General features: G+C 40.5%; 1 protein-coding gene across 1 annotated transcript; it reads left to right on the top strand.

Moving 5' to 3' along the window:
* The first annotated feature begins 34,034 nt into the window (after positions 1 to 34,034).
* LOC103994848 (adenosylhomocysteinase) lies at positions 34,035 to 37,281 on the top strand. Its single transcript, XM_009415291.3, has 3 exons — positions 34,035 to 34,824; positions 35,443 to 35,979; positions 36,884 to 37,281. Exons 1-3 carry the CDS (start codon positions 34,114 to 34,116, stop codon positions 37,091 to 37,093), a joined length of 1,458 nt encoding a protein of 485 aa, XP_009413566.2. The 5' UTR covers positions 34,035 to 34,113; the 3' UTR covers positions 37,094 to 37,281.
* Positions 37,282 to 72,089: the final 34,808 nt, after the last annotated feature.

Raw genomic sequence — 72,089 nt, 5'->3', positions numbered from 1 at the left:
TACATTTGCTTGGTGGAGCTATTATTGCATTAGATGCATATTATTTTATTCCATTTATTATCAAAAACATTATCTCCATTTTATGTTTGATAGTTAGTGGATATAAATTAGTTATTGAGAACAATGGTTGTTCAATATTATTAGATAATGAGATTATCACGAAAGGAACATTGCATAATTGTTTGTTTATGCTAGACACTACTCCACATATCATAAATGTATGTATGTCTAAGAGGAAATAAGATAAGGTGAACATTGCATACTTGTGGCATTGTAGGCTAGGTCACATCCATGAGGGAAAGATTCAAATTGCTAAATGATGGATATCTAAATTCATTCGACTATGAGTCATATGTAACTTACGAGCCTTTCCTTCGTGGAAAAATGACCAACTCTCTATTTAGTAGAATAGGAGAGAGAGTCACTGAGCTGTTGGAACTCATACATAGTGATGTATGTCGACCCATGTCAACTCATGCCATTGGTGGTTACTATTGAATCCCGGATTTTGATGATGAAGTCAATTGTAATTTGTTTTATCTAATCTATATGTTGAGAAAAGTGTGTAGGATTAACTACGATGATAGTAAGACATGAAGCAGGTGTTGTGCTGGAGTCAAGATCGAGAACACATTGGGAGTTCGAGAGTTCGTCGGAAGTCCGAACATTCGTCGGAAGTTCTACGGGAACCAATCGAGAAGTCCAGGAGCTTGCCATAGAAGCTCGTCGGAACTCGCCAAGAAGATCATCGTAAAGTCCAGGAGCTTGTCAGGAGTCCGTCGGAACATTACCGAGAGTTCGTCGGATGTTCGCCGAAAGTACGTCAAAAGCTCGCCGGAAGTGTGATTGACGCACCGAAACATGAATTACAGTAATCATGTCTTAATTATTATAGTTAGAGCGTAAATTAAGTTAGGATTGGGAGGTGATCCCACTAACTTAATGTGGGGCCAACTGGGCCCTAAGATGGGCTAGTTTGGGTAGGATTCAAGGCCCAACCAGGACCCTAAAAACACGATTGGTGGTGGCACTATCGGCAGCAGTGTTGCCAACGATGGTACCACCCCTGTTCGACGATGGTACCACCCAGGGTCATATCAGCGATGGTAGTACTGCTCAGTAACGGTGGTGGTACCGCCAGTACCTCGGATTCCGGGGACGAGACACTTCTTGGCTCCATTTTTGAAAGCCATTGGGGTCTATAAATACCCCACCCTTTTCTGCATGAAAGTGCACAAAAACTTGATACATTCTTGAGTCTATGAAGTGTTAAAGAGTTGTAAAAATGCTAGAGTTATCGTCCTCCTTTTCTAAGTGTTAAGATCATTTAAGAGAGGAGTGAAACTTGTAAGGGTTGTCTCCTAAACCCGACAAAAGGAGAAAAGTTGTAAAAGGTGGTTGGCCTTCGCTTATTGAAGGAAGGCTTCTAGTGGACGCCGGTGACCTCATCGGAGGAGGAAGCCGAAAGTGGATGTAGGTCATGATTGACCGAACTACTCTAACTCTAGTTTGCATTTCGTTTTAAGCAATCTTTTTTAAATACAAATCATTTTATAGCAAAGTAGTTCTTCTCCTCATCTTGCTTTTACTACACTTACGCTCTCTTACGTTTTAAAGTAATTATCTTTCCGAATCGATTTCCTTCGAACGTACAAAATATTTTCTGAAATCGCATAAGTTTTCTACTGTACTAATTCACCCCCCCTCTTATTGCACTCTTGATCCTAACAATTGGTATCAGAGCAAGGTTCACTCTCGTTTAGTTTAAAACCCAAGAGAGATGGCATTTGCAGGCAACTAAGAGAGTCATTCAATTACACATTCATTGGGATGGATTATACATATTAGAAGACAAGAATGAGGATCTTCCTGATTTCAATGGATTTTGAGCTTTGGAATATTGTAGAAAATAGATTTCAAAAGTCTTCTCTTCCGATGAATGATTGGAATGAGTTGGAGAAGAAGACTTTCGCTTTAAATGCAAAGGCTATGAATATCTTGTTTTGTGTATTAGATAAAAATGAGTTTAATCGAGTGTCAATTTGTGAAACAGTTTTTGATATTTGACACATACTCGAAGTGACTCATGAAGGCACTAGTAGAGTGAAGGAGTTAAAAATCAATCTCTTAGTTCATTCTTATGAGTTATTTCGAATGAAACCAAGTGAGACCATTGGAGACATGTACACCCGATTTACGGATGTCGTCAATGGTCTAAAAAGACTTGGTAAAAGTTTCTCAGATTTTGAACTCGTTAATAAAGTTTTAAGATCCCTTCCAAAGAGTTGGGACCCTAAAGTCACGGCTATTCAAGAGGCTAAAGATTTAAATAATTTTTCTCTTGAAGAACTAATTAGGTCACTAATGACATATGAAATGACATGTAAAGCTCATGAAGAGCTTGAGGACACCTTTCCAAAGAATAGGAAGGAGAACACAAGAAGACCACTCAAGTGATGAAGACTTTGATGATGACTTGGCACTTTTAATAAGGAAATTCAAAAAATTCATTAAAAGAAATAAATTAAAAAATGACACTAAAAATAAATTTGAACCCAAGAAAGATCAATTAATTTGCTACGAATGTAAGAAACCAAGACACTACAAGAGTGAATGTCCCCAAGCTAAGAAGAGGATACCAAAGAAGAAGGCGCTCAAAGCAACATGGGACAACTCAAGTGCATCCGAAGAAGAGGAGCTAACCAACACCAAGCAAGTTGCTCACTATGCGCTAACAGCCATTGGAGATGAGGTAACAAGTTCATTAGACGCAAATTTATCATTTGATGAACTATTATATGCTTTTTATGATTTATTTGATGAATATAAATCAATTAGTGAAAAATATAAATTGTTAAAAAAGGAGCATGATTCTCTTGTTAGTAATTTTGATAAATTAAAAATTAAGCATAACGATAGTTTAGCTCAATGTACGAAATGCCATGATTTAGAAATACTTCAAAAGGAAAATATGCTACTTAAGAAAGCCTTAGAGAAGTTTGAGGTTGGTAGCAAATCCTTGAACATGATCCTTGCCAACAAGGGTCACGTTCATAGAAAAGATGGAATCAGATTTGTGAGTAGCTCTCACCATAATCCAACCACCTTTGTTAAAGGTCTTACCTTGCATGTTTCACCCCAAAAGAAATGCAACTTTTGTTACAAATTTGGGCATATATCTTATCATTGTCCATTCAAGAAATGTAGTCCACATAAATTGATTTATGTTCCTAAAAGAACCTCAAATAACTCAATGCAACATGATAAGCAATTTAGTTGATTTTTGAGGCACCCAAGGTCAAATGGGTACCTAAAAATCATCATTTTTTATAGAAATATTTACCATCACAAGCTAGGAGCAAGAGATGATACCTTGATAGTGGATGCTCAGGGCATATGATCAGAGATCTATCTCAATTCTCTAAGCTCACTAGTATAGACGAAGGATATGTCACATTTGGAGATTATACAAGGGTAAAATCATTGGCAAAGGAACCATACGTAACAAATCCAACTTCTTTATTGAAGATGTATTGTTAGTTGATGGCTTAAAACATAACTTCTTGAGCATTGGTCAATTGTGTGATAAAGGATATATTGTTAATTTTGAATCTAATGCTTGTATTATTGAAAAACCACACAAAAACACATCTATGATTGCATTAAAACAAAATAACGTATACACCATTGATATCAATGATCTTTGCAATGAAATATGTTTTTCGGTTTTAAATGATGATACTTGGCTTTAGCATAGGAGATTAGGTCATGCTAGCATGAAACTAATCTCTCAAATTTCTTCTAAAGAACTTATAAGAGGAATTCATCATATCAAGTTCATCAAAGATAATGTGTGTGATGCATGTCAACTAGGAAAATAAATAAAAGGTAGCTTCAAATCTAAGAACCAAATAAGCACCTCTAGACCTTTGTAATTAATTCATATGGACTTGTTCGGACCAATTTCTACATCAAGCCTAGGAGGTAGCAAATACGTATTTGTCATTGTGGATGATTATAGTAGATACACATGAATTTATTGTTTGGTACACAAAAGTGAATGCTTTAGGTATTTCTTTAAGTTTTGTAAACTTGTTTAAAATGAAAAAAGTTTTATGATTTCGTCAATTCGAAGTGATCACAATGGTGAATTTCAAAACCGTGATTTTCAAGAATTTTGTGAATCTAATGGATACAACTACAACTTCTCTACTCCAAGAAATCATCAACAAAATGGAGTAGTAGAAAGAAAAAATAGAAATTTACAAGAAATGACAAGAACCATGTTGAATGAACATAGCCTACCCAAATATTTTTGGGTCGAAGCCGTAAACACGACATGCTATGTCATGAATAGAGTTCTAGTAAGACCCTTACTCACCAAAACTCCTTATGAGTTGTGGAACAATAAAAAACCCAATGATTCATACTTTAAAGTTTTTGGGTGTAAGTATTTTATCTTGAATGAAAAAGATGCCTTAAAAAAATTGGATGCTAAATCCGATGAAGAAAATTTTCTTGGCTATTCTTCTATTTCTAAAGAATTTCGTATATTTAATAAAAGAACTTTGATTATAGAAGAATCCATTCATGTTGTATTAAATGAGGTTTCCGAAATTAAGAAAAATGATTTTGATGATGATGTTAATTTTGATGCTTTGAATTTAAATGAAACCCTTTCTCCATCTAGCAACTTGGATGCATCTACTTCTGGAACATCCTTACCGAAGGATTGGAAATATGTAGATGCTCATCCTAAGGAGCTAATCATAGGAGACACATCTAAAAGGGTTCAAACACATTCTTCTCTTAAAAATTTTTGTGCCAACACCGCTTTTCTCTCAAATTGAACCAAAATGTATTGACGAGGTCTTGAAAGATGATTCATGAGTCATTGCAATGCAAGATGAGTTAAATAAATATGAGAGAAATGAGGTATGAAAGCTTATTCCTAGGCCAAATGATCATTTAGTTATGGGTACTAAATGAGTCTTTAGAAACAAGTAAGATGAATCTGGTATCGTGGTTAGAAATAAGGCTAGATTAGTGGTCAAAGGTTTCAACAAAGAAGAAGATATCGATTACAAAGAAACCTTCATTCATTTGGCTCGATTAGAAGCCATAAGGATGCTCCTTGCCTATGCTAATAGTAATAATTTTAAGTTATTTCAAATGGATGTTAAAAGTACTTTTATTACTGGTTTTATTTCCAAAGAAGTTTATGATGAACAACCTTCCAGATTTGAGAATGATAGTCTCCCTAATCATGTGTTTAAATTAATTAAAGCTCTATATGGTTTAAAACAAGCCCCAAGGGCTTGGTATGAGAGACTTAGTTCATTTCTTATTGAAAATAATTTCTCTAAAGGCAAGGTCAATACTACATTGTTTATCAAAAATTTTGAAAATAATTTTCTTATTGTTCAAATTTATGTTGATGATATCATTTTTGGTTCTACGAATGAATCTCTTTGTGAATCATTTGCTAAAAGCATGAGCCTTGAATTTGAAATGAGTTTGATGGAGGAATTAACTTTCTTTTTGGGCTTACAAATCAAATAACTAAGCAATGGTATATTTTTTAGTGAAACAAAATATGTCTTAGATTTGCTAAAAAGGTTTAATATGGATAGCTCAAAGACTATCAACACTCCTATGAGCACCTCTACTAAGTTAGAAATTGATGAAAGTAGAGAAAGCTTTGATCAAAAAGCTTATAGGGGTATGATAGGAAGTTTACTTTACCTCACCGCAACTAGACCGGATATCATGCTTAGTGTAGGACTTTGTGCGAGGTTTCAATCTAATCATAAGATATCTCATCTTGAAGCAGTTAAGAGAATACTTAGATATCTTAAAGAAATCACAAATCTAGGATTATGGTATCCAAAATCCGAAAACTTTGAGCTAATTGCTTATGCTAATGCGGATTTTGCTGGATGTAGATTAGATAGAAAAAGCACTTCAGGAACATGTCAATTTTTAGGACACGCACTTGTTTCTTGGACTTCCAAGAAACAAAATTTGATTGCACTATTTACAACTGAAGCCGAGTACATTGCAGCTAATGCATGTTGTGCACAAGTTGTGTGGATGAAAAACACTTTAGATGATTATAAGATTCATCTTAAAAATATCTTCATAAAATGTGATAACACAAGTGCAATATGTTTAACAAAGAATCCCACTCAACACTCTAGAATAAAACATATTGACATTAGGCATTACTTTATATGAGATCATGTCACTAATCATAATATAATCCTAGAGTTTATTGATACAAAACATCAATTAGTCGATATTTTTACAAAGCCTTTAAGTGAAGAACAATTTAATTTTTTTAGAAGAGAGTTAAGAATGTTAATATGTCTGAATGCGTGAATTTGTTAAATTTCGAACTTTCTTAATTCTTTGATCACTCACTTAAATTATGTGCTGATAATTGTATGAGCGAATCTTACATAATGATAAGGTTGTGTGCTTCAATAACATGTTTACTTTGATATTGGAAATTTTGTGCTTTGATGCTAAAAATTTCGTTGATGATGAGCGTGATGCAATATCATGTTTAATTTCATGATCATGATTTCTATTGAATATTGAAAAGTTTTAATCATACATCAGATTCTTAATCTTTAAGTACTACAAAGCACTAATGATTTTGCCTCATGCAAGTAGTGATGAAAAGCTATGACAAAACACTTTATAAATATATGAATTTGATGTATATTTTCTTTCCGGACTATCTTTCACTTAATGTATTTCTTGAATGGAGCTTTCATGAGTCTATGCCATATCAAGTTTATTTCATATCATTGCTCCATCACTTAATGATTTTTGATACATAGAAGTCATTGACAAATGCATCTCTCATGGATTTATCTCTTGTGAATTTTTAATTGAGAAATGGATTTGATATGATAATTCTTTCATATGAATTCTTTCTTAATGAAGAAAGAATTTTTTTTTTTGAGATGAACACTTACAAGGATTTAATTTCACATGAATATCTTGATCCTTGTGAAAAATAAAGCATGATTTAATGAAACTCTTTTATCATTTTTAACTTCATTCAAAGTTGGTTCTCAGTGGTTTTTCCTCTTTACTTTCCTCCTTCATACGAAGTTTTAATGAAAAATAAAAAGGGAGAAGTTGATGGAAGCCATCTCGATAAATATTTATAACTTTTAATGTGAGAACTTGTTGAATGATATCATGTCATGAATGCTTGAAATTTGATTTGTATGAATTTCTTTACAATTTGAAATATGACATGAATTTTTACCACACTTGCATTCATTGTTGAATCGTTCTCCTTTTTGTTGATGACAAATGGGGAGAAACAATACCAAAACATGATAAATTGATGATAAATGTATGATGTTTGTATGTTAACTTTTTATGATAAGATATCTAGAGCTTAACTTACAATTTTATAAATTGATATCTTGCCATAGAATAATGAATTGCTATGTTTGTCATCCTTAATATTTAAAATATCAAGACTTAAAAATGGATGTCATGTCTTGACATCATTTTCATAATGATATATCATGATAGAAATCATGATGTGTGTATTAATAAGTTTAAATGAACTTAAATTATTAATATGCTCTTGAACTCAAAGGCTTTGAATTCAAGAATGATTTTTCTCAAATATGGCATATAGATAGAGGGAGTTAAGGTTAACTCTATCAATTGATTGTCATCATAAAAAGGAGGAGATTGTTGAATCTCGGATTTTGATGATGAAGTCAATTGTAATTTATTTTATCTAATCTATATGTTGAGAAAAGTGTGCAGGGTTAACTACGATGGTAGTAAGACATGAAGTAGGTGTTGTGCCAGAGTCAAGATCGAGATCACGTTGGGAGTTCGAGAGTTCGTCGGAAGTTCGAACGTTCGTCGGAAGTTTTACTGGAACCAACCGAGAAGTCCAGGAGCTTGCCATAGAAGCTCATCGGAACTCGCCAAGAAGATCGTTGCAAAGTCCAAGAGCTTGTTGGGAGTCCGCTGGAGCATTACCGAGAGTTCGTCGGATGTTTGCAGGAAGTACGTCGAAAGCTCGCCGGAAGTGCGATTGACGCACCGGAACATGAATTATAGTAATCATGTCTTAATTATCATAGTTAGAGCGTAAATTAAGTTAGGATTGGGAGGTGATCCCACTCACTTAATGTGAGGCCAATTAGGCCCTAAGATGGGTTGGTTTGGGCCAGATTCAAGGCCCAACTAGGACCCTGAAAACATGGCCGGTGATGGCACTGCTTGGAAAGTAGTGCCCTTGGATTCCTGGGTGGTGGTACCACCGGCAGTAGTGCTGCCAGTGGTGGTACCGCCCTTGTTCGGCGGTGGTACCGCCCAGGGTCATATCAGCGATGGTAGTACCACCCAGTAACGGTGGTGGTACCGCCAGTAACCCAGATTCCGGGGATGAGACACTTCTTCGCTCCATTTTGGAAAGTAATTGGGGTCTATAAATATCCCACCATTTTCTGCATAAAAGTACACAAAAACTTGATATATTCTTAAGTCTTTGAAGTATCAAAGAGTTGTAAAAGTGCTAGAGTTCTCCTCCTCCTTTTCTAAGTGTTGAGATCATTCAAGAGAGGAGTGAAACTTGTAAGGGTTGTCTCCTAAACCCGGGAAAAGGAGAAAAGCTATAAAAGGTGGTTGGCCTTCGCCTATTAAAGGAAGGCCTCTAGTGGACGCTGGTGATCTCGTCGGAGGGAAGCCGAAAGTGGATGTAGGTCACGATTGACCGAACCACTCTAAATCAGGTTTGCATTTCGTTTTGAGCAATCTTCTTTAACTGCAAATCATTTTATAGCAAAGTACTTCTTCTCCCTCCTCATCTTGCTTTCACTACACTTCTTCTCTCTTACGTTTTAAACTAATTATCTTTTCAAATCGATTTCCTTCGAATGTACGAAATATTTTCTGAAATCGCATAAGTTTTCCACTGCACTAATTCACCCCCCCCCCCTCTTAGTGCGCTCTTGATCATAACAGTTACTCCTACTTCATTACCTTTACTGATAATTTCTCAAGGTATGGACATGTGTACTTAATGAAGTACAAGTCCGAGGCCTTTGAGAAATTCAGAGAGTATAAGAATGAAGTGGAAAACCAGACTGGAAAGAGCATCAATACTCTTCGATCATATCAAGAAGGTGAGTACTTAAGTACAGAGTTTACCCAGTTCCTCAGGGACCATGGGATTTTATCCCAATGGACACCCTCTTATACACCTTAGCTCAATGGTGTGTCTGAAAAGAGAAATCATATGCTATTAGACATGGTACGGTCCATGATGAGTTTCGCTGACCTACCCATCTCATTCTACGGATATATCATAGAGACTGCAGCTTACCTTCTAAACAGAGTTCCAACTAAGTCGGTAGTGTCTACACCATATGAGATATGGAAAGGGAAGAAGCTCAATCTTAATGTTATTAAGATTTGGGGCTGCCTTGTCTAAAAGGTCTTTGTAGCTAAGAGAGCAATGTTTATTGAGAAGGAATACATTCTTGGCGGAGATAGTGGAAGCATGATAGAGTTGAGCGAGGTTGGAGAACCTAGCTCAAGCACCACCCTACAACTTGAGTATGTTCAGGTACCTAATACACAAGTTCCAACTTTATGTAGGTCCGATAGAGTATCCCATCCTCCTAAGAGATATGTGGGATATATTAGAGGAGAGGATATTTAGGATATTGATCCTCAAACCTACGAGGAGGCTATTATGAGTATAGACTCCGGGAAGTGGCAAGAAGGCATAAATTCTAAGATGGACTCCATGTACTCTAATAAGGTTTGGAACATAGTTGATGCGCCCGAGGGTATTGTACCCATTAGTTGCAAGTAGATCTTTAAGAAAAATATTGGAGTAGATGGAAAGATAGAGACCTATAAAGTAAGGCTAGTGGCCAAGGGGTATCATCAAAGGCAAGGTGTTGATTATGATGAAACCTTCTCACCCGTAGCAATGCTAAAATCCATCCGAATTCTATTGGCTATTACAACACACTATGATTATGAAATCTGACAGATGGATGTGAAAATTGCATTCCTCAATGGGAACCTCGAGGAGAAGGTGTATATGATACAACTCGAGGGATTCGTGTCTAAGGACTACCTATATAAGGTGTGCAGGTTGCTTAGATCCATTTATAGACTGAAGCAAGCTTCTCGAAGTTGGAACATAAGATTTGATGAGGCAATCAAATCTTATGACTTTGTTAAGAATGAAGATGAGTCTTGTGTATATAGTAAGGTAAATGGGAGTGCTATCATCTTTTTAGTATTATATGTGGATGACATCCTGATCATTGGGAATGATATAGGAATGCTATCCATAGTAAAGGCATGGTTATCTAGACACTTCTCCATGAAGGACTTAGGGGAAGCATCCTATATCTTGGGGATTCAGATCTATAGAGATAGATCCAAGAGGATGCTTGGCTTGTCCCAGTCCAGATACATAGAAACCATTGTCAAAAGGTTTAGCATGGAAAATTCCAAGAGATGTCTCATACCGATAAGACATGGGATATCACTTTCTAGGAGTATGTCCTCAAAGACTCTTGAAGAAAGGGCAAACATGTATAGAATACCCTATGCATTAGCAATTGGGTCTATCATATATGTCATACTATGTACTAGGCCTGATATAGCATATGGAGGACTAAGAAGGACTAAGGATCTTTTACTAGTATATGGAGGTAGTAGCCTTAGGGTTGAAGGATACATGGACTCAAGTTTTCAGTTTGATGTCGATGATAGCAAGTCGAATTCGGGGTATGTGTACACCTTGAATGGAGGAGCAATGTGTTCGAAGAGTTCTAAGTAAGATACTACTGCTGACTCGACCACAGAAGCGGAGTACATTGCTGTAGTAGAGGCAGCAAAAGAGGGAGTCTGGATGAAGAAGTTCATCACAGATTTGAGAGTCGTGCCGGGTAGTGAGGAGCCGATTTCCTTATATTATGACAACTACGAGGTGATTACTCAAATAAAGGAACACGGGTCTCGTTAGAAGTGTTATGATGAGGTTTCAACTTATTGGAGAGATCGTGACCCGAGGAGATGTAGTAGTGAAAAGAGTTCCATCTAAAGATAACATTGTAGATCTACTGAAAAAGTCGTTATATCAAATTATCTTTAAGCGTCATAGGGGTCTGATGTGGATTAGACACATAGGTGATTGGCTTTAGTTCAAGTGGGAGATTGCTAGTCATAGGTGCCCAGCAAGCCAATCACGTGAGTGATGGCATGTGTGACTTGACATGCAATCGTTTTGCTTATTATATTTTGGCATTTATCACTTTATATTGACTATTGCATATATATATGTATATATTGTGATGTCCTTGGATCTGTGCAATGGGAATCGAATCGTGATGAGATCACGATAATGAGACCGATTCGCCTTTAATCACAAATCCTAAATAATCCCGGTCATAGGTTACTCGAGAGGGATATCGAGATAACCGGACAGACTGGTGTGTTATATACCCATCTATATGATGGATGCAGCTAGTCTCATAGCTGCTCGAGTGGGGACACTAGGGATACAATACAGGTGCTCATTGGAGAATGAGTTCACTAATTAATCCGCTTACGAAATACTGGATGGTTGATGATACCTTATTGTCAAACAACGATTCTGTAGACCCACTGGTGTATCTAGTCCTTAGACTTGAGACACCAAGGATGTCCTGTATGAGTGCTCCATTCTTTGATACCAGACTTATAGGTTTGGATGTCCCAGATCTAGTATAACTAGTCATCGGGATTGGCAGTCAACCTTACGAGGGCTATTGAGTGACGATAGAGGATCATCCACTCTCGGTGTCATGAGAGGAATATCTCATATGTTCTTCCTCAAACAAATCCCTAGCCAAGGTCATTTGGACTAACAGAGAAATACTTTTTCGGGAGAATCCGATTTGAGCAAGACTCGAGTAGAAACCGTATGAGTTTGACAGCACCATGCCCGGTATATGGTCTCTGAGATATTAAATGGATGAGGGACTATAGGTACATGGTAATTGAGGACAGATAAATCCAATGGATTGGATTCCCCTATATCATCTAGGGATTGCGGCGTAGTGGCCTAGTACGTCCGTAGTCAATGAGTTGAGTGAATTATTATGGAGATAATAATTCACTGAGCTAGAAGGAGTTCTGATAGGTATGACTCACGGCAAGCTCGATATTGGGCCTAGAGGGTCATACACATATGGTAAGCATTACGATTAGTAGAGGTTCAGATATGAGATATCCGCCGGAGCCCCTATTTTATTGGATATCTAATAAGTCCCTGAATTATTGGATCCCATGGACGAGATACAATAAAAGCCCATGAGAGATTATTGGATAGAGATCCACTGATCTAAGAGGCTTGGGTAGTTGGATAAAGATCAGATACCAAATATGGGAGGATCCATTAGGGTTGATTTGATATGAGACCTATATAAATAGGAGGGATTCAGTGGTTCATAGGCTAAAGCTTTTGCTTGTCTCTCCTATTCTCCTCCCCTTCCCCACCTCAAAGTAGGCCTAGAGTTTTGAGGAGCGTCATCGCAGCCTTGCTGTGTGGATCACCGCTAGAGAGGAGGGCGCTGGACCTCCTTCACCCTCTCCTAGAGATCTACAAGGATTCAGGGATATACGATCTCCCTAGGTAACACAATTTGTTCTATATGCAGTTTTAAGTTTCGTGAATTTTGCGCACCAATCTTCGCACGACGACGAACATCTCTTTGGAATAGGGGATTTTATTTTCTGTTCTTACACTGCGCATGTGATGTCGCCCCCAAAGATTTCCTAACATAATGGACTATAGATATATGATAACTAAAGATAGATAGGTCCAATGGATTGGATTCCCCTATATCGTCTGGGGACTATGGCGTAGTGGCCTAGTACGCCCGTAGTCGATGAGTCGAGTGAATTATTATGGAGATAATAATTTACTGAGCTAGAAGGAGTTTTGACAGGTATGACTCACAGCCAGCTCGATATTGAGCCTAGAGGGTCACACACATATGGTAGGCATTGCGTTTAGTAGAGGTTCGGATATGAGATATCCGTTGGAGCCCCTATCTTATTGGATATATCCAATAAGCTCCTGAATTATTGGATCATATGGGTGAGATTCAATAGGAGCCAATTAGAGATTATTAGAGAGAAATCCATTAATCTAAGAGGCTTGGGTAGAATCCATTAGGGCTAAGTTGATAGGGGGCTCTATAAATTGGACGAAACTAAAGGTTCATTGGCTAGAGGTTTTTGGTTGTCACCTCCTATTCTCCTCTCCCCTTCTCCTCTTCAAATAGTAGGCTTAGAGATTTGAGAAGTATCATCATAGCCCTACTGTGTGGATCACTATTAGAGAGGAGGACGCTTGACCTCCTTCACCCTCTCCTATAGATCTATAGGGATTCAGGGATATACGACCTCCCTAAGTAAACACAATCTTTCATATATGCAGTTTTCTGTTTTACGGATTTTGCGCTCCAATCGTCGCACGACAACGGACACAATTTATAAAAAATTTGGGAATATTTGTTTTTTGTTCTTCCACTGCGTATGTGATGTCACCCCAAAATTCCCTACAATATGTGCCATACAAGCTAATCACATGAGTGATGGCACATGTGATACGATGTATGTTGTATGTGTGGTGATGTCCATAGAACAATGGATTGAGAATCGGATCATGATGAGATCACGATAATGAAACTAATTCACTTTTAAATGCAGATTCTAAATAATCCTGGTCATAGGTTACTCGAGAGGCACATCGGATAATCGAACAGACTAGTGTGTTGAATACCTGTCAATATGATGGAGATGGTTAATCTCATAGCTACTCATTTAGGGACACTAGGGATACAATGCATGTGCTCATTGAAGAATAAGTTCACTGATCGATTTGCTTGGAATGCTAGATGATTAATGATACCTTATTATTAGATAGCGATTTCATCATCCCAATGGTTTATTTGGTCCTTAGACTTGAGACACAAATGATGTCGTGTATGAGTACTCTCTTTGATACCAGACTTATAGGTCTAGAAGTTACAGATTTAGCACAATCGGTCATCGGGAGTGACAACCAACCTTACGAGGGCAATTGAATATCGATAGAGGATCATCTACTCTTAATGTCATGAGAGGAATATCCTGTGTGTTCTTACTCAAGTAAATCCTTAGCGAGGGTCATTCGGATTGAGAGAGAAAAAGTTCTTCAAGAGAATCCGATAAGAGCGAGACTCGAGTAGAAACCATATGGGCCTGATAGTATTATGCTTTATATAGAGTCTTTAGGATATTAGATGGATGAGGGATTATAGATACATAATAACCAAGGATAGACAGGTTCAATGGGTTAGATTCCCTTGTATCATCTAGGGACTATGACATAGTGGCATAGTACATCCGTAGTCGATGAGTCAAGTAAATTATTATGAAGATAATAATTCACCGAGCCAGAAAGAGTTCTGATAAGCACGACTCACAGCCAACTCAATATTGGGCCTATAGGGTCACACATATATGGTAGGTGTTACGATGAGTAGAGGTTCAGATATTAGATATCCACTAGAGCCCCTATCTTATTAGATATCCAATAAGCCATTGAATTATTGGATCTTGTGGATAAAATTCAATAAGAGCCATTGAAAGATTATTAGATAAAAATCTACTAATCCAAGAGGCTTGGGTAGTTGGAGATCTAATACCCAATAAGGAAGGATCCATTAGGGGTAAGTTGATAGGGATCTCTATAAATAGGAGGGAACCAAATGGATAGAGGCTAGACCCTTTTGGCTGCCACCACCTATACTCCTCTCTCCATCTCCTCCTCAACCAATAGTCCCAATTTGGGGTGTGTGGACAGTAAGAAGGGCTAACCCCTTCTTGATCGCGTGGTGCGTGTGGAAAGGAGGATTGTGCAACGATTTGAGGAGCGTTTTCGCAGCGCCTACCATGTAGATCACCGCTAGAGAGGAGAACAGTTGACCTCCTTCATCCTCTCCTATAGATCTATAGGTTTTCAGTGGTATATGATCTCCCAAGGTAACATATATTTCACATATGTGTAGTTTTTAGTTTTTTAGGTATTTGCGCATCAATCTTCGCACGATGGTGAGAAACTTCTTCTTTGCGAAAAATTCTAGGATTTTATTTTTCTGTTCTTCTGCTATGCATGTATTGCTGCCCTAGGTTTCGTAATAATAAGGCCCAAAGAATTAAGGAGAGAGCTTCATAGAAGAACGAACCTTTATAGTAGTTTGCTTGTAAAGCTGAAGTCGAAGAAAAACCTAATCACCCACTGCAAATTCTCACTCACTACGTTGCTTATCAGCTTGTTGCTTCATTCTAGCTTGTAATCATGGGAGGAGGTTGACCATAAATCACTTCTAAATGAGTTATTTTAGTAGAAGAGTGATAAGTGGTATTGTACCACCATTCTACCCATAGAAGCCATTTCATCCACTCCTTTAGCTTATCATTAGTAAAACATATGAGATAGTTTTTTAGACATCTATTCATGACTTCAGTTTGCCCATCTGTTTGCGTATTCAATTAGGTACTTGTATTCAATTAGGTACTCTACAAGCGAAAGAGCTCCTTCTAGAAGATGTTAGTAAAAGCTTTATCTCAATCACTAACAATGGAATGTGGAATTTTATGCAACTTCACTATATTCTCAACAAAAGTGTGAGGAACACATGCAGTAGTATAAGGATGTCATATAGCACAAAAATGAGCATAATTTGTAAGGTGATCTACAACTACAAAAATGATGGTTTTATCTTGAGATAGTGGAAATCTGTCAATAAAATCCATGGATTTGTTGGTCGAAGTATCATCAGGGATAAGAAGAGGTTGAAGCAAATTAGGGGTAGCAATTGTCTTACGCACTGGCAAACATCACATTCTGGAACAAACTTCTTGATGGTTTTCTTCATACCTTTCTAATAAAAAAGTTGATAGATGTGTTTGTATGTGCAAAGAAATCTAGAATGACCTGTGGCTGTTGATGAATGTGTTAAGACCCTAAGGTCTTATCGTCAAAGAAAGAATAGAAAAGGGAATGATCGCTTCGAGGGGATCGGCCTCTTTGATCGCTTTGAGGGGATCGACCTCCTAGGGTTTGTCATAACAAAATGAAATAATATTTGATCGATTGATTGATTAATTTATTGATTGATAAAAAGAAAGGGTTACATCACTATTTATAGAGTCCCACCTAGGGTCCACCGGGATTTGGACTCTTAATAATAAATAAATATTAAATAAACCTCTATCTGACTCTAATTGAACTAAATAGACTCAATAAACATTATTCAAAGCTCATAAAATAAAAGGGTCATAATAATTCCTCCCTCTTCAAATCAACCTTGTCCTCAAGGCTGAGTAGCATCAAACTCAGGGAGCTTCTCTTTCAGCACTTCAACCATAGGCTATCTGTAGCACATCACAACCCGTTGATCAAGTAAATATGGTCTCCACTTTTTGATAGTGTAAGCTACAGGTCGGTCTTTCAGTGTAGTAATCATTACAAGAAACTCCTGGCCTTGTATAATTAATTTTATCTTTGAACCTTTGCTATCACAAGTTAAAATCCGTCCATCAGCGATCTTTATGTTGAATCTGTCATAACATTCAATGTGGTGGGTTAATCGGTCAATAGTCTCACTGCCCATAAAATTGTTAGTGCTACCAGTATCAAACAAAATTATAACATGCTGATGTTCCAGAGTTCCACCAACTTTCATAGTTTGCGGGTTAGAGTAGTCGGTTAATGCATGCATTATATGTATGGTAGGTTCAACATCTTCATTAGAATCTATACCTTCATGATCAGAGTCCACATTCTTAGCTTCCGATTCCTCTCTAGTTGGTTCAATCATCAAAAGTTGTCCTTGTTTACATCGGTGCTCCATACTCTATTTTTCATTGTAATGCTAGCACAAACCCTTCGCTGATCTTTCTTTGAGTTCTTCTCATGTTAGTCTACGAATGTTAGGATTTTGACTGGGAGTAGATGTGGTGGGTTGCTTGCTGATCACCTGTTTATTGGCACATCTATTTCGACGATATTCCATACTAATTTTTTCCTCATGCAGGCATGTAAATGAAATTGCAACTATCATAGTGCGGGGTTGATAAGCCTTAACTTCACACTGGATCTCTGGAATAAGCCCTTCAATAAATGTACATAGAAGTTATCGTTCTAGCTAATCTGTAGCTTGATTTGACAATCTTTCAAACTTGCTTTGATATTCCAATACTGTAGAAGTCTAACGAATTTTGGCGAGCTGTCCATCAACATTCTCTTATTCAGATAGTCCAAAGTGAATAACAAGTCTTCTCTTAAATTGCTCCTACGAGGAGACTCCATGGCAAGTTTCATACCAATCATACCATTGGATTGCATCTCCCTCTAGTTGGATTGAGGCTATTTCCACCTCGGATTCTTCTGGAGTTCTATGGAAACAAAAAAAAATTTTCTGCCCTAGAGATCCAATTGGTCATATCTCCATCTTCCCATCTCGAAAATTCCACCTTCATGTATGAGTAATTTGTGTCACAGTATTGGGGCCCTTTTCCTATATTTTTAGATCTATGCAACGTAGAACTTGAGCTCCCATCTTGTTGAATTTTACTGAGGCTCTCCAGTAGGCTCTTTTTGAATCATTAAGTGTTTCTTGTAGCCGGTTCTCAATTCTGATTTCCAATGCTTCCATTTGTGCTTTCATTGAGTTATTGGTGGATATTGCGTAAGACTGCAAATTTGTAATCTCAACTCCTGTTTTTGGTGTCAGTTAAGGGCATCAGCATTGTTGATGCAAAGTTTCTGAGGAGGTGGACCCCGAGGGTAGTGTTGCAGTCGCTGCGTTGGAGGAAGAGTTGCTACCATGTTTCCGTCGCTACGTGGGGTGAGAGCGTCAAGGGCTGGAAGGTGACTACGTCGGTGTGGCTGCAGCTGTTGTGACCCAAGGGGGCGATCGCCGAGTAGCCGGGTTGAGGCTGCAGTGATGGCAACCTGCAGTGAAGGGCAACCTACAGTTGCGACAGAAGATGCTAAGCAAGGGGGAGGCGGCGTTGAAGCAGCCGGGGTTGAGAAGAGGAATCGATGGTGCGTGCGTCGATGGGGTTGAGGTAGGGTAGCGTACTTGCTGTGGTTGCTACGAGCCCTACTGGAGGGTTGTTGCTACAGAACGAGGGGTTGGTCATTGGCCAAGAGTAGCGGCGGTAGTGGTTGCTGGCCGGGAACTGCAGTGATCGGTGGCTGTGGCAGAAAATGCAAAGTTGCTATATTGTGGTCATCGCGAGGAGGGGAGGTCGAGCAACTACGGCTGCGATGGTTGTGACCCAAGGGAAGGCAGCGACGGTGGTGCAGTTGGGGGCAGCGCCACCAAGGGCTCGCCGCCGCGGTGGCTGTGATGGTGCAGATGGCAGGCACCGATGCTTGTTGCGATCGCTGCGTGGAGGGATCGCTACTACTGAGGGTTGGGAGGCAGCGATGGCGGTGTGGCTGGGGGCAGCACCACTGCGGTGGCTGTGACGGCATGGATGGAAGGCAGCGTTGCTCTGTCTCTGGCGCACTATAGAAGGAGGCACTAGTGACGCTAAGGGATCACGTGCGGTTGAGGAAATGGCGGTGGCTGCGGCGATCGTGGTTGCCTTGTTTTGATTGCCACGAGAAGGGATGGTCGAGCGACTGCGGTTGTGACCCAAGGGGAGCAGTGATGGTGGCGCGGTTGGAGCAGCATCGCCGATAGTAGAAGCGATGAGGGGGTGGTCCATTGGCTATGAAGTAGCAGTCGTGGCCCTTCTCGCTCGAGCGAGATGGGGCAGCGAGGAGGCAAAAGTTGCTGGCCGGGGAGCAGCGGTAGTGATGGTCGAGCAGCCGGGAAGCAGCGGCGATGGTGGAGGAGTTGTCTTGCAGCGGCAGAGGTGGTCAAGTGGCTGGGAAGTAGTGACGACAGTGGAGGAGTTGTCTTGCAGCGGCAGAGGTGGTCAAGTGGCTGGGAAGCAGTGACGACGGTGGAGAAGGAGAAGGAGAAGGAGAAGGAGAAGTCGACGGTGTCACGATTGGGAACAAGGGCAACCGGTGAGTTGCCCTGTTTCTATCACTACAGATGCACAGGAAGGGGGACCGGTAGCTAGGAGGCGAGCAGCAGTCGTCACATAGAGGCTGGCAGCGGTGGTGGCTCAACAATGAAGGAGGGGGGTGGTGTTGAAGTGGTCGGGAAGCAGCGGCGGCGGTGGAGGCAACCGGCGCCTGTGGCAATAGAGGGATCGGCGGTTGCTCTGTTTATATCGCACCACAGAAACAGTGACACCGACAGATCACGCAACCGAAGCTATAACCAACGGGAGGCAACTAGGGTTGTGGTTGGGAGGCGGGTGGTGGTGATCGAGCGGTCGGGAAGCAGCGACGGCGGTGGAGAAGGGGAGCGGGGCTGCGGCGGGATGGGACGCTGGCGGCGTCGTCTCTTGGTAGCGGTGGTGGCTTGGGTGGGAGGCGATGGCTGGTGGTGGCCTCTAGCCGGGAAGTGGGGCGATGGTGGTCACTGGTCGGAAAGCAACAATGGCGAGTGGGTTGGCCGGAAGCAGGGGAAGCAGGCTGCGACTTCTTCTTCTTCTTTCTTTTTTTTTTTTTTTTTGCTGAAGATGAAGATAACTATAACGAGGGGGCAGTGGTGGCGGTGGTGGCTGCTAGCTAGGCAACAACGATGGTGGTGGAGAAGGGGTAATGGTGGTCACTGGCCGGGACATAGAGGTTCCTTCTCGATTGAGAAGGATCGGTGTTTGTGGCTGCCGACTTCACCCTTCCTCACACAAATTTCTTTTTTGTTTTTTTTATGGCTATGGCAACACTACAGTGAGAATGCCAAGGATCACTGCTCTGATACCAAATGATAATCATTGCTCTAATACCAAATGATAAGACCCTAAGGTCTTATCATCAAAGAAAGAATAGAAAAGGGGATGATTGCTTCGAGGGGATCGGTCTCCTTGATCACTTCGAGGGGATTGACCTCCTTGATCACTTTGAGGGGATCGAACTCCTAAGGTTTGTCATAACAAACTGAAATAATATTTCATTGATTGATTGATTCATTGATTGATAAAAAGAAAGGGTTACATCACTCTTTATAGAGTTCTACCTAGGGTCCACCAAGACTTGGACTCTTAATAATAAATAAATATTAAATAAATCTCTACATGACTCTAATTGAACTAAACAAACTCAATAAACATTATTCAAAGCTTATAAAATAAAAGGGTCCTAACGGAATGAAACTCCTTCAAAAGTATATTCTAGTAAGAAGTATTTAGTGCCAAGATAATTAGGAATAGAAGTTGGATCTTCTTTTAGCTTTTTATTAATATCTTGAATTTCAAGATCATTTAACTATTCACTCCTAATAAGTTCTCATGGAGTCCTCTCATGGCGACAATTCAAAAAAGGACTGTTGATCCGCTTCGGACCAACTAATTACGAGAATATTGACAGACAACTAGCAAAGATCCGACAAATCTGTACCATTCAGGAGTACCAAACTAGGTTTGAAAGGCTGTCTAATCAAACTCATGATTGGTCTAAAAAACAGCTATTAGGGACCTTCATTGAGGGCTTGAAGTCGGAGATCCGAGAAGAAGTTAAAGCGCGACAACCGTACACGCTTATGGAAGCCATCTCTTTCGCACGACTTCAAGAGGAGCGATTGAACCATGAAGCCCAGAGGACTAGGGTCGCTTCCCGACCAATAATACTAAAGCCCTCAGCCCCCCCTAATATCAACCAAGCCCCTACACCAAAAAGGTTGACAAGAGAAGAGCTTTGGGAGCGATCTGCAAAGGAGTTATGTTGGCATTGCGATGAGCCATGGAGCCGCGAGTATCACTTAAAAAAGGGAGACTTTTTGTGATTGAACTAGTAGAAGAAGAGGTCATTAAATATCCAAAAGAGAGCCTTGAATATGAAGAAGAAGATGTGAAAAAAGAGCCACAACTAACCGATTTTATGGTACATGCGCTAGCTAGCTACTTAAACTAGCAAACGATGAAAGTTGGAGGCCTTCTCAAACAACAATCGATCACTATTCTCATCGACATGGGCAACACTAATAACTTCTTAAACAGTAAAGTTGCTGCATGGATGTCACTCCATATCGAAGGTTGTAGCAAGTTTGATGTAAAGGTCACCGACGGTAGAATCTTAAAGTGTGACCAAAGATGCCAACAGGTGAAACTATTACTGCAAGACCAAGAAATTATCATTGATTTCTTCCACTTACCAATTGATGACTATGAGGCTATGCTTGGCATAGAATGGCTGACTACACTAGGTGATGTCTCTTGGAACTTTTCCAAATTAATTATGAAATTCTACTGCAAAGGCAAACATATCATCCTACGCAGGAAGTGCAGAAGCAACGTAACCACCGTTTCGACCCAAAGAATAGAGAAAGTTTTACACAAGGTAAATGATTATTTTTTATGCATTTCCAGCAATAACCAGAGGGGAAGAAAATAGAAATTGAAGATCAAAATCTTGTCCAATTTCTTACTGAATTTATTGATATTTTTGCTGAGTCGTGTGGTCTGCCTCCTACTCTACAACATGACCATCGGATTCCAATCCTTCCGGGCAAGCCACTAGTGAACACTCAGCCGTGTTAGGATCGAGAGCACTAAGAGGGGGGGGGTGAATTAGTGCAGCGGAAATCTTACAGCGATTAAAAACCAAAAGCTGCGTTCGTTCAAAAACTATTATGATGCAAAAGCAAATTCTCAGTTTGTATCTAAGTGCAGTTTGCGTCTAAGCGCAGATTGCGTCTAAGCGCAGTTTTGCGTCTAAGCGCAGTTTACGTCTAAACTCAGATTTACGTCTAAACGCAGTTTTACGTCTAAACGCAGATTTACGTCTAAACGCAGATTTACGTCTAAACGTAGATTTACGTCTAAACGCAGTTTTACGTCTAAACGCAGATTTACGTCTAAACTCAGATTTACGTCTTAAACTCAGATTTACATCTAAACGCAGATTTACGTCTAAACGCAGTTTTACGTCTAGACGCAGATTTACGTCTAAACTTTGAAACTTGTTTGTATACTCGCAGAAGGCAGTATGCAGTTGAAATCAAGACGTAAACGTGAACTGAAATCTGATGATTGAGCGAGGAAAGCCGATTTACGTCTGAATGCAGTTTTACGTCTAAATGTTGAAACTCGTTCGTAAAATCGTAGAGGAAAGTTTGCAGTTATCAATAGGATCAAAATGTAAGTGTAAACTGCAAAGAAGCTCGTTCGTAAAAGCACGGAAGACAGTTCTGCAGAATCAAACGTAAACGTAAACAGTAATGTATGAAAATACGAATTTACGTCTGAATGCAGATTCGGAAGAACAGCACTTAGAACTTGTTCGTGAAAGCGCAGAGAGCAGTAGCAATGGAGGAGGTTTGCAGTAATGATAAAGTGCTCGAAAATAAACGCAAACCAGAGATTTAGAGTGGTTCGGTCAGCCTTGACCTACTCCACTTTTGGCTCCCTCCACCGACGAGGTTGCCGACGTCAACTAGGTGCCTTCCTTCAATGGGCGAAGGCTAACTGCCCTTTTACAGTTTCTCTCTTTTTGACAGGCTTAGGAGACAACCTTTACAGACCTTTCTCTCCTCACTTTACAACTGAAAACTTGAAGAACAGAAGGAGGAGACTTAAAGGATTTACAACACTTTTGAGCTCTTAGAATCACAGAAAAGATCAAGATTTCGGTGTAGGTCTGTATCTTTTCAGTGCTGAATGGGTGGGGTATTTATAGGCCCCAACCCAATTCAAAATTCGAGCTCAAAACGATCAAATCGATCAAATCCCAGAATTCTGGGATCAGGCGGTTGCACCTCTTGACTGGAGAGGTGGCACCGCCTGGCAGAGCTCGAAGACTGAGCTCAGGCGATTGCTTCTCTCTGCCAGAGCTCGAAGACTGAGCTCGATGGTTGCATCACCTGGCAGAGCTCGAAGACTGAGCTTGGTGATTGCATCACCTGGCAGAGCTCGAAACTGAGCTCGGTGGTTGTATCACCTGGCAGAGCTCCAAGCTGAGCTCAGGCTGATCCACCTCTCTGCCAGAGCTCGAAGACTGAGCTCGGTGATTGCATCACCTGGCAGAGCTCGAGACTGAGCTCAGGCTGATGCACCTCTCTGCCAGAGCTCGAAGACTGAGCTCGGTGGTTGCATCGCCTGGCAGAGCTCGAAACTTGAGCTCTAGCGGTGCTACCTCTTGGCAGAGGAGGTTGCACCGCCCAGTCTAGCTCGAAGACTGAGCTCTGGGCGGTTGCACCTCTCGGCTGGGGCGGTTGCACCTCCCAGCCTCGCAGCCCTGGCGGTTGCACCTCCTGGCTGGGGCGGTTGCACCTCCCAACCCCACAGCCCAGGCGGTTGCACCTCCTGGTGCAATCAGGGTCCGAATGGTTCACTCCATTCGGCCCACTTTGAATCTTTTCAGGGGCCCAATTGCCCCAAGATTAAGCTAATGGGATCACCTCCCATTTTCATGCTTAATCATCATGCTAACTACGATTAACTCTAAGACAACTTCTGCAGCTTTGCTCCGATGCGTCAATCGCTTCTTCCGGCGAGTTTCCGGCCAACTTCCGTCGATCAACCGATAACCCTCGGTGATCCTTCTGCGGACATCCGGCATACTCCTGGACTTTGCGACGATCCACTTGGCGAGTTCCGACGAGCTTCGCTTGGCAAGCTTCTGGACTTCTCGGATCTGTTCTCGCTGAACCTCCGACGACCGTCCGAACTTCCGTCGAACTCCCAACGTGATCATGATCTTGACTCCGGCGCAACACCTGCTGCTTGTCTTACTCTTATCGTAGTTAATCCTGCACACTTAAAACAAAACTTCAATCGAGACAATTAATCCTAAGCAATTAACCAAGTTGTCCGACATGTCATTGGTCCCTCGACGCTTCGTCCGATTCTTCGGCGCATCGTCCTCTCGTGCAGCCTATTGCCCAATCGGCCAGTTGACTCCGCAACTCCGATATCCTTGGCACAATACCCGCTCTTCTTGGCCCGATGCCCGAGTCCACGGCCCGAAGCCTTCTGTCGATACGCCGACCGATCCACCGGCCCGACGTCCAATCTTCTGACATGTTCCTTCGGCACAACATGATTTTCCTGCTTTAATTGTCTCATCCTGATCGAAGCATCCTGCGTCACTCAAAACGCAGATTAAATCATAAACATATATCAAGTAGTTTCATCATCAAAATACGAGATTCAACAATCTCCCCCTTTTTGATGATGACAATCACTTGATGACGGAGTTAAACTTAACTCCCGGAGTTTAAACAAACTCCCCCTATCAATATGCCATATTGATAGAACCTTGAATTCAAACTGAATTCAAGTCATTGCAATATTCATCATGAATACTTGCAACACGTCAACATGAACTTATGCATAAACTTATGCATCACATGTCATGTCATCAACATACTTCTCCCCCTTTGTCATCAAAAAAAAAGGAGAAGTACTACAAACAAGTGTGTGTTATATTGGTTCAACTCATTGCATGAAAAACATAGTATCAAGTTTTATCATCATGCAATCTTGGAGCTAGAAGATTTAGCAGGTGTTATATCATGCTTAGGACATTCATGCTATCAAGTTTTAGATATTCAAGTTTTATAACATATAAGATAGCACTTTTGGTAATGTTCAAGATAGCAAGTTCTATATCATGCAAGCTAGCAAACTAGAGATGTTCAAGAAAGCAACTCTTGCTTCTTGATATATGCAAATTTGTCAAGTTTTGCTAGAAGTGCAAGTTAGCATTTTTGCCTCTTGAGATAGGCAAGATAGCACATTTGCTTCTTTTGAGATAGCAGCTTTTCGCTTCTCTTTAGACTACGAGCTAGCAATTTTTACGATGTACAAGTTTCACAATATACAAGCTAGCAAAAAACTTTGAAAGCAAATGCAAGATAACTTTCTTGTGTAGGCTCATGATTATTGCTTCCTATTGTAATGTGCAAGTTGCAAGTCTTGCTTCTTGAGATATTCAAGATGGTGATGTTCAAGAAGACAACTTTTGCTTCTTGAAATAAGCAAGTTAGCAACTTTGCTACTTACGATAGGCAAGCTGGCAATCAAGTTTTTGCATCTTCTTGACTTGTGCAAACTAGCTATCTCCCCCTTTGTCATTGTCAACAAGGGAAAAACCCTTTACATCAATTTCTAAATCATGACAAAGGTAAGTAATCATTCTTATTTGTGCATCATTATAGTTTCAATGCACAAATTCATTAACATTACATTTCAAAAAATTTATGCATGATACTGAAAAATCAATCATCATCATGAGCATATCAAACATGATATTCAAGCATTCATGATATATCATTTTGGCAGCATGATCATAGATATTCAAATGATGGTATCTAGAATTCATTACATCCTATTATGCATGATCATTAACTCCTCATTTGTATTTCATGCATTATTTCATTTCATCTCATAAGGAATATCAAGAAGAGTTATTGGATGATGAGATAAATATTTTATGAATACACAGAATATCATAAGTGTTTCATGTATTCATATTATCACATGAAGCATATTATCATTTTTAAGATTCATAACATGAATAACGTTATTACTATTTCATCAAAATCAGTTTCGAGATTCACATAATATCATGAAATCATTAATCTCGATAAAATGGGAAAAACATTTTCTTTTTAAGTGATTCTTTTAACACATCATAAAAAAGAAAAACTCGTTCATAATTCAAGTGATTTACAAGATATCATAAATGAATTTATCACTTGTATTTCACCAAAATCGAGAACTCTTAGAGATAGAAAATGATTGAAGCATTTAATCTGATTGAAGAATGATTCATATTTAAAGTGTAGCATTTGTCAAATCTGAAATCATCAAGTATAACTTTAATATTTTCATTGCAACATTAAGCAAGGTTTCATTGAACATAATTTTGAATGATTCTTATAGATGCCTAAAACCTCTTTAGTTTTAATCTATGATTGACTTTATAATAGCATGCTCAAATCTTTATTTTTATGTCAAAACCATACATTATATTTCATAAACAAAGACAATGAAAAATATCAAGCCTTCCAAACAAAAGCCATGTATCGTCATTGAAAAGCAATATGAAAATCATCAAAATATACATTCTTGCTTCTCAAGCACATAAGATTAATCTCACTAGGTGTAAAATCATTAGATTTCTATCTTGCATTAACATAAGACATGCAATTTTCATTATCATTTTCAAGATTACAAGCATGATCATATTTTTGCATTTTCATTGTTAAATTATTAAAAATATAATTTTCAACAAAATTTAAAGAAAAAGAAAAGTGCATCATGAAAAGCATCATGTAATTTCGAAGTAAATTAGGGGGATTTCGATTACCACATCATTGTAGGCTGTTAAGGCGTAGTTTGCCGCCTTGCTTTTGTTGACTTTCTCTTCTTCGGAGGAGCTCGATTCATCCCAATTTTTGTTCTTCTTCTTGCGTTTAAAGCAAGTAGTTCCATTCTTTTTGCTTTTTAATTTTCGTTTCATTTTAAGTTCACCATCACTTGAGCTTATGCTCGAGTGGTCTTCAAATGTTCTATGTCCCAAATCCTTCCTGTTCTTTGGAAGGTTGGTTTGTTCATCATTGTCCTCATCACTTGAGTCATCGCTCAAGTGGCATTCATTTGTCCAGAGTTCCAAATCCTTCCTGTTCTTTGGAAGGTGGTTCTCAAGTTCTTCACGTGCATTGCACGTCATTTCATATGTGATCAATGAACCAATTAGTTCTTCAAGTGGAAAATGGTTCAAGTTTTTCGATTCTTGAATAGCAGTTACTTTTGAATCCCAAGTTTTAGAAAGTGAGCGCAAAACTTTGTTAACGAGTTCAAAATCCGAAAAGCTTTTACCAAGTGATTTTAAACCATTGACGACATCCGTAAAACGGGTGTACATGTCAACAACGGTTTCGCTTGGTTTCATATGAAAAAGCTCGAAATCAAGCAGTAGAATATTAACTTTCGAGTCTTTGACTCTACTAGTTCCCTCGTGCGTGATTTCAAGAGTGCGCCAAATATCGAAAGCCGTTTCACACGTAGAAATCCGATTGAACTCATTTTTGTCCAATGCGCAAAATAAGGCATTCATAGCCTTTGCGTTTAAAGAAAAATTCTTCTTCTCCAAAACCGACCATTCGTTCATCGGTTTGGAGGGAAGTTGAAAACTGTTTTCAATGATATTCCATAAATCCAGATTTAGAGAAATTAAGAAAACTCTCATTCGAGTTTTCCAATAAGTGTAGTCCAATCCGTTAAAGAACGGTGGACGAAAGACCGAACAGCCCTCTTGAAAAGTCATTTCTCTCGGGTGTAAATCCGAAATGAGAAATACCCCGCTCTGATACCAATTGTTAGGATCGAGAGCACTAAGAGGGGGGGGGTGAATTAGTGCAGCGGAAATCTTACAGCGATTAAAAACCAAAAGCTGCGTTCGTTCAAAAACTATTATGATGCAAAAGCAAATTCTCAGTTTGTATCTAAGTGCAGTTTGCGTCTAAGCGCAGATTGCGTCTAAGCGCAGTTTTGCGTCTAAGCGCAGTTTACGTCTAAACTCAGATTTACGTCTAAACGCAGTTTTACGTCTAAACGCAGATTTACGTCTAAATGCAGATTTACGTCTAAACGCAGATTTACGTCTAAAGGCAGTTTTACGTCTAAACGCAGATTTACGTCTAAACTCAGATTTACGTCTTAAACTCAGATTTACGTCTAAACGCAGATTTACGTCTAAACGCAGTTTTACATCTAGACGCAGATTTACGTCTAAACTTTGAAACTTGTTTGTATACTCGCAGAAGGCAGTATGCAGTTGAAATCAAGACGTAAACGTGAACTGAAATCTGATGATTGAGCGAGGAAAGCCGATTTACGTCTGAATGCAGTTTTACGTCTAAATGTTGAAACTCGTTCGTAAAATCGTAGAGGAAAGTTTGCAGTTATCAATAGGATCAAAATGTAAGTGTAAACTGCAAAGAAGCTCGTTCGTAAAAGCACGGAAGACAGTTCTGCAGAATCAAACGTAAACGTAAACAGTAATGTATGAAAATACGAATTTACGTCTGAATGCAGATTCGGAAGAACAACACTTAGAACTTGTTCGTGAAAGCGCAGAGAGCAGTAGCAATGGAGGAGGTTTGCAGTAATGATAAAGTGCTCGAAAATAAACGCAAACCAGAGATTTAGAGTGGTTCGGTCAGCCTTGACCTACTCCACTTTTGGCTCCCTCCACCGACGAGGTTGCCGACGTCAACTAGGTGCCTTCCTTCAATGGGCGAAGGCTAACTGCCCTTTTACAGTTTCTCTCCTTTCGACAGGCTTAGGAGACAACCTTTACAGACCTTTCTCTCCTCACTTTACAACTGAAAACTTGAAGAACAGAAGGAGGAGACTTAAAGGATTTACAACACTTTTGAGCTCTTAGAATCACAGAAAAGATCAAGATTTCGGTGTAGGTCTGTATCTTTTCAGTGCTGAATGGGTGGGGTATTTATAGGCCCCAACCCAATTCAAAATTCGAGCTCAAAACGATCAAATCGATCAAATCCCAGAATTCTGGGATCAGGCGGTTGCACCTCTTGACTGGAGAGGTGGCACCGCCTGGCAGAGCTCGAAGACTGAGCTCAGGCGATTGCTTCTCTCTGCCAGAGCTCGAAGACTGAGCTCGATGGTTGCATCACCTGGCAGAGCTCGAAGACTGAGCTTGGTGATTGCATCACCTGGCAGAGCTCGAAACTGAGCTCGGTGGTTGCATCACCTGGCAGAGCTCCAAGCTGAGCTCAAGCTGATCCACCTCTCTGCCAGAGCTCGAAGACTGAGCTCGGTGATTGCATCACCTGGCAGAGCTCGAGACTGAGCTCAGGCTGATGCACCTCTCTGCCAGAGCTCGAAGACTGAGCTCGGTGGTTGCATCGCCTGGCAGAGCTCGAAACTTGAGCTCTGGCGGTGCTACCTCTTGGCAGAGGAGGTTGCACCGCCCAGTCTAGCTCGAAGACTGAGCTCTGGGCGGTTGCACCTCTCGGCTGGGGCGGTTGCACCTCCCAGCCTCGCAGCCCTGGCGGTTGCACCTCCTGGCTGGGGCGGTTGCACCTCCCAACCCCACAGCCCAGGCGGTTGCACCTCCTGGTGCAATCAGGGTCCGAATGGTTCACTCCATTCGGCCCACTTTGAATCTTTTCAGGGGCCCAATTGCCCCAAGATTAAGCTAATGGGATCACCTCCCATTTTCATGCTTAATCATCATGCTAACTACGATTAACTCTAAGACAACTTCTGCAGCTTTGCTCCGATGCGTCAATCGCTTCTTCCGGCGAGTTTCCGGCCAACTTCCGTCGATCAACCGATAACCCTCGGTGATCCTTCTGCGGACATCCGGCATACTCCTGGACTTTGCGACGATCCACTTGGCGAGTTCCGACGAGCTTCGCTTGGCAAGCTTCTGGACTTCTCGGATCTGTTCTCGCTGAACCTCCGACGACCGTCCGAACTTCCGTCGAACTCCCAACGTGATCATGATCTTGACTCCGGCGCAACACCTGCTGCTTGTCTTACTCTTATCGTAGTTAATCCTGCACACTTAAAACAAAACTTCAATCGAGACAATTAATCCTAAGCAATTAACCAAGTTGTCCGACATGTCATTGGTCCCTCGACGCTTCGTCCGATTCTTCGGCGCATCGTCCTCTCGTGCAGCCTATTGCCCAATCGGCCAGTTGACTCCGCAACTCCGATATCCTTGGCACAATACCCGCTCTTCTTGGCCCGATGCCCGAGTCCACGGCCCGAAGCCTTCTGTCGATACGCCGACCGATCCACCGGCCCGACGTCCAATCTTCTGACATGTTCCTTCGGCACAACATGATTTTCCTGCTTTAATTGTCTCATCCTGATCGAAGCATCCTGCGTCACTCAAAACGCAGATTAAATCATAAACATATATCAAGTAGTTTCATCATCAAAATACGAGATTCAACAAGCCGTACCATTATCCTCATCTCCAAAAGGATGAAATTGAAAAGATTATAAAGGAGATGCTTGAAACAAGGGTGATTCGGCCAAGTTGCAGCCCCTATTCTTCACTAATGCTACTTGTACGCAAGAAGGACGAAACTTGGCATATGTGCATTGACTATCGAGCTTTAAATGATATTACCGTCAAGATAAGTATCCAATACCAATGGTGGATGAACTTCATGATGAGTTAAAAGGAGCTCGAGTCTTCACGAAGTAGGACCTCCGATCCGGTTATCACCAAATTCGGGTATGTGAAGACGACATTAAAAAACTGCATTCTGCACACATGATGACCATTATGAATTCTTGGTAATGCCTTTTGGACTTACTAATGCTCATTCAACCTTCCAAAGTCTCATGAATGATATTTTTCAAAGCTTTATTTGTAAATTTGTGCTGGTATTTTTCGATGATATTTTCATTTACAGCCCTTCTCTTGAGACTCACTTTCAGTATTTACGAGTTGTTTTGATGATGCTTCGGGAGAATACTCTTTTTATTAAGCAGCCAAAGTCCAGCTTTCTCTAGCAAAAAATAGAGTACCTTGGGCACATAATATCATAAGGAGTGGTGGTAGAGCCAACAAAAATTGAAGCAATGCAAGGCTAGCTGAAACCTATAAATGTGAAATTACTATGTGGGTTCCTTGGACTAATAGGCTACTACCAAAAATTTGTCAAGGATTATGGGAAGATCAGTGCACCCCTCACTTCTCTACTGAAAAAAGATGCCTTCCAATAGTCGGACAAAGCCTCCGTTGCCTTCGACAAACTTAAGACAGCCATGACGACGACGTCAGTGATAGTACAACCAGATTTTGACCGACCCTTCATCATTGAGGCCAACGTATCTGGAGTCGAAATTGGAGTTGTTCTCATACAAGATGGTCGACCACTCACATACACTAGCAAGGCATTGTCTCCCTCTTATCAAAACATGTCAATATATGATAAGGAGATGCTTGCCATTGTGCATGCAATAACGAGGTGGAGACCCTACCTGATCGGCCGACTATTTCAAATTAAAACCGACTATAGAAGTCTCAAGTACTTTTTGGAGCCGAAGATATTATCCCCTGAGTAGCAAAAATGGGTAACCAAACTTCTAGGATTTGATTATGAAATTATTTACAAAAAGGGAAAAGAAAACGTTGTTGTAGATGCACTCTCACTGCTACTTGAGCAAGCTAAATTTTCAGCCATCTCCCTTCCTACCACCGGATCCAGAGATCAGCTACATCATAAAAAAATTAGAGGAGGATCCAAGTGTAATAGCCCACTACACTTGGGATTCGAGAGATCTACGCTACAAAGGTTGCATTGTGCTTATACCAGACTCCTCTTACATCAAAATCATTCTGCATGAAATGCACTCCACACCTTTAGTAGGGCACTCCGGATTCATGAGAACTTACAAAAGAGTAAAGCAAAATTTTTATTGAAGAGGGATGAAAAAAATTATTTCTGAATATGTGGCACAATATGATGTATGTCAATAGTACAAGGGTGAAACAATGACAAGTCCAGGAAAGCTACAACCACTATGCCTACCAGACTCAGTGTGGACTGACATCTCTATAGACTTCATTAAAGGGCTCCACCTTCCAAAGGTAAAAGCACAATTCTCGTAGTGTTTGATCAACTTACGAAATATGCTCATTTTTGTGCTGTGCGAAATCCCTACACTACTGCTAGCATTGCCCAGATTTTCATATAAAATATTGTGAAACTGCATGGGATGCCAAGGTCCATTGTAAGTGATTATTATAGGATCTTCACCAGTAAATTTTGGATCGAGTTATTTTAGTTACAGGGCACCAAACTCAAGATGAGCACAGCATATCATCCACAAATTGACGGTCAAACAGAGGTAGTGAACATGTGTTTAGAGACGTACCTTCGTTGTTTCGCTAGTGACCAACCAAATGAGTGAGCAAAATGGCTTCCCTAGACCTAATGATGGTATAATACTACATATCATTCATCTACAAAATGTGCCCCTTATGAAGCACTGTATGGTCGACCGACACTTGTGATTCCAAAGTATGTAATTGGCTCGGCCAAGGTAGATCAGGTCAACCAAGAATTGACTGACAGGGACAAACTCTTACAACTGCTAGAATGAAGCAACAAGCCGACACACAACGAAGCGAAAGAGAATTTTTAGTAGGAGATTGGGTTTATCTTTACCTACAGCCATATAAGCAATTCTCCATCAACAATGAGCCTCCATGAAGCTCTCCTTATGTTATTATGTGCCATATCAGATCACAAAGCGTATTGGAGTCGTGGCGTACAGACTTAAACTACCTAAGGATGCCAAAATTCACCATATCTTTCACATGTCATGCTTGAAGCCCAAGTTGAGAGAACACGAGTCACCCCAGATCTAATTGCCCAACACCACTGATGATAGATATATTCAAGTCCAACCACAAGCCATCTTAGACGACAGAATCGTGATGCGTCACCGACGTTCCTCTACTAAAGTACTAGTGCATTGGAATAATTTACCACTTGAAGACGCCACATGAGAATCATATGAGGAGCTAAAGACCCGGTTCACTAAGTTCATGGAATCTCAGCCTTGAGTACAAGGCTGATCTGGAGAGGACGGACTTGATAGGACCCTAGTAGGGTTGGGTCCTACTCAACCAAGAAGCAATTAATGAAACCCCGTGAAATTGTAATAAATCCTACCTAGCCATCTCTATTCTATAAAGAAGAGTGACTATGGTTTATATTTGAGCCTTTGGACTTTCTAGCCATTGCCCCCTTTTACTGGGTTGGTTGGTTAGGGTTAAGGACAAAAGGGGTAACTTACTTAGGAAGCATCCCCTAGGGCTAGGGTTTGGAGCACTATATAAACATGAAGCTTCCATCTCTTTGAGAATAAGATTCTCTATAATTATAGCCATTTGGCTGACTTCTAGGAGGGTGGAACCCCTATAGCGTTTCAAGGTTTGATCTCCCTCAAAGATCAATTTTCATATAATTCCTTTGAGGTTCTATCATATATTCGATCTTTGTTGGGACCCTGCACAATAAGTCAATGTCGGAAGAGATTCCCGACCCGACCTCTCAGATATTTAAGTTAGCTAATAGGGAATTGGTTCTATATCTAATGAGGTTTCTTTTTGTGATTGATTATATCTTTAGATGTTGGGGATCGATTTTTATACCTATTGAGCCGACGAGAGGGAACTATGGCTACACGGATCATTGGTACCTTTGGCGATAAATTCATATTTGTGATAGACCCATACAACCTCCTGTGACACGGGTTAACCTGTTCCGACTCCTATAACACGATATCATTTCGTACCCTCTTGTGCGATGCAATACTGGCAGGGAATAGCCAAGAGGTGTTAACTGTCCCACATAAGATGTTAAGTTGTCCTCAATTTCAGTTCCCGAGCGATTGCCAATCGATGACTTATGCTATAATACTTCCCATCAGGAGTAAATAATATGGAAGATGTCTTAAAAAAAAACTAGGAGACTGTTGTTCCATTGATTGGAGGCCATGCAATCGCCGAGAAAAAATTTTGCCACCAGATCGGAGACAAAACGCAAAGGCAGGCCGAGGACCCCTTCGCGCAGGAAGAGGAGACAAGAAGTCTCTTCTAATAGTTTTGAAACAGGCATTACTGTCGATTTAAATTTCAATGTTATTGTATTAACAAATAAAGACGAAGATTAACTATGACGACATATAGAGCAACATATGATTTGTCCAGCACTCATCCATCACTACAACCACCCTCCCCCACCTCACCGATAAAAATTCAACGTTCCACATCTGCCTAATTCCAGCACCGTTTCATTATACGTCCATTTCCTCTCCCACCTCTATATATATACACATTCACAGCCCATTTTCACTCCGTCCCTCTCCGCTTCCTCTGCTCGCTTCTCTCTCTCTTAGCCGCTCTATTTCTTCAATCGAGCGAAGATGGCCCTGCTGGTGGAGAAGACGTCGACGGGGCGCGAGTACAAGGTGAAGGATCTCTCCCAGGCTGACTTCGGCCGCCTGGAGATCGAGCTCGCGGAGGTGGAGATGCCCGGGCTCATGGCCTGCCGCGCGGAGTTCGGCCCGTCCAAGCCCTTCGCCGGCGCCCGCATCTCTGGCTCCCTCCACATGACCATCCAGACCGCCGTCCTCATCGAGTCCCTCACCGCCCTCGGTGCCGAGGTCCGCTGGTGCTCCTGCAACATCTTCTCCACCCAGGACCACGCTGCCGCCGCGATCGCCCGTGACTCCGCCGCCGTCTTCGCCTGGAAGGGCGAGACCCTCGCCGAGTACTGGTGGTGCACCGAGCGGTGCCTCGACTGGGGCCCTGCCGGCGGCCCGGACCTTATCGTCGACGACGGCGGCGATGCGACCCTGCTCATCCACGAGGGCGTCAAGGCCGAGGAGGAGTACGAGAAGACCGGAAAGCTGCCGGATCCGGCCTCCACGGACAACGCCGAGTTCCAGATCGTGCTCGGGCTCATTCGCGACGGGCTTAAGGTCGACCCCAAGAAGTACCGTCGGATGAAGGAGCGGCTTGTGGGCGTGTCGGAGGAAACTACCACCGGTGTTAAGCGGCTTTACCAGATGCAGGCCAGTGGCTCCCTGCTCTTCCCGGCTATCAACGTCAACGATTCCGTGACCAAGAGCAAGGTGACTTCCTTCTTGACGATCTAAAATTTAGGGCAGCTCAATTTCCCGTCCTCTTGGATCCAGATCCAGATCTAGATCAGTTGATTTCTCCTTTTGTTTCACGATTTTTTTTATGGATTGAATTCAGATTTAAAATCTCTTACTTCGAACTTAGATTTCAACCGGTGTAGATTGGTCTTAAAATGTTGTCTCACTTGTTAGTTTTTTTTTTTTTTTGTGTGTTTAGTTCTTGATCTTGTTGTTGAGATATGATCATTGAAGCCTACAGTTGGCTATTAAATAAGATCTCAAACATTAGTACCTATATTTTTTAGATCTGGATCTGGATCTGGATCTCAATCCAGATGTACAGTTTCGGTATTAATTACTTACTGTAATAGTTAATGGATTACTAGTGTTCAACATTTCCATCTTTGTAAGTAAATCTCGTGTTGCTGTTCTTAATATAAATTGACATGAAGTGCTTTTAGTGCTGATCTTTTTATTACTCAATTTAGATCTGGATATATTAAGGATCGGAGAATTTAGTTTAACAATCTTGATCTAATTTTTCCTTTTTTTTTTCCCCTCTTTCCACGCTTGGAGATCTCTGACTAATGTGTTTGTGCGTGTTAACAGTTTGACAATCTGTATGGGTGCCGCCACTCTCTCCCTGATGGCCTGATGAGGGCTACCGATGTTATGATTGCCGGCAAGGTCGCCGTGGTCTGTGGCTATGGCGATGTGGGCAAGGGCTGTGCTGCTGCAATGAAGCAAGCTGGTGCCCGTGTGATTGTTACTGAAATTGACCCCATCTGTGCTCTTCAGGCCCTCATGGAGGGCATTCCTGTTCTCACACTGGAGGATGTTGTTTCTGAGGTCGACATCTTCGTGACCACCACGGGGAACAAGGACATCATCATGGTCGAACACATGAAGAAGATGAAGAACAATGCTATCGTCTGCAACATCGGCCACTTTGACAATGAGATTGATATGCATGGGCTGGAGACTTACCCAGGCATCAAGCGCATCACCATCAAGCCCCAGACTGATCGCTGGGTGTTCCCTGAGACCAACACTGGCATCATAGTCCTTGCTGAGGGGCGTCTTATGAACCTTGGTTGTGCCACTGGCCATCCCAGCTTCGTCATGTCCTGCTCATTCACCAACCAGGTATCGATGTTGATCCTTTGTATAAAATTGTTCTGACAGACTGATCCTCTTTTAAATAACTTCTCTCTAATTATTTGCTTGCTCTTAGGGACCAATAATCTCAAAAAGTTTAAATTGCTAGGAAATGACCATATATATTTTATGTATACAAATGTATACATCTATATATATGTATATATGTTTAAAAGTTTCAAACATCCCTTTCACTTACAAATCAGATTAATATTTACTAGTGGAACTGAAGCTAAGTGCATTATGCAAGTCCAAATGAGGAATATGTGCTGTACAAATATTTTATCTAAACATTAGATGAAATAAAAAGGGGCTTATTCATTCTTCAAATAGATGATCTACCCTAATACCATAGTGTAGATTTTGATTAGATGAATAATAACCACAAAAAGCTTTAGGTTAGTAGAAAATATATATATATATATATATATATTGAAATTACATGGATTTAGTTTACTTTTATGTTTTTTAAGTCTTTTGATTTATTATTTGTTCAATTAGTATAGTCCTATTGTTGATATCATTTTATAGCTACTATAAATTAGAGCAAACAGCCTGTCCTACATTTAACGTTGGTCACCTTTTTAAAAGATATTTTAGAGGAGAATTTAGATTTTTATTTCTGGGGTTCTTGTTTTGCTTTTGCTGTAGTGCCTATAATATCTCGACAATATGCTATCTGTGAGAATGGGTTTGCTCTTGTAATGAAGGTCCAAGGTGCATGCAAGTTGCCCAACCCATCTCAAAGCGATGCACAAAGCTTAATACATAGGCAACCTTGGGATGGACCTTTAGTGCAACAGGGAACTGGGTTCTCATATCTACTGTTGTAGATTCCTGTTCATATTGAAATGCCAAAATCACACTTAACTTTTGATCTCGATCTTTGCAGGTGATAGCACAGCTGGAGTTGTGGAAGGAGAGGGAGACTGGAAAGTATGAGAAGAAAGTGTATGTATTGCCTAAGCATCTGGATGAAAAGGTGGCAGCTCTTCACCTTGGCAAGCTAGGAGCCAAGCTCACCAAGCTTACTCCAGCACAGGCCGAGTACATTAGCGTTCCCATCGAGGGTCCCTACAAGCCTGTTCACTACAGGTATTAGGATGCTATTGGTAAAAAACTGGTTGATATCGATGGCGTTGCTGATTTACCTAAGATATCTGTTCCATTTTGAATTCGGGGAATGCATTGCATTGATTAGGCTAGAAGTATTTTAGAGGTCAAATAAATTTCCTTGGGCTATTTTGCATCATTTGCACGAATATATTTTTGTTTCTCGTGTTTTGATCATATTGGGTTGTGGATCACGTGAATTCCTTTAGTTGATACGATGCAATTCTCGCACTGCATCGGCTTCATTTGGAATGATCATGCAATCATTAACAATCACATTACCCGCTATAAGTCTCATTAGCCCGATACAATGGGGGAGCGGCTCACATGAAAGACATGATGCGCTGGATATGATTCAGATGACTTTTCACGTTGGTGGAACCTCAAATAACTCCGTAAAAATGTTTTCGTGGAATAACTAAACAACGGTGATTTAGGGATATTAAAGCATCCTTGAAGCAAAAAGTGTCTTTTTGTTGGGGGCTCTTGCTGTTGGCGTGGGAGGGCAGCCCTGTTCCGGCGAATTTGGACATCCGAGGGTAACACCGGCCTGATCGCAGCCACTGGAGAGGCTGTTACTCCGGCCCTGGTATCGAAGCAACACCTATCGCGGAGTCGAGCCTTTGAGGGGATGCGATAGTCGCGCGATGGCTTCGACGATTAATCAATCGCCGGTCACTCTCTCTCCCCACGTGTGGTTCTCCACAGGAGCGGATTCTTTTAATTTAAAAAATTTTTAATTTAAAAGTTTTGATATTAATTTTTATTTTTTATTTAAATTTTTCTAGGTATGATAAGGGTTTTTAAATTTTAGGAGCTCTTTGATATTGTAAATTAGGAATTACTATTTTTATATTTTTTTTATTAAATATCTTAGTCCTAATTGATTAAGAATTAATAACTATATATATATATATAATTAATGTCTTTGACTACTTTTTAAAAGCAATCAAATACAACTCAAAACCTTTGACCAACTTGGATATTGATCCTCTGATGAAATCTTTATTTATTTTCTTAGATAAAGTATTAAGATTTTATCATCTAGTATCATAGCGATGTTACCACCAACTCCGACTTCACTTTCAACATAAGCAATGCTCATACCCTTGACCCAAAATCAAAAATAAAACTTAAGAATTACATATCTACAATCATACACAATAACAATTGATAATTGTATGAAAGCCTAATTTGAAACCTTGGAAGTAAAACTTGAGAAGATTCTAAAGTAGAAATAACTTCAATCCAACTAAATGAGGATGTTATTCAATGGTATGATAGGTATGAAATTTATCATGAAGTTCTCTCATGGGAGTAGTTCAAGAAAGGATTTCTTGTTCGTTTTGGACCATCAGAATATGAGAATGTTGATAAGTTGTTTGTCAAGATTCACTATCGATTTGAATGACTATCAAATCAAGTTAAAGATTGTTGATACTGTGTTAAAGTATCGAAATCGATTTGAATAACTATCAAATCAACCTAAAGATTGGTACGAAAGATAATTGGTGAGAGCATTCATTAAAGGTGTTAATTTAAACATTTGTCAGAAAAGTTTAGGCTCACCAACCTCGCACTATGACAATTGTAATTTTTTTTACATGATTGCATGAAGAAAAAATAAACATTAAAAATCGTCGAACCAAGAGTGTTAATAAATAGGTGACTAGTAAGTTAACCACTCCAATTATTCCTAATCAAAATCCTAATACTAGAAGATTGACCCAAGAGGAACTAAAAAAACGATCAACATAAGATTTATGCTGGTATTATGACGAAAAGTAGAGTAGGGAGTATCGATGCAAGCAAGGAAAAATTTTGATTATGAAGGTACAAAGAATGAAGAGATTATTGAACCCGTCACACATACCATTCATGCATTAGTTGACTATTCAAATCCTCAAATTATGATAGTTGATGGACTTTTGAAACATCAGTCTGTTACTATTTTAATTGATATTAGTAGTACTAACAATCTTATGGATAGCAAAGTTGCTACGCGATTGACCTTTCATATTGAACATTACGATAAATTCGATGTAAATGTTGTTGATTAGTGAATTTTAACTTATGATAGTAAGTATTCCAAAGTAAATCTTGTTATGTAGGGCTAAGAATTACTTGTAGATTTTTTCTTACTGTTCATCGCTGTAAAGGCGATAAGCACCAGTGTCCCGTACATGTCTCTTATGATTTCCCCGCCAAGATCTCCGATTCCTTCATCTTTGTCGACCAGCGTCAATCCTGATCCATTGGGGGTCCAATGCTAGCCACTCTTACTATTGGCGTGGGAGCGCAACCCAGTTCCGTTTCTCATTTCAACTCCGTTCTACAAGTCGATTCGATTGCAGTCGATCATGTGCCGATGACGAATTTGGACATCCGAGGGTAATTTGCTAGCAAATATCCTAGGAGTGCAATTGATCACAGCCACTAGAGAGGTTGTTACTCCAGCCCAGGTATCGAAGCAACCTATCGTGGAGTCAAGCCTTAGAGAGGCTACGGTAGTCATGAGATCGCTTTTGTTGAATCTTAGATTTTGATGATAAAGTCAATTATAATTTGTTTGATCTAATCTATATATTGAGAAAAGTATGCATTATTAACTACGATAGCAGTAAGATATAAAGCAGGTGTTGTGTTGGAGTCAAGATCGAGATCTCATTGGGAGTTCGAGAGTTCGTCGGAAGTCCGGACGTTCGTTGGAAGTTCTACCGGAACCAACTGAGAAGTCCAAGAGCTTGCCAAAGAAGCTCATCAAAACTCGCCAAGAAGATCGTCGTAAAGTCCAGGAGCTTGTTAGGAGTCCGTCGGAACATTGCCGAGAGTTCGTCGGATGTTCGTTGGAAGTACACCGGAAGCTTGCCGAAAGAGCAATTGATGCACCGGAACAAGAGACACTATAATTATATCTTAATTATCATAGTTAGATCGTAAATTAAGTTAGGATTGGGAGGTAATCCCACTAACTTAATTAGGGACCAACTAGGCCCTTAATAAGGTCGAATTGGGCCGAATTGATCAACCAATTCAGCCCCTGAATTCTTGGCCGGCGGTACCACCGCCTAGTCTGGGCAGTACCACCACCCAGATATCCTGGGAGGCACTGCTTTCCAGGCGGTGCCACTGTCGGCCCTGGTAGTGCCACCACCAGCCAAGAATTCAGGTGCCAAGAATCTAGGGGGGACATCATATGCGCAGCGGAAGAACATAAAACAAAATCTCCAAATTTCTCAAAGATGTGTTTGTCATCGTGAGAAGATTGGTGCATAAAATCTCCGAAACTTAAAACTATGTATATTAAAAATTATATTACCTAGGGAGATCGTATATCCTTGAATCCCTATAGATCTATAGGAGAGGGTGAAAGAGGTCAAGTGTCATCCTTTTTAGAGGTGATTCACACAACAGGGCTATGACGATGCTCCTCAAATCTCCAGGCCTGCTATCTGAGGAGGAGAAGGGGAGGAGAATAGGAGATGACAACCAAAAGAGGCTCTAGCCTATGAACAATTGGTTCCTTCCTATTTGTAGAGGTCCTTTATCATATTAACCCTAATGGATCCTACCATATTGGGTATTGGATCTCCATCCAACTACCCAATCCTCTTAGATTAGTAGATCTCTATCCAATAATCTCTAATTGGCTCTTATTGGATCTCATCCATATGATCCAATAATTCAGGGGTTTCGGTGGAGATCTCATATCTGATCCTCTACTCATCGCAACGCCTACCATATGCATGTGACCCTCTAGGCCTAATATCGAGCTGGTCGTGAGTTATGCCTATTAGAACTCCTTCTGGCTTAGTGAGTTATTATCTTCATAATAATTCACTCGACTCATCAATTGCTAACATACTAGGCCACTACGCTACATTCCCTAGATGATATAAGGGAATCCAATCCATTGGACATGTCTATCCCTAGTTACCATATTCCTAGAGTCCCTTATCCATCTAATATCTTAGAGACCATATACCAGGTATGGTACTGACAGGCCTATTTGGTTTCTACTTGAGTCTCGCTCTAATTGGATTCTCCTAGAGAATTCTTTCTCTCTCAATCCGAATAACCCTGACCTTTGATTTGTCTAAGCAAGAACACATGAGATATTCTTCTCATGACATCGAGAGTGGATGATCCTCTATCGACACTCAATAGCCCTCGTAAGATTGGCTACTACTCCCAATGACCAATTGTGTTAGATTTGGAACCTCAAGACCTATAAGTCTGGTATCAAAGAGTGGAGTACTCATACAGGACATCCTTAGTGTCTCAAGTCTAAGGACCAGATACACCATTGGGACTATGGAATTGCTATTTGACAATAACATATCATCAACCATCTAGCATTCCGTAAGCGGATCAATCAGTGAACTCATTCTCCAATGAGCACCTGTACTGTATCTCTAGTGTACTCACATGAGCAACTATGAGACCAGCTACATCCATTATATGGATGGGTATACACCACACCAATATGTATGGTTATTTTGATATCCTTCTCGAGTAACCTATGACAGGGATTATTTAGGGTCTATGTTTAAGGGTGAATCGATCTCATTATCGTGATCTCATCATGATCCGATTCCCATTACACAGATCCATAGACATCAAAATATATTTATATAATAGGCAATATAAAGTGATAAAATACCAAATAATAATAATAAAAAAGACTACGTGTCAAGTCACACGTGCTATCACTCATGTGATTGGCTTCTAAGGCACCTATGTCTAGCATCACACTAAGTCCAAATGGTAGGCAACTATTGCCGATCACAATTCCTTGTGATTCCCGTTTTGTTTGGCCTCCGAACTATCATAGCCTCAAGGGACTCGACCAACCATCGCTCTTTGATACCGGACTTCTAGGTTTAGAGGTTCTAGATCTAGCACAATCGGTCATCGGGAGTGGTAGCTAACCTTACGAGGACTATTGAATATCGATAGAGGATCATCCACTCTCGGTGTCATGAGAGGAATATCTCATGTATCCTTGCTTAAACAAATCCCTAGCCATGGTCATTCGGATTGAGAGAGAAAGAGTTCTTCTAAAGAATTCGATCAGAGCGAGACTCGAGTAAAAACCGTATGGGTTTGATAGCACCATGCATGGTATACCGTCTCTGGGATATTAGATAGATGAGGGACTATAGGTACACGGTAACTAAGGATAGACAGGTCCAATGGATTGGATTCCCCTATATCATTTGGGGATTGCGGCGTAGTGGCCTAGTACGTCCATAGTCAATGAGTTGAGCGAATTATTATGGAGATAATAATTCATTGAGCTAGAAGGAGTTCTGATAGGTATGACTCACGACCAACTCGATATTGGGCCTAGAGGGTCACACATGTATGGTAGGTGTTGTGATAAGTACAGGTTCGAATATGAGATATCCATTGGAGCCCCTATCTTATTGGATATCCAATAAGCAACTGAATTATTATATCCTATAGATGAGATCCAATAAGAGTCCATAAGAGATTTTAAGATAGAGATTTACTAATCTAAGAGGCTTGGGTAATCGGATGGGGATCTAATACCTAATAGGGCCGGATCCATTAGAGTTATATTGACAGGAGACCTCTATAAATCGGAGGGAACTAATGGTTCATAGGCTAGAGCTTTTTTGGTTTGCCTCTCCTATTCTCCTCCTTTCTCCTCCTCAAAGCAGGCATGGAGTTTTGAGGAGCATCGTCACAATCCTACTATATAGATCATCGCTAGAGAGGAGGGCGCTTGACCTCCTTCACCCTCACCTAGAGATCTATAGGGATTCAAAGATATAAGATCTCCCTAGGTAACAAAATATTTCATTTACATAGTTTTAAGTTTCGCAGATTTTGTTCACCAATCTTTATATGACGGCGAACATTTCTTTGAAAAATTGGGGATTTTATTTTCTATTTTTTCGCTGCACATGTGATGTCGCACGTAAAATTTTCCAACAGTAGTATCAGAGTAAGGTTGTTTGTATGAAAGATTGGTTTTGAACTGTGTGTGTTATGTTTTGGTAAATCCTTTGATGTCAAAATCATTGACGCAAAAGGCGAGAGAGGACAGCAACTATTGCTACCCTCGTAGGTTCACCAAAGGCTGCTTGCAACCTTTGGCCACTTACAATAAGCCACCTGCATGCAAGGGCCGTAGACGCCCAGCGGGCGATGACCGTTCGCCCCCAGGAAGGCTGCCCGCAGGCAAGTTGCATACAACACAGGCCCCTTGCGAGCGAACACTACGCCCGAGCGCAAGGGTGATGCATGCGGGCGTTGGGTCCGCGGGCCAGCCACCCGCAGGAGCGGTAGGCCCTGTAGGGGCACCCGCTCGACAGGGCAACACCGCTTATATGGGCGACATGTCCGCAGGGGCGCCCGCCCGACGGGGCAACACCACCTGTGCGCATTGCCCCATCGGTAGAACTGCCCACGGAGGCAACGACGCCCACGGGGGCACCCACCAATGGGGGCAGCATCGCAACAAGGGAGAGGGAGAAGGGCAGTAGGGTTTTTTTAGCAAAAGATAGTTTTCACCCTCAGAATTTTTGAAATTTCAGATTCTATTCTTTATCCAAATAACGAAAATACTATTAGGATCGGAGCGGCACTAAGAGGTGGGGGTGAATTAGTGCAGCGGATTAAAACGTCGGTTTTGACAAATCTTTCGTACGATAAAAACCGAACTTGAAAAGCTTAACTTGAACGCGTGTTCGTAAAGGTATGCAGCAAAGGTAATGAGGAAATAAAGCACGTAAGAAGGTTTGCAGTAATGTAAATAGCAATAATGAAATGCAAACCAGAGATCACGCTGATTTTAAAGTGGTTCGGTCAAATGACCTACATCCACTTGCGAGGCCCCTCTTCGATGAGGCTCCCACCTTCCACTAGCAAATCTCTTGAAAGGGAAGGGTAAATACCCCTCTTACAACTTTTTACAAACGGTTCACTCTCTTACATATTTTCAGCAAGAAAGAAGGAGGTGAACACTAGCAAATTGAAAACAAGACTTGCTAAGACTTTTCTAAGACCTTTCTCTCAATCAATTGCTTCTCAAAAAGTTGTAATCTCAGTTGAGATTTGAGGGGTATTTATAGGCCTCAAGAGGATTCAAATTTGGGCTCTAAAATTTGAATTCTCTTTGGTTCTCGATGCTGGCCGTGCCACCGCTTGTTAGTGTCTGACACTGACAGTGGACTGGCGGTGCCACCGCCCAGCCAAGTGGTGCCACCGCCTAGCTCTCGGGTGCTGGGCGGTGCCACCGCCAGGCTCTTGGGTGCTGGGTGGTGCCACCGCCAGACCCTTCGGTTCACTGGTTGGGCTTTAAATTTAGCCCAAACCAAGTCTAATTTTGGGCCCAGTTGGCCCCTAACCAGGATATATGATTATCCATTAATCCTAATCCTAATTATAAGTGAACTACATAACTAAAAACATCCTAAGCAAGTTTTCAACCGCGAACGTCGAGTTTTGTTCCGACGAGCTTTTCGACGAACTTCTTCCGACGAACTCCCAGCAAGCTCCCGATCTTGTGATGACTTTAACGGGTAGCCGAACCTTCTCGGTGATCTCTGTAAACCTCCGACGATCTCTTCGGCGAACTTCCAAAAATTCCGATAGGTTCCCTATTTCTTCTCGGTTGGTTCCGGCATCATCTCTGACGATTCTTCGGTCTCTTAAACATCCATCGAACTTGACTCCGGTATTCTTACTTTGTATTTTCTAGTTATCGTAGTTAATCCTGCACACTTAACTCAATAATATGGATTAGATCAATTAACTCATCAATTGATTTTATCATCAAAATATGAGATTCAACAATCTCCCCCTTTTTGATGATGACAATCAATTGATGACGGAGTTAAACATAACTCCCCCTATCTATATGCCATATCATGAGAAGATAAAAACACTTGAATTCCATCCCATTGAATTCAAGCATAAACCAATAAGTTCTAACCGTAGAACTTATCGTTATACTTATTAAGCATAAGTAAATATGAAACTTCGATGAAAATCATTTTCAAGTCGAATGATAAGAGACAATTTTTACTACGACAGTAGATAAAGATTTTCAACATGAATTTCTTGATATAAATGTAAGGCATGCTTTCAATATGATCAATCAATCTTACGATATTCTCAAGGATTTTGTAAGACATATAAGACATTCATATCACACAAGCTTTTGTAATTTATATAGGTCATGTTATCGATGCGCATAAGACATTTTCATTAAGTCATGCTATCGAAATGGTATAAGTCATCACTTCTCCCCCTTTGTCATCAACAAAAAGGGAATGAGACTTGAAGCACATAATTTGTGATTATAACATCAGGAATTCAGCATTGATCATACAAAAATTCATCATTCAAAATTAAGTATGCTAAAATATTTACGCAGAGTTCATCTTAAAGGAAAATTCAGCATTCATCCATTTTATCAAATCTCTTCTTTTTATAAATAACAAAAATTGTAGGTGTACAAGGAAGAGATTGTGAAAAAAAATTTCAAGTTGTAACTCTAATAAGTCAAGATCATAATTCGAATACAAACTCATTCAAATTTAAATCGTCAACTTGAAACTCATAATCAAGCCATCAAAATCAATTTCGAGATTCACAAAATATCATAAAATCATTAATCTTAATCAGATAGAAGCGGTGTTTGACTCAAGATAAGATAATTTAACGTATCATTTAGAATCGAAAGAGAAGGATCAAATTCACTGAGGAACGGAGAGAGGATGAAAAAACTTTACAGAAAATCCATTCAAAGAAGTTTATTCTTAGGGACAATTTAACATACCTAATTCCCTTCTAATGAATTCAAATTGGTCTTCATTTAAAGCTTTTGTAAATATATTTGCTAATTGATGCTTTGTGTCAATGAATTCTAGAACAACATTATTGTTAAGGACATGATCGCATATGAAATGATGCCTAACGTCGATGTGCTTAGTTCTAGAGTGCTGAATTGGATTTTTAGTAAGACATATGACACTAGTATTATCACATTTTATAGGAACGTTTTTGAAGTGAATTCCATAGTCTTCTAATGTATTTTTCATCCAAACAACTTATGCACAACATGCACTTGCAGCAATGTATTCGGCTTCTGTTGTAGATAGTGCAACTGAATTTTGTTTCTTGGAAGTGTTGAATCTCGTATTTTGATGATGAAACTACTTGATATATGTTTATGATTTAATCTGCGTTTTGAGTGACGCAGGATGCTTCGATCAGGATGAGACAATTAAAGCAGGAAAATCATATTGTGCCGAAGGAACATGTCAGAAGATTGGACGTCGGGCCAGTGGATCGGTCGACGTATCGACAGAAGGCTTCGGGCCGTGGACTCGGGCATCGGGCCAAGAAGAGCGGGTATTGTGCCAAGGATATCGGAGTTGCGGAGTCAACTGGCCGATTGGGCAATAGGCTGCACGAGAGGACGATGTGCCGAAGAATCGGACGAAGCGTCGAGGGACCAATGACATGTCGGACAACTTGGTTAATTGCTTAGGATTAATTGTCTCGATTGAAGTTTTGTTTTAATTGTGCAGGATTAACTATGATAACGATGAAGACATAAAGCGAAACAAAGTGTCGGAGTCAAGCGCGAAGGATTTGTTGCGAGTTCGAGAGTTCGACGGAAGTCCGAAGATTCGTTGGGAGTTCGCGGAGCTCGCCGAGAAAGATCGGAGCTTGCCGAAGAAGCTCGTTGGAACTCGCTAAGAACAAATCGTGAAGTCTAGGAGCTTGCCGGGAGTCCGCAGAATGGTTTCCGAGAGTTCATCGGAAGACCGCCGGAAGTTTGCCGGAAGCTCGCTAGAAGAAGTCTTGACTTGCGGACTTTGTAATAGCTTAGAAAATGTCTTTAAATTCATAGTTAGCACGTTAATTAGGGTTAGGATTAGGTGTTAATCCTATAACCCAAGTAGGGGCCAATTAGGCCCAAGTTCGGACTGGTTTGGACCAAGTTTGGAGCCAAACCAAGTGAGCTGGAATAGTGAAGAGGTGCCACCGCCAGGGTTGGAGGTAGCACCGCCCAGGCTATGTCTTCCTGCGAGGTTGGGAGGTGCAACCGCCCCAGCCAGGAGGTGCAACCGCCAGGGCTGTGAGGTTGGGCGGTGCAACCGCCCCAGCCAGGAGGTGCAACCGCCAGGGGTGCGAGGTTGGGAGGTGCAACCGCCCCAGCCAAGAGGTTGCACCGCCAGAGCTCAAGTTTCGAGCTCTGCCAGGCGATGCAACCACCGAGCTCAGTCTTCGAGCTCTGGCAGAGAGGTGCATCAGCCTGAGCTCAGTCTCGAGCTCTGCCAGGTGATGCATTCACCAAGCTCAGTCTTCGAGCTCTGGCAGAGAGGTGCATCAGCCTGAGCTCAGTTTCGAGCTCTGCCAGGTGATGCAACCACCGAGCTCAGATTTCGAGCTCTGCCAGGTGATGCAACCACCAAGCTCAGTCTTCGAGCTCTGCCAGGTGATGCAACCATCGAGCTCAGTCTTCGAGCTCTGGCAGAGAGAAGCAATCGCCTGAGCTCAGTCTTCGAGCTCTGCCAGGCGGTGCCACCTCTCCAGTCAAGAGGTGCAACCGCCTGATCCCAGAATTCTGGGATTTGATCGTTTTGAGCTCGAATTTTGAATTGGGTTGGGGCCTATAAATACCCCACCCATTCAGCACTGAAAAGATACAGACCTACACCGAAATCTTGATCTTTTCTGTGATTCTAAGAGCTCAAAAGTGTTGTAAATCCTTTAAGTCTCCTCCTTCTGTTCTTCAAGTTTTCAGTTGTAAAGTGAGGAGAGAAAGGTCTGTAAAGGTTGTCTCCTGAGCCTGTCAAAAGGAGAGAAACTGTAAAAGGGCAGTTAGCCTTCGCCCATTGAAGGAAGGCACCTAGTTGACGTCGGCAACCTCGTCGGTGGAGGGAGCCAAAAGTGGAGTAGGTCAAGGCTGACCGAACCACTCTAAATCTCTGGTTTGCGTTTATTTTCGAGCACTTTATCATTACTGCAAACCTCCTCCATTGCTACTGCTCTCTGCGCTTTCACGAACAAGTTCTAAGTGCTGTTCTTCCGAATCTGCATTCAGACGTAAATTCGTATTTTCATACATTACTGTTTACGTTTACGTTTGATTCTGCAGAACTATCTTCCGTGCTTTTACGAACGAGCTTCTTTGCAGTTTACACTTACATTTTGATCCTATTGATAACTGCAAACTTTCCTCTACGATTTTACGAACGAGTTTCAACATTTAGACGTAAAACTGCATTCAGACGTAAATCGGCTTTCCTCGCTCAATCATCAGATTTCAGTTCACGTTTACGTCTTGATTTCAATTGCATACTGCCTTCTGCGAGTATACAAACAAGTTTCAAAGTTTAGACGTAAATCTGCGTCTAGACGTAAAACTGCGTTTAGACGTAAATCTGCGTTTAGACGTAAATCTGAGTTTAAGACGTAAATCTGAGTTTAGACGTAAATCTGCGTTTAGACGTAAAACTGCGTTTAGACGTAAATCTGCGTTTAGACGTAAATCTGCGTTTAGACGTAAATCTGCGTTTAGACGTAAATCTGCGTTTAGACGTAAATCTGAGTTTAGACGTAAATCTACGTTTAAACGTAAATCTGCGTTTAGACGTAAATCTGCGTTTAGACGTAAAATTGCGTTTAGACGTAAATCTGAGTTTAGACGTAAACTGCGCTTAGACGCAAAACTGCGCTTAGACGCAATCTGCGCTTAGACGCAAACTGCACTTAGATACAAACTGAGAATTTGCTTTTGCATCATAATAGTTTTTGAACGAACGCAGCTTTTGGTTTTTAATCGCTGTAAGATTTCCGCTGCACTAATTCACCCCCCCCCCCTCTTAGTGCTCTCGATCCTAACAATTGGTATCAGAGCGGGGTTTTTCTCATTTCGGATTTACACCCGAGAGAAATGACTTTTCAAGAGGGCTGTTCGGTCTTTCGTCCACCGTTCTTTAACGGATTGGACTACACTTATTGGAAAACTCGAATGAGAGTTTTCTTAATTTCTCTAAATCTGGATTTATGGAATATCATTGAAAACGGTTTTCAACTTCCCTCCAAACCGATGAACGAATGGTCGGTTTTGGAGAAGAAGAATTTTTCTTTAAACGCAAAGGCTATGAATGCCTTATTTTGCGCATTGGACAAAAATGAGTTCAATCGGATTTCTACGTGTGAAACGGCTTTCGATATTTGGCGCACTCTTGAAATCACGCACGAGGGAACTAGTAGAGTCAAAGACTCGAAAGTTAATATTCTACTGCTTGATTTCGAGCTTTTTCATATGAAACCAAGCGAAACCGTTGTTGACATGTACACCCGTTTTACGGATGTCGTCAATGGTTTAAAATCACTTGGTAAAAGCTTTTCGGATTTTGAACTCGTTAACAAAGTTTTGCGCTCACTTTCTAAAACTTGGGATTCAAAAGTAACTGCTATTCAAGAATCGAAAAACTTGAACCATTTTCCACTTGAAGAACTAATTGGTTCATTGATCACATATGAAATGACGTGCAATGCACGTGAAGAACTTGAGAACCACCTTCCAAAGAACAGGAAGGATTTGGAACTCTGGACAAATGAATGCCACTTGAGCGATGACTCAAGTGATGAGGACAATGATGAACAAACCAACCTTCCAAAGAACAGGAAGGATTTGGGACATAGAATATTTGAAGACCACTCGAGCATAAGCTCAAGTGATGGTGAACTTAAAATGAAACGAAAATTAAAAAGCAAAAAGAATGGAACTACTTGCTTTAAACGCAAGAAGAAGAACAAAAATTGGGATGAATCGAGCTCCTCCGAAGAAGAGAAAGTCAACAAAAGCAAGGCGGCAAACTACGCCTTAACAGCCTACAATGAAGAGGTAATCGAAATCCCCCTAATTTACTTCGAAATTACATGATGCTTTTCATGATGCACTTTTCTTTTTCTTTAAATTTTGTTGAAAATTATATTTTTAATAATTTAACAATGAAAATGCAAAAATATGATCATGCTTGTAATCTTGAAAATGATAATGAAAATTGCATGTCTTATGTTAATGCAAGATAGAAATCTAATGATTTTACACCTAGTGAGATTAATCTTATAGAAGCAAGAATGTATATTTTGATGATTTTCATATTGCTTTTCAATGACGATACATGGCTTTTGTCTGGAAGGCTTGATATTTTTCATTGTCTTTGTTTATTAAATATAATGTATGGTTTTGACATAAAAATAAAGATTTGAGCATGCTATTATAAAGTCAATCATAAATTAAAACTAAAGAAGTTTTAGGCATTTATAAGAATCATTCAAAATTATGTTCAATGAAACCTTGCTTAATGTTGCAATGAAAATATTAAAGTTATACTTGATGATTTCAGATCTGACAAATGCTACACTTTAAATATGAATCATTCTTCAATCAGATTAAATGCTTCAATCATTTTCTATCTCTAAGAGTTTTCGATTTTGGTGAAATACAAGTGATAAATTCATTTATGATATCTTGTAAATCACTTGAATTATGAATGAGTTTTTCTTTTTTATGATGTGTTAAAAGAATCACTTAAAAAGAAAATGTTTTTCCCATTTTATCGAGATTAATGATTTCATGATATTATGTGAATCTCGAAACTGATTTTGATGAAATAGTAATAACGTTATTCATGTTATGAATCTTAAAAATGATAATATGCTTCATGTGATAATATGGATACATGAAACACTTATGATTTTATGTGTATTCATAAAATATTTATCTCATCATCCAATAACTCTTCTTGATATTCCTTATGAGATGAAATGAAATAATGCATGAAATACAAATGAGGAGTTAATAATCATGCATAATAGGATGTAATGAATTCTAGATACCATCGTTTGAATATCTATGATCATGCTGCCAAAATGATATATCACGAATGCTTGAATATCATGTTTGATATACTCATGATGATGATTGATTTTTCGGTATCATGCATAAATTTTTTGAAATGTAATGTTAATGAATCTGTGCATTGAAACTATAATGATGCACAAATAAAAATGATTACTTACCTTTGTCATGATTTAGAAATTGATGTAAAGGGTTTTTCCCTTGTTGACAATGACAAAGGGGGAGATAGCTAGTTTGCACAAGTCAAGAAGATGCAAAAACTTGTTTGCTAACTTGCTTATTTCAAGAAGCAAAAGTTGTCTTCTTGAACATCACCATCTTGAATATCTCAAGAAGCAAGACTTGCAACTTGCACATTACAATAGGAAGCAATAATCATGAGCCTACACAAGAAAGTTATCTTCCATTTGCTTTCGAAGTTTTTTGCTAGCTTGTATATTGTGAAACTTGTACATCGTAAAAATTGCTAGCTTGTTGGTCTAAAGAGAAGCAAAAAGTTGCTATCTCAAAAGAAGCAAATATGCTATCTTGCCTATCTCAAGAGGCAAAAATGCTAACTTGCGCATCTAGCAAAGTGAGCAAAATTATCAAGAAGCAAGAGTTGCTTTCTTGAACATCTCTAGTTTGCTAGCTTGCATGATATAGAACTTGCTATCTTGAACATTACCAAAAGTGCTATCTTATATGTTATAAAACTTGAATATCTAAAACTTGATAGCATGAATGTCCTAAGCATGATATAACACTTGCTAAATCTTCTAGCTCCAAGATTGCATGATGATAAAACTTGATACTATGTTTTTCATGCAATAAGTTGAACCAATATCACACACACTTGATTGTAGTACTTCTCCTTTTTGTTGATGACAAAGGGGGAGAAGTATGTTGATGACATGACATGTGATGCATAAGTTTATGCATAAGTTCATGTTGACGTATTGCAAGTATTCATGATGAATATTGCAATGACTTGAATTCAGTTTGAATTCAAGGTTCTATCAATATGGCATATTGATAGGGGGAGTTTGTTTAAACTCCGGGAGTTAAGTTTAACTCCGTCATCAAGTGGTTGTCATCATCAAAAAGGGGGAGATTGTTGAATCTCGTATTTTGATGATGAAACTACTTGATATATGTTTATGATTTAATCTGCGTTTTGAGTGACGCAGGATGCTTCGATCAGGATGAGACAATTAAAGCAGGAAAATCATATTGTGCCGAAGGAACATGTCAGAAGATTGGACGTCGGGCCAGTGGATCGGTCGACGTATCGACAGAAGGCTTCGGGCCGTGGACTCGGGCATCGGGCCAAGAAGAGCGGGTATTGTGCCAAGGATATCGGAGTTGCGGAGTCAACTGGCCGATTGGGCAATAGGCTGCACGAGAGGACGATGCGCCGAAGAATCGGACGAAGCGTCGAGGGACCAATGACATGTCGGACAACTTGGTTAATTGCTTAGGATTAATTGTCTCGATTGAAGTTTTGTTTTAATTGTGCAGGATTAACTATGATAACGATGAAGACATAAAGCGAAACAAAGTGTCGGAGTCAAGCGCGAAGGATTTGTTGCGAGTTCGAGAGTTCGACGGAAGTCCGAAGATTCGTTGGGAGTTCGCGGAGCTCGCCGAGAAAGATCGGAGCTTGCCGAAGAAGCTCGTTGGAACTCGCTAAGAACAAATCGTGAAGTCTAGGAGCTTGCCGGGAGTCCGCAGAATGGTTTCCGAGAGTTCATCGGAAGACCGCCGGAAGTTTGCCGGAAGCTCGCTAGAAGAAGTCTTGACTTGCGGACTTTGTAATAGCTTAGAAAATGTCTTTAAATTCATAGTTAGCACGTTAATTAGGGTTAGGATTAGGTGTTAATCCTATAACCCAAGTAGGGGCCAATTAGGCCCAAGTTCGGACTGGTTTGGACCAAGTTTGGAGCCAAACCAAGTGAGCTGGAATAGTGAAGAGGTGCCACCGCCAGGGTTGGAGGTAGCACCGCCCAGGCTATGTCTTCCTGCGAGGTTGGGAGGTGCAACCGCCCCAGCCAGGAGGTGCAACCGCCAGGGCTGTGAGGTTGGGCGGTGCAACCGCCCCAGCCAGGAGGTGCAACCGCCAGGGGTGCGAGGCTGGGAGGTGCAACCGCCCCAGCCAAGAGGTTGCACCGCCAGAGCTCAAGTTTCGAGCTCTGCCAGGCGATGCAACCACCGAGCTCAGTCTTCGAGCTCTGGCAGAGAGGTGCATCAGCCTGAGCTCAGTCTCGAGCTCTGCCAGGTGATGCATTCACCAAGCTCAGTCTTCGAGCTCTGGCAGAGAGGTGTATCAGCCTGAGCTCAGTTTCGAGCTCTGCCAGGTGATGCAACCACCGAGCTCAGATTTCGAGCTCTGCCAGGTGATGCAACCACCAAGCTCAGTCTTCGAGCTCTGTCAGGTGATGCAACCATCGAGCTCAGTCTTCGAGCTCTGGCAGAGAGAAGCAATCGCCTGAGCTCAGTCTTCGAGCTCTGCCAGGCGGTGCCACCTCTCCAGTCAAGAGGTGCAACCGCCTGATCCCAGAATTCTGGGATTTGATCGATTTGATCGTTTTGAGCTCGAATTTTGAATTGGGTTGGGGCCTATAAATACCCCACCCATTCAGCACTGAAAAGATACAGACCTACACCGAAATCTTGATCTTTTCTGTGATTCTAAGAGCTCAAAAGTGTTGTAAATCCTTTAAGTCTCCTCCTTCTGTTCTTCAAGTTTTCAGTTGTAAAGTGAGGAGAGAAAGGTCTGTAAAGGTTGTCTCCTGAGCCTGTCAAAAGGAGAGAAACTGTAAAAGGGCAGTTAGCCTTCGCCCATTGAAGGAAGGCACCTAGTTGACGTCGGCAACCTCGTCGGTGGAGGGAGCCAAAAGTGGAGTAGGTCAAGGCTGACCGAACCACTCTAAATCTCTGGTTTGCGTTTATTTTCGAGCACTTTATCATTACTGCAAACCTCCTCCATTGCTACTGCTCTCTGCGCTTTCACGAACAAGTTCTAAGTGCTGTTCTTCCGAATCTGCATTCAGACGTAAATTCGTATTTTCATACATTACTGTTTACGTTTACGTTTGATTCTGCAGAACTGTCTTCCGTGCTTTTACGAACGAGCTTCTTTGCAGTTTACACTTACATTTTGATCCTATTGATAACTGCAAACTTTCCTCTACGATTTTACGAACGAGTTTCAACATTTAGACGTAAAACTGCATTCAGACGTAAATCGGCTTTCCTCGCTCAATCATCAGATTTCAGTTCACGTTTACGTCTTGATTTCAACTGCATACTGCCTTCTGCGAGTATACAAACAAGTTTCAAAGTTTAGACGTAAATCTGCGTCTAGACGTAAAACTGCGTTTAGACGTAAATCTGCGTTTAGACGTAAATCTGAGTTTAAGACGTAAATCTGAGTTTAGACGTAAATCTGCGTTTAGACGTAAAACTGCGTTTAGACGTAAATCTGCGTTTAGACGTAAATCTGCGTTTAGACGTAAATCTGCGTTTAGACGTAAATCTGAGTTTAGACGTAAATCTGCGTTTAGACGTAAATCTGCGTTTAGACGTAAATCTGCGTTTAGACATAAAACTGCGTTTAGACGTAAATCTGAGTTTAGACGTAAACTGCGCTTAGACGCAAAACTGCGCTTAGACGCAATCTGCGCTTAGACGCAAACTGCACTTAGATACAAACTGAGAATTTGCTTTTGCATCATAATAGTTTTTGAACGAACGCAGCTTTTGGTTTTTAATCGCTGTAAGATTTCCGCTGCACTAATTCACCCCCCCCCCCCTCTTAGTGCTCTCGATCCTAACAGGAAGTCCAAGAAACAAGTGCATGTCCTAAAAATTGGCATGTTCTGGTTGTACTTTTTCTATCTATCGTGCATCCGCCAAAATCGACATCTGCATAAGCTATTAAATCCAATTTTTCAGATTTTGGATACCACAATCTTAAATTTGGAGTTCCTTTAAGATACCTAAATATTCTTTTAACACTTTTAAGATGAGATAATTTAGGATTAGATTGAAACCTAGCGCAAAGTCCTACACTAAACATAATATCCGGTCTAGTCGCAGTTAGGTAGAGTATACTACCTATCATTCCCCTATATGTTTTTTGATCGAAATTTTCACTATTTTCATCCATATTTAACTTAGTCGAAGTACTCATAGGGGTGTTTATTACTTTTGAATTATCCATGTTAAATCGTTTTAACAATTGTAATGTATATTTAGATTGGTTAAGAAATATACCATCACTAAGTTGTTTGATTTGTAATCCCAAAAAGAAAGTTAATTCACCCATTAAACTCATTTAAAATTCATGACTCATACATTTGGCAAATGATTCACATAGTGATTCATCCGAGGAGCCAAAAATAATATCGTCAACATAAATTTGCACAATAAGAAAATTATTTTCAAAATATTTAATAAACAATGTAGTATCAACCTTGCCTTTGGTAAAATTATTTAAAATAAGAAAGGAACTAAGCCTTTCATACCAAGCTCTAGGAGCTTGTTTCAAGCCATATAGAGCCTTAGTCAATTTGAATACATGATTAGGAAGAAGAGAATTTTCAAATCCGGGAGGTTGTTCGACATATACTTCTTCGGAAATAAAACCATTCAAGAAAGCACTTTTGACATCCATTTGAAACAGTTTAAAATTATTACTACTAGCATAGGCAAGGAGCATCCTTACGACTTCTAATCGAGCCATGGGAGCGAAGGTTTCTTCGTAATCGATACCTTCTTCTTGGTTGAAACCTTTGGCCACTAATCTAGCCTTGTTTCTAACCACGATATCATTTTCGTCTTGCTTGTTTCTAAAGACCCATTTAGTACCAATGACTAAATGGTCACTAGGTCTAGGAACAAGCTTCCATACCTTATTCCTCTCAAATTGATTCAATTCCTCTTGCATTGCAATAACCCAAAAATCATCTTTTATGGCCTCGTCAATGCATTTAGGTTCGATTTGAGAAAGGAAGGCGGCGTCAGCACAAAAATTCTTGAAAGAGAAACGAGTTTGAACCCCTTTTGATGTATCTCCTATAATTAGCTCCTTTGGATGAGCATCTATATACTTCCATTCCTTGGGTAAGGAAATTTCAGAAGAAGGTGCATCCAAGTTGCTATTTTGAGGAGGGGGTTCATTTAAATTCAAATTATCAAAACTAAGATCATCATCAAAATCATTTTTCTTTAAATTAGAAATTTCATGAAAAATTACATGAATAGACTCTTCTATTACTAAGGTTCTTTTGTTAAAAACCCGAAAAACCTTAGAAACGGAAGAGTAATCAAGAAAGATGCCTTCATCGGATTTAGCATCAAATTTTCCTAAGGCATCCATTTCATTCAAAATAAAGCATTTACAACCGAAAACTTTAAAATAGGAAATATTTGGTTTTTTGTTATTCCATAATTCATAGGGAGTTTTTGATAGGGATGGTCTTATTAGGACTCTATTCATGATGTAGCAAGCCATATTTACGGCTTCGGCCCAAAAATACTTAGGTAAACTATATTCATTTAACATAGTTCTTGTAATTTCTTGTAGGTTTCTATTTTTTCTTTCAACTACTCCATTTTGTTAGGGATTCCTCGGAGTGGAGAAGTTGTGATTGTATCCATTAACTTCACAAAAATTTTGAAAGTCACAATTTTGAAATTCGCCACCGTGATCACTCCGAATTGATGAAATCATGAAACCTTTTTCGTTTTGAGTGAGTTTACAAAATTTAGAGAAACACTTGAAACGATCACTTTTATGAGCTAAGAAATAGGTCCAAGTGTATCTAGTATAGTCATCCACAATTACAAACGCATATTTGCTTCCCCCTAGACTTGTCGTGTCAATTGGTCCAAATAAGTCCAAATGAATCAATTGTAATGGTCTAGTGGTGCTAATTTGAGTTTTTGGTTTGAAACTAATTTTTATTTTTTTACCTAGTTGACATGCATCGCATACTTTGTCCTTAATAAACTTTATATTTGGAATTCCTCGCACTAATTCTCTAGATGAGATCTTAGATATTAGTTTCATGCTTGCATGGCCTAGTCTCCTATGCCAAAGCCAAGCATAATCATTTAAAGCGGAGAAGCACATTTCATTACTTAGTTTATCAAGGTTGATGGTGTAGACATTATTTTGTTTTAATGCAATCATAGTTATGTTATGGTTTGGTTTTTCAATAATATACACATTTGATTCAAATCTGACGATGTAACCTTTATCAGCCAAGCGGTGCCACCGCCAGACCCTTCGGTTTACTAGTTGGGGTTTAAATTTAGCCCAAACCAAATCTAATTTTGGGCCTAGTTGGCCCCTAACCAAGATATAAGATTATCTCTTAATCCTAATCCTAATTACAAGTAAACTACATAACTAAAAACATCCTAAGCAAGTTTTCAACCGCGAACGTCGAGTCTTGTTCTGGTGAGCTTTCCGACGAACTTCTTCCAACGAACTCCCAGCAAGCTCCCGATCTTGTGATGACTTTAACGAGTAGCCGAGCCTTCTCGGTGATCTCCGTGAACCTCCGACGATCTCTTCGGCGAACTTCCAAAAATTTCGACAGGTTCCCGATTTCTTCTCGGTTGGTTCCTGCATCTCCGACGATTCTTCGGTCTCTTAAACACCATCGAACTTGACTCCGGTATTCTTGCTTTGTGTTTTCTGGTTATCGTAGTTAATCCTGCACACTTAACTCAATAATATGGATTAGATCAATTAACCCATCAATTGATTTTATCATCAAAATCCGAGATTCAACAAATACCCCTCAAAATTCAAAAAATTCCTTACATGTCCTCAATTTTAGAAAATTTTAATAATTAAAATATTTAATTTATTATTATTTTTATTATGATCTAGTAGTCCTATATGTGATGTATGATATCTAGACGGATGATCATGAACCGTGTGATGTGTGTACTTGTAATTATTATATTGGGGCTCGCGAGCCTTCATTTTATTTTTTGTTTATTGTCAGGCCTACGTGCCTATGATTAAGTTGTAATCACATAAGGAGGCATAGCATGAGCGTGTATGCGATAGTGGAACCCATGAGATGGACGATCATGATGCATGGAGATACGTCAAGATGCCGACAGAACCAACAAGGATGATATGGATGATCACAGGGCCTGGAGATGCATCGTTATGTTGAATCTCATATTTTGATGATAAAACCAATTGATAGTGTTTATGTTTTGATACGCGTTTTGAGTGACGTAGGAAGCTTCGATCAAGGAGAGACATTTAAAGTATGAAGAATCATGTTGGGCCAGAAAACATATAAGAAGTTTGGATGTCGGGCCGGAGGATCGATCGACGTATCGACAAAAGGCTTTAGGACATGGATTCGGGCATCAGGCTAAAAAGAGCGGATATTATGCCAAGGATATCGGAGTTGCGGAGGTCAATTGGCCGATTGGGCAATAGGTCGCAAGAGAGGATGATGCGTCGAAGAATTGGACAATAGGTCTGTCAGGCGGTGGTACCGCCGAGTGTCAGGATGCTAGGCGGTGGTACCGCCCGTACCTAGGAAACCCAGGATGAGATGTTTTTAGGCTCAATGTTTGAATCAACTTGAGGCCTATAAATATCCCTCTCATCTCTAGTTAAGATACACAAGCACAGAGAGTTTAAAAGTGAGAAAACGTTGTAGAAATCTCTTGAGAAATCCCCTCCTCTAGCTTAAACTTAGAATTATGTTTAGAGAGGAGTTGTGCTTGTAAAGGTTGTCTCCTAAACCTATAAAAAGGAGAAGAGAGGTGTAAGAAGGAGGTTGATCTTCGCTTATCAAAGGAAGATAGGTAGTGGATGCTGGTGGCCTCGACGGAAGAGGAATCGACGGAGTGGATGTAGGTCACGATGACCGAACCACTATAAAAACTTAGTTTGCATTTCTATTTGTGTAATTTATATTACTGCAAACCTCTATTGGGAAATCTTGGGGGCGACATCACATGCGCAACGGAAGAACAAAAAATAAAATCCCCTATTCCCAAAGAGATGTTCGTCGTTATGTGAAGATTAGTGCGCAAAAATCCATGAAACTTAAAACTGCGTATAGAATAGATTGTGTTACCTATGGAGATCGTATATCCCTGAATCCTTGCAGAACTCTAGGAGAGGGTGAAGGAGGTCAAGCATCCTCCTCTTTAGCGGTGATCCACATAGTAGGGCTACAAGGACGCTCCTCAAAACTCTAGACCTACTTTGAGGTGGAGGGGGAGGAGAATAGGAGAGGCAAGCAAAGTCTCTAGCCTATGATCTACTCAATCTCTCCTATTTATAGAGGTCCCTTATCAAACCCTAATGGATCCTCCCCTATTGGGTTTTGGATTTGCATCCAACTATCGAAGCCTCTTAGATTAGTCGATCTCTATCCAATAATCTATAATGGACTCTTATTGGATCTCATCCATAGGATCCAATAATTCAGGGGCCTATTGGATATCAAATAAGACAGGGGCTCTGACGGATATCTCATATCCGTACCCCTACTCATCGTAGTGCCTACCATACGTGTGTGACCCTCTAGGCCCAATATCGTGCTGGCCATGAGTTATACTTATCAGACCTCCTACTAGCTTAGTGAATTATTATCTTCACAATAATTCACTCGACTCATCGACTATGGATGTACTAGGCCACTACGCCGTAGTCCCCATACAATAGAGGGGAATCCAATCCATTGGATCTGTCTGTCCTCAATTACCATGTACCTATAGTCCCTCATCCATCTAATATCCCAGAGACCGTATATTGGGCATGGTGCTGTTAGACCTATATAGTTTCTACTCGAGTCTCACTCTAATCGGATTCTCCCGGAGAACTCTTTCTCTCTCAATCCGAATGACCTTAGCCAGGGATTTGTCTGAGCAAAAACACATGGGATATTCTTCTCATGACACCGAGAGTGGATGATCCTCTATTGATACTCAATAGCCCGTAGGGTCGACTATCACTCGCAATGATCGATTGTAAAAGATTTGGGACATCCAAACCTATAAGTCCGATATCAAAGAATGGAGCACTCATACAGGACATCCTTGATATCTCAAGTCTAAGGACTAGATACACCATTGGGACTACGGAATCACTATCTGACAATAAGGTATCATCAACCATCTAGCATTCCGTAAGCGAATCAATCAGTGAACTCATTCTCCAATAAGCAACTGTACTATATCCTTAGTGTCCCTACATGAGCAGCTATGAGACCAGTTGCATCCATCATATGGACGGGTATATAGTACACCAGTCTGTCCGGTTATCTCGATGTTCGTCTTGAGTAACCTATGACCGAGATTATTTAGGATGTGTTTAAAGGCGAAACGGTCTCATTATCATGATCTCATCACGATCCGATTTCCATTGCACAGATCCAAGGACATCATAATATATATATGCATATTTGCAATAGTAAGTATAAAGTGATAAATGTCAAAAAATAATAAGCAAAGAGATTCTGTGTCAAGTCACATGTGCCATCACTCACGTGATTGACTTCCTAGGCACCTATGACTAGCAATCTCTCACTTGACCTAAATCCAATTACCTATGTGTCTGATCTCTATCAGACCTTTGTGACGCTAAAAAATAATCTGAGACAATGACTTTGTCAGTGGATCTGCAATGTTATCTTCGGATGGAACTCTTTCCACTACTACATCTCCTCGGGTTATGGTCTCTCTAATAAGTTGAAACCTCCTCAGAATACTTCTGATGAGACTCGGTTAAGCAACCGCCCCGTAATTGTTGTAATATAAGGAATCGGCTCCTCGCTACTTGGCATGACTCCCAGATCTATGATGAACTTCTTTATACAGACTCCCTCCTTTGCTACCTCTACTATAGCAATGTACTCCGCCTCTCTGGTCGAGTCAGCAATAGTATCTTGCTTGGAACTCTTCCAGCATACTACTCCTTCATTCAAGGTGTACACACACCCCAAATTCGACTTGCTATCATCGACATCAGATTGAAAACTCGAGTTTGTGTAGCCTTCAACGTTGAGGCTACTACCTCCATATACTAGTAAAAGATTCTTAGTCCTTCTCAAGTACTTTAGGATACACTTTATTACTTTCCAATGCTCCAAGCTTGGATTCGCCTGATGCCTACTCGTGATACTCAAAGCATACGCTATATCAGGCCTGGTACATAGCATGACATACATGATAGACCCTATTACTAAGGCATAAGGTATCATATCCATGTTCGCCCTTTTTTCAAGAGTCTTTGGGGACATACTTCTAGAAAGCGATATCCCATGTCTCATCGGTATGAGACCTCTCTTCAAATTTTTCATGCCAAACCTTTTGATAATGGTTTCTATGTACTTGGATTAGGACAAGCCAAGCATCCTCTTGGATCTATCTCTATAGAACTAAATCCCCAAGATATAGAATGCTTCCCCTAAGTCCTTTATGGAGAAGTGTATAGATAACCAAGCCTTTACTGTGGATATCATTCCTACATCATTCTCAATGATCAGGATGTCATCCACATATAACACCAAAAGGTGATAGCTCTCCCACCTACCTTCCTGTATACACAAGGCTTATCTTCGTTCTTAACAAAATCATAAAATCTGATTGCCTCATCAAATCTTATGTTCCAACTTTGAGAAGCTTGCTTTAGTCCATAAATGAATCTAAGCAACCTACACACCTTATTTGGGCAGTCCTTGGACACGAATCCCTTGGGTTGTATCATATACACCTCCTCCTTAAGGTTCCCATTGAGGAATGCAATTTTCACATCCATCTACTAGATCTCATAATCATAGTGTGCTGCAATAGCCAATATAATTCGGATAGATTTTAGCATTGTTACGGGTGAGAAGGTTTCATCATAGTCAACACCTTGCCTTTGACGATACCCCTTAGCTACTAGCCTTGCTTTATAGGTCTCTACCTTTCCATCTACTTCGATCTTTTTCTTAAAGATCCACTTGCAACCGATATGTACAATACCCTCGGGCGCATCAACTAGGTTCCAAACCTTGTTAGAGTACATGGAATCCACCTCAGAATTCATGGCTATTAGGACTCTAGCTAAGAGAGTCTTAATTGAGAGGGACATTCATGTAAAACCTACCTAAGACATTAAAGAGATGAAGAAGCTGGCTAGGGTTAGGAGGTTGTTTCTTAGAGAAGAATAAGGAGTTGTAAAGGAATATGAGTCTTGAGTAGGAGTCCTATTAGGAGTTGGTTAGAAGTAGGAGTCTTGAGTAGGAGTCCTATTAGGAGTTAGGGTTTAGAAGCCCTATAAATAGTCATGTATTCCTCCTCTTTTCATAAGTAATAGATGAATCTTTTCTGCAGCCTTTGAGCAGCAACTTGGAGGGAGGAACCCCTATAGAGTTCCAAGGAGGCCGATCCCCTAAAGAGATCAATCCAAAGTTTAGAATCTGCAAGGGTTCTAACACCTGGTATCAGAGCAGCGTTCTTGGCATCTCGTTGCCCTTCCACAGCCATCTATCAACCCTCTATAACCATCCAAAGCAATTCTCACAATTGCTTAAAAGATCATCACCGAATTCCGCCATCATCTCTACCACTGCGGATCATCCTTTGATCTTCCCGTGAATTGCAACAGGTTCTGGTTTCCTACCTTACTGCTGCTGCAATTTAGTTATCCTTATTCGAAAATCCAAAAAAATAAAATTTGTTCCTATATTGCTGCATAAACTTTTCGTCACAAAGTTTTCATCTCTACGACGAAAGATACATTGCAAAATTCCAACTGCATAGCACCATCTGTTTCATCTTGCTACTATGCTTTTTCTATCCAAATTTCTACGAAATTTTTATGATAACTTTGACACTTCCTAATAGTAGATTTCCCTTTGGTTTCATCGAAAAATTCTCAATATAAACTACTGATCTTTTATATCCAATCTGCTACACTTGAAAATCTATGATCTTTTAAAATCGTAACTTGCACCAATTTCCTTGCTATTATATTGCCAAAATTTTCTTGATTAAATTAGACATCCTTGCTGTCATATAAACTGTGATTTTGCTATCAATTCCCTCCTCAATTGTCTCAAGTTTTTGGTGGAAATTACGTCGAGAAACTGTTGTTTCTTCCATGATAATTCTACTCTTACAAGACAACACATACTTGCTGCAACTTCCACTTATTTCTATCAAACCTTTACTACCATCTACCATAGATCCAAAACTTTCATCCACAGCCCTAAAACTCCACTAAACCACACCCTCAAACTGCACCCAAAACAGCCACAAAACAAGCCTAAACTGCAGCCTACATCTACCAATCCACCAACCCTTTCGACCATCACCTCTCTCAACCTATACACGCCTTTAACCCGACAACAAAAGAGAGTCATAACATCACAGATTTGGAGGTATATACTATGACATCTGAGGAGGTAATCAATGCTAAATTCGAAGCCTTTGAGGCACGAATGGAGGATACGATTCGGACACTCTTTGCTGAACTCAGATTGGGCCGACCACTAAGCCCGAAGAAATCACATCAAAGAGAGAGCTATGCCCAATCGCACCAAGCTCGAAGAGATGACTTCCAAAAGAGGGGAGGTTCTATGATCGATCCCAACTATCCACGCATGAGGGTGGACTTCCCTAGATGGGAAGAAGGAGACCCGATTGGTTGGATTTCGCGTGCAGAGCGATATCTTTGGTACCACAAAACCACAAAACCGCGGACGCATCTATGGTGAAAATTACAGCTATACATCTTGAAGGGGATGTCATACAGTGGTTTATCTAGTTTGAACACACTTATGGAGTCCTTTCATGGTGACAATTCAAAGAAGGATTGCTGATCCACTTCAGACCATCCGATTATGAGAATATTGACGGACAATTAGCAAAGATCTGACAAACCTCCACCATTCAGGAGTACCAAACCAGGTTTGAAAGGTTATCTAATCAAACTCGTGATTGGTCTCAAAAACAGCTATTGATGACCTTCATTGAGGGCTTGAAGCTAGAGATCCAGGTAGAAGTTAAAGCGCGACAACCGTACATGCTTATGGTAGCCATCTCTTTCGCATGACATTAAGAGGAGCGATTGAATCATGAAGCTTGGAGGACTAGAGTTGCTCCTCAACCAGAAATACTGAAGCCCTCAGCCCCCCCTACTGTCGATCGAGTCCTTGAACCAAAGAAGTTGATAAGAGAAGAGCTTCGAGAGCAATCTGCGAAGCGGTTATGTTGGCATTGCGATGAGCCGTGGAGTTACAAGCATTGCTGTAGAAAAGGGAGACTTCTTTTGATTGAACCAGTAGAAGAAGAGGTTATTGAGCATTCAAAAGAGAGCCTTAAACATAACGAAGAAGATGCGGAAGAAGAGCCACAATCGACCGACATTACAGTACACACACTAGCTGGCTACTCAAACCCGCAAACGATGAAAGGGAGACTTCTTATGATTGAACCAATAGAAGAAGAGGTCATTGAACACTCAGAAGAGAACCTTGAACATAAAGAAGATGCGGAAGAAGAGCCACAACCGATCACTGTTCTCATCGACACGGACAGTACTACTAACTTCCTAAATAGTAAGCTTGCTGTTCGGATGGCATTACCTATCGAGAATGGCTGCAGGTTTGATGTTAAGGTCACCGACGGACGGATTTTGAAGTGTGATCGTAGGCGCCCGCAGGAGAAATTATTGCTGCAGGACCAAGAGATAATTGCAGATTTCTTCCTTCTCCCTCTTAACGATCATGAGGCCATACTCACAATTAAATGGTTGACGACATTAGGTGATGTTTCCTAGAATTTTATGAAACTAATTATAAAATTTTACATTAAGGAGAAACAGGTGATATTGCACGGGAAACGTGGGGGCGACATAACAACGATTTGCACACAACAAATGGAGAAGGTTTTACATAAAGCATGCAGCGGCTTTTTGGTACAACTTGATAAGCAAACTAAGGGAGAGCCAATAGAATTTGAAGATCCAAATCTACTTCCTTTGCTTGCTGAATTTTCAGATATATTTGACGAACCGTGCAACCTACCTCTTACCTGTAATATCCCTCACTTTTGAAAATTTATTAATAAGGATTTATATGTAAATTGGAGGACCTATATGTAAATATAGAAATATCAAGGACTAAACTGTTAAGTTGTAAAAAGAAAAAAAATAAAGAAAACCAAAAATTTTGATTTTATCCCACTGCTTCCCACGCTCTATGTTCCCGGAGAGAGGAGCTGTGGGGCGTGGGGAGAAGAAGAAGAGAAGTAGAGGGAGAAGAGAAGAAAAGAAGAAGAAGAGGGAAAAGAAGAGAGGAAGAAGAGGGAGAAGAGAAGAAAAGAAGAAGAAGAAGAGAGGGAAGAGGGAGAGGAAAGAGAGATAGCTACAGCAGCTAGGGCTGCAGCACCTCTGTTTCGTGTAGGAGGAAACAGAGGAGTTCATGTGTGGGGTGTCGGGGAGGAGGAGGAGAAGAAGAAGAAGAAGAAGAAAAGAGGAGGTGGCTGCGGCAAGAGCTGCAGCGAGGAGCTATGGGACGTTGGGGAGGAGAAAGGAAGAAGAGGAGAAGAAGAAAAGAAAAAGAGGGAAAAGAAGAGAGGAGGAGGAAGAGGGAGAAGAGAAGAATAGAAGAAGAAGAAAAAGAGAGGGAAGTGGGAGAGGAGTGAGAGGTGGCAGCAGCTAGGGCTATAACACCTCTGTTTCCTGCAGGCGGAAACAGAGGAGACGAGGTGTGGGGTGTTGGGGTGGAGAAGAAGAAGAAGAGGAAAAAGAAGAAGAGAAAAAGAAAAAAAAAGAAGGATGGCTGCGGCATGGGCTGCAATGAGAAGGTGTGGGGTGTTGGGTAGGATAAGGGAAGAAGAGGAGAAGAAGAAGGATTAGAAGGAGAAGAAGAAGAAGTAGAAGCGGGTGAAGAGGCGGCACCTCTGAAACAAAGGAGAGGAGGTGCTGTTCGTCAGGGAGAAGAAGGGGAGGAAGGAGAAGAAGAGAAGAAGAAGAAAGGAAGGAGAAGGGAAAGAAGTAGCTGCGGTTGCGGCTGTGGCAGGGAAAGAGGAAGAGGAAGGAAGAAGGGAAGGAGAGGAAGAAGAGAAGGGGAAGAAGGGGCTGCGGCTGCGATGATGGCAGCTGTAGCTGGAAGAGATGAAGGAGAGGAAGATAAGCAGAGGAGGAAGAAGAGGCTGCGGTTGTGGTGACCGCGGCAGTTGCAGTTGGGAAAGAAAAGAAAGGAAAGGGGGAAAAAGGGGCTGTGGCCGTGATTGCAGCCGTAGTGGTGGCGGCTGCATCTGCGGCAACTGTGTTTGGGAAAGAAAAAGTAGGAATCAGAGAAGGGAGGAAGGAAGTAGTGTAGTGGAAGGGGCTACGTTTGTGACAGCAGCTATGGTCGTGGCTACGACTGTGGTAGTGGCAGTGGCGATGGCTGCGATAGCTGCGTTTGAAAAAGAAAACGAAGGAATGAGAGTAAGAGAGAGGAGGTGACTATGCCTCTATGTTCTACATGAGCTGCAGTTCTGGAGAAAAAAGAGAAGACATATGTAGAACATGAAACAGGGAGAGGACACGGAGGAAAAGTAGAAGGATTTGGGCTGACACCTTCTTTGGATCTTCGGATCAAAATTTTTGAAAGGCAAGTGTTTCGATCCTTTCTCCTGCAAGTGTTTCAATCCTTTTTATTGCAAGTGTTCTGATCTTTTCTAATGCAAGTGTTTCGATCCTTTCTATTGCAAGCGTTCTGATCCTTTCTATTGCAACCTTTCTAATCTTTTCTCTTGCAAGTGTTCCGATCCTTCCTATTGCAAGCTTTCTAATCTTTCCTATTGCAAGTGTCCTGACCTTTCCTTACTGCAATTTTATCTCTACATTTGCTTTGAATATGAGGAACTTTGAATTGGTTTAGCCTTGCATTTGATATATCTCCTGTTTAGACGTAACAATTCGAATCCGTGCAACTTCTAAGATTCTGACCTTTTGATACCGAGCTGCCTATAAGTCTTTGTTGGAAACTCCGATTTGTTCAAAACTGATTTCATTGGAAACTAGACTCATAGATCTTTCTTTTGATATATGAATTAAAAAATTTGGAGTCCAAACACCTGCCCAGTTATCTGTTGAATCTGACCTTATGAATTCTGCCAAACAGAGATTTTGTTCTCCGACCCTTGTTTACCAAATTATTTGTAACTCTCTCTATTGGACAGTTCAATTCATATGAAACTTGTTTTATTAGAAACTAGATTGAAATATCTTTCCACAATAGCTTTCTTGAGTATATTGGAGCACGATTGATAGTTTGAATCATTTATTCAATGTGCCTTCTGAATTCTACCAGAAATCGAGCTTTGGTCGATTTCGCATATTCTGGTTTCATTCCTTTGGAAATCAATATCCTTTAGCCTTCTTATTCAATTGAGCTTTATATTATTGCTTTGAATTCTTGTATGCTCTTGTCCTTAAAATTATTTCTATTCTTGAAAACTATTGTGTAACGTTTATGATATATCATATTGACTCATATAAGCACATGTATATCCCATTGTTCCGTGTTTGCTTTCGATATGTGCCTATTCTAGTTTCATTCCTTTGGACATTGAATTCATCTAACCTTCTTATTTGAATTGAGTTATATGTGATTGCTTGGAATCCTTGAATGCTCTTGCTTTCATTTCCCTTCAAATTTGAATACAATTGTGAAAGATTATTGCTTACTTCATATTAACTCGTAAAGGCACATGTACATTTTATTATTCCGCGTGTGCTTCTGATATGTGCTATTCATTGTTCATACTATCCTTTTATACTCTGGTGTTTATGGGATATAGTGAACCTTTGCCAGAAATGGTGAAGGAAGTTATGCATAGAGCCTGTGATGCTCTACCGGCCCTTATGACTTCACTCAGACGTGGGTGGATGGAGCTCCTAGATGTGGGAGACTTATGTTTGGTGGTCATTCAGAAATGGATGTACCATATTATGTTATGATCCCACTTCACCTTTTATATGTTTGATATGGTATCCAGAGCTTTAGTTATGTGTTCCTATACATGCTTTAGATAAGAATGAAATGAATGCAACGTCAATACGATGTTTGAGCTTTTGTTTCGTATTCGTTCTTTAAAATGCTCCGAAATGGTCCATACGTCATTGATATGTTCTGAAATATTTCATTTATCATTGATATGCTCCGAAACATTTCATACGCCTTTGATATGCTTCGAAATGTTTCATTTGCTGTTGTTATGCTTCTAAATGTTCAATATATAGTTGATATGCTCTGGAACATTTCATATGCTACTAATATGCTCCAATTACTCTATGCTCCATTTGTTATGAACCAAATAGGTTTTGAATGACATGACACATATAATTTTGTATCTAATGATATGGTATCTTGAAAATTCTTGTATTCTGCCTTGCATTATGATACCTTACTTGTTTGAAATCATTCCTTTTGTTCTGAATATGCTTTATCACTTCTTGAGCTGTTTTTAGCTCACTCCGTTGTTATATAAAATCTTTTAGGTCAGCTTGTCACTCTTTGATATGTTTGAATTGGGCTGAGGTAGTGGAGAGCTATTCAGAATTATGGGCAAGTCTTATTGGTTATTATGTTATTGTTGTATAAGCATATTTTGTATGTAATGAAATGTTGTCGATGAACCGAAATGGATATACCTTGTAAAAGTATTAGACGATCTCTCTTATTTGGAATTTCGGAATGTTAAGTCTAGTTTATGATGATATGAACTTGTGGTGAATAATTGGAGTTCTGATTGTATAATTTATTTAGCTTATGGATTTATAAATGTTGTTCATGTTTGTCAAGTTGGCTTGGGTTACCATTGTGAATTATCGAATGATGTGATATATGATTATAAACTGCATAGGTTTTATAGATGTGAATTCGATAGAATATTTTTCAGTGTCCTCAAATGTTAGTTTAGATCCTGGATTGGGTTGTGATGAAAATTTTAATATTATCGATATTTTTGAGGGGCGTGACATTACCCGTCGGCATGATCATTGTATAACAATTCTTCCAAGAAAATCTCCAACAAATGCTCAGCCATATCAATATCCACATCTCCAGAAGGATGAAATAGAAATGATTATAAAAGAGATGCTCGAAACAGGAGTTATTCGGTCATGTTGCAGCCCCTACTCTTCACCGGTGCTCCTCATACGAAAGAAGGACGGAACATGGCGATTATGTGTTGATTACCAAGCTCTCAATGGCATAACCATCAAGGATAAATACCCTATTCCAGTAGTAGATGAATTGCTAGATGAAAGGGAGCATAAATCTTCACAAAGGTGGACCTTCGATCCGGGTATCATCAAATATGAGTATGCAAAGAAGATATACCAAAAACCACCTTTTGAACACACAACAACCACTATGAATTTTTGCTTTCTTCAAAAAAAGATGGAATATCTTGAGCATATCATATCAGAGGAAGGTGTAGCAGTAGACCCCTTCAAAATTGGAGCAATGCAAAACTAGCCGACCCCGAGAAACATAAAATTGCTACATGGATTTCTAGGTTTAACAGGCTACTACCACAAGTTCATGAAAAACTATAGAAAGATTAATGCACCACTTACTTCCTTACTAGAAAAAGATGTCTTTCAATGGTTGGACAGACCCTCCGCTTCCTTCGACAAACTTAAGGCAGCCATGACGACGACGCCAGTGCTAACACTACCATATTTCAACCGACCCTTCATTATTGAGGCCGACGCATTTGGAGTCAGAATTGGAGCTATTCTCATGCAAGATGGTCAACCACTCGTATACACTAGCAAGAAATTATCTCCCTCCCATCAAAATAAGTCAATATATGATAAGGAGATGCTCGCCATTGTGCGCGCAACAACGAGGTGGAGACCCTACTTGATTGGTCGACGATTTCAAATTAAAACCGACCATAAAAACCTAAAGTACTTTTTGGAGCGAAAGATATCATCCCCTGAGTAGCAAAAATGGGTAACAAAACTTCTTGGATTTGATTATGAAATAACTTACAAAAAGGGGAAAGAGAATATTATTGTAGATGCGCTTTTGCAACTACCCGAGCAAGCTGAAGTTTCGGCTGTTTCACTTTCAACCAGCGACTTCCTTGAGGATATTAAGATGGAATGATAGGTAGATTCAGAGACTAGTAAGATTATAAAAAATTTGGAGGAAGTACTAAGCTCCGTGGCTCATTACAATTGGGACTCAAAAAAATTACACTATAAGGGACGCATTGTGCTTATGATAAATTCTACTTGCATCTTCATGAGCAGATTTTGGACAAAGTTATTCTATATGCAGGGTACTAAATTGAAAAGGAGTACAACATATCACCCACAAATCGATGGCCGGACAAAAGTTGTAAATAGGTGCTTGGAGACAGCCCAAAGTCACCCGACAAATATGACTATTCAAGAAGAACTCCAGACCTAGCTAAGTACCATTATTGATCGACGGATCGTGACTCGACGATGATGACCCACTACTAAAGTGCTAATACAGTGGGTGAACCTAATAATAGAAGATGCCACTTGGGAGCACTATGACGACTTGAAAATCAAATTCCCAAAATTCATGAATCGTCAGCCTCGAGGACAAGGCTGATTTGAAGAGGGCGGGTCTGTTAGGACTCTAGCTAGGAGAGTCCTAATTGAGAGGGACATTCATGTAAAACCTACCTAAGCCGACCCCTATTAAAGAGGTGAAGAAGCCGGCTAGGGTTAAGAGGTTGTTTCTTAAAGAAGAATAAGGAGTTGTAAAGGAATAGGAGTCTTGAGTAGGAGTTCTATTAGGAGTTGGTTAGAAGTAGGATGTTAGAACCCTTGCAGATTCTAAACTTGGGGTTGATCTCTTTAGGGGATCGGCCTCCTTAGAACTCTATAGGGGTTCCTCCCTCCAAGTTGCTGCTCAAAGGCTGCAGAAAAGATTCATCTATTGCTTATCAAAAGAGAAGGAATACATGGCTATTTATAGGGCTTCTAAACCCTAACTCTAAATAGGACTCCTATTTAAGACTCTTACTTCTAACCAACTCCTAGTCAAGACTCCTATTCCCTTACAACTCCTAATTCTTCTCTAAGAAAACACCGCCTACATGAATGCCCCTCTCAATTAGGACTCTCCTAGCTAGAGTCCTAACAGAATGTCTCTCTCAATTAGGACTCTCCAAGCTAGAGTCCTAACGGACTCGCCCTCTTCAAATCAGCCTTGTCCTCGAGGCTGATGATTCATGAATTCTGGGAATTTGATCTTCAAGTTGTCATAGTTCTCCCAAGTGGCATCTTCTATTGGTAGGTTCGTCCACTATATTAGCACTTCATTAGTGGGTCGTCGTCGTCGAGTCACGATCCGTCGATCAATAATGGCACTTGGCTGGGTCTAGAGTTCTCTTTGGGTAGTCATATTTGGTGGGTGGCTTTGGGCTGTCTCCAAGCACCTATTTAAAACTTTCGTCTGGCTGTTGGTTTGTGGGTGATATGTCGTACTCCTTTCTAATTTAGTACCCTGCATATGGAATAACTTTGTCCAAAATCTGCTCTTGAAGATGCAAGTAGAATTTGTCACAAGCACAATGCGTCCCTTATAGCATAATTCTTTTGAGTCCCGATTGTAATGAGCCACGGAGCTTGGTGCTTCCTCTAATTTTTTTTGTATCTTACTGGTCTCCGAATCTTCCTGCCATTCTATCTTAATATCCTCAAGGAAGTCACTGGTTGGAAGTAAAATGACTAAAAATTTAGCTTGCTCAAGTAGCTGCGAAAGCGCATCTGCAACAATATTCTCTTTCCACCTTTTGTAAGTTATTTCATAATAAAATCCAAGAAGTTTTGTTACCCATTTTTGCTGCTCAGGGGATGATATCTTTTGCTCCAAAAAGTACTTGAGGCTTTTATGGTCGGTTTTAATTTGAAATCGTCGACCAATCAAGTAGGGTCTCCACCGCGTTGCTGCGCGCACAATAGCGAGCATCTCCTTATCATATGTTGACTTATTTTGATAGGAGGGAGATAATGCCTTGCTAGTGTATGCGAGTGGTCGACCATCTTGCATGA

The sequence above is a fragment of the Musa acuminata genome, chromosome BXJ2-8, assembly GCF_036884655.1.
Source record: "Musa acuminata AAA Group cultivar baxijiao chromosome BXJ2-8, Cavendish_Baxijiao_AAA, whole genome shotgun sequence".
Classification (NCBI taxonomy): domain Eukaryota; kingdom Viridiplantae; phylum Streptophyta; class Magnoliopsida; order Zingiberales; family Musaceae; genus Musa; species Musa acuminata.
This window is presented reverse-complemented; position numbering and strand designations above follow the sequence as displayed.

Bases quoted from the DNA above. Each gene is read 5' to 3' on its own strand.
- LOC103994848 (XM_009415291.3), top strand. From the start codon at position 34,114: ATGGCCCTGCTGGTGGAGAAGACGTCGACGGGGCGCGAGTACAAGGTG. The intron at 34,825-35,442 runs GTGACTTCCTTC...GCGTGTTAACAG, and splicing joins ATTCCGTGACCAAGAGCAAG to TTTGACAATCTGTATGGGTG. The intron at 35,980-36,883 runs GTATCGATGTTG...CGATCTTTGCAG, and splicing joins CCTGCTCATTCACCAACCAG to GTGATAGCACAGCTGGAGTT.